The 72,089-nt window shown below is 34.3% G+C and overlaps 3 protein-coding genes and 3 pseudogenes across 4 annotated transcripts; 5 read left to right on the top strand and 1 right to left on the bottom strand.

The window, feature by feature from the left end:
* Positions 1-5,987: 5,987 nt before the first annotated feature.
* LOC120151008 lies at positions 5,988-13,771 on the top strand (annotated as a pseudogene).
* A 1,226-nt stretch (positions 13,772-14,997) lies between these two features.
* Positions 14,998-16,660, top strand: LOC120150766 (annotated as a pseudogene).
* A 156-nt stretch (positions 16,661-16,816) lies between these two features.
* LOC120150767 (CASP-like protein 5B2) lies at positions 16,817-19,746 on the bottom strand. The gene is made up of 3 exons (XM_039163394.1): positions 19,374-19,746; positions 17,862-17,994; positions 16,817-17,195 (listed from the first exon to the last, which is right to left on the bottom strand). The coding sequence occupies exons 1-3, from the start codon at positions 19,502-19,504 to the stop codon at positions 16,995-16,997; spliced, it is 465 nt and encodes a 154-aa protein (XP_039019325.1). The 5' UTR covers positions 19,505-19,746; the 3' UTR covers positions 16,817-16,994.
* Positions 19,747-27,343: 7,597 nt separating this feature from the next.
* On the top strand, positions 27,344-50,852 carry LOC120150955 (annotated as a pseudogene).
* Positions 50,853-57,816: 6,964 nt separating this feature from the next.
* Positions 57,817-59,528, top strand: LOC120150998 (NADPH-dependent aldo-keto reductase, chloroplastic-like). Its single transcript, XM_039163560.1, has 7 exons — positions 57,817-57,975; positions 58,087-58,137; positions 58,239-58,315; positions 58,381-58,468; positions 58,545-58,820; positions 58,956-59,204; positions 59,304-59,528. Exons 1-7 carry the CDS (start codon positions 57,856-57,858, stop codon positions 59,388-59,390), a joined length of 948 nt encoding a protein of 315 aa, XP_039019491.1. The 5' UTR covers positions 57,817-57,855; the 3' UTR covers positions 59,391-59,528.
* A 1,436-nt stretch (positions 59,529-60,964) lies between these two features.
* LOC120150858 (NADPH-dependent aldo-keto reductase, chloroplastic-like) lies at positions 60,965-63,045 on the top strand. Of its 2 annotated transcripts, XM_039163471.1 has the most exons (7): positions 60,966-61,156; positions 61,296-61,346; positions 61,618-61,694; positions 61,780-61,867; positions 62,137-62,412; positions 62,505-62,753; positions 62,895-63,045. In XM_039163471.1, exons 1-7 carry the CDS (start codon positions 61,037-61,039, stop codon positions 62,979-62,981), a joined length of 948 nt encoding a protein of 315 aa, XP_039019402.1. In that variant the 5' UTR covers positions 60,966-61,036; the 3' UTR covers positions 62,982-63,045. The 2 variants fall into 2 exon arrangements, with proteins under 2 accessions (XP_039019403.1, XP_039019402.1); XM_039163472.1 differs by lacking the exons at positions 61,618-61,694; positions 61,780-61,867 and having other exon boundaries at positions 60,965-61,156.
* The last annotated feature ends 9,044 nt before the right edge of the window (positions 63,046-72,089 follow it).

The raw sequence follows: 72,089 nt of genomic DNA, 5'->3' as shown, positions 1-72,089 counted from the left end.
TTAAAACTCAAAGATTAGCAAGTTATGAGAAATTAAGAAAAATGAGTTTTTAAGTGAATTTTTGAAATAGAAGGAGTTAATAGATTTTGAAGTTTAATTTGACTTGTCAAGGGTTAAATTAAGAGATATGAAGTGATAGAATGGGTTTTAGAACATGTTGGAAATTTAGTGTGATTCTTTAATGCCATGTAAATGATAGAATTTTGAGTTTAAAGAAGTGATTATGGAGTAGAAATGAGTTTAAGTATGTGTATGAAAGTTAGGAATATTAAAGGGAGTTAAGTATGAAGTGTTGAGCTGAAAATGAAGTGATTTTCGAGCTAAAAATATGATTTCTGGTCAAGAGGAATCGGTACCCATTCAAGGGGAACCGATACCCCTTCAAACGAACAAAAATTTCCAGAATGTCATGAGGGAATCGATACCCCCATAGTAGGGAACCGATTCCCCCTAAAGAAAAATTGTGAATATTGGTTTAATAAGTTCGTTTAAGTTGTTAGTATCAAATTACAAGGTGTAGGTATCTAATAATTGTCTTAAAATGTATAATTATGTAGATTCAGAGCCTATTCAAGTTCGAGAATCATTGACAAGTAAGATCGATCAAGGGGAAAGATAAGAGATTGAAATTGACTAATGAGGCCAGGTGAGTGCATACAAGTTAGTTTATGATGTTTAACAGAAATAAGACTTGCGACAAGTCTATTTCCTATATTAGAAGGTCTGAATGTATGCTCATATGCATATGTTTGATTTGAGTATATGTGATATATATTATAGTATGTATTAAATGATTTGTGTGAATGAATGCAATGTGATAAGTTATAGGAATTAATATGAATGATCTATATGATTACATGAGAATGTGAAAAAAGTTATATGATAGGTGACCATACATGTTACATAGTAAATGTGGTCAATTATAAGAATCAATATAATAGATTTATATGACTACAGGAGAATGGTGATATAGAGAATAAGTATTGATGCCAAACTATAAGATAAATGTTATAGAGAATAAGTATATTTAAAGATAATTATGGTATAGGATTTAAGTAAATTTTAACTAAATAAATATATTAAACTGGTATAAATGGAAAATGAGATAAGTTAGGTAGCATTTACCTAGGAGATAACATAAGATTATATGAATAAGTAGCATAAATGACATAAGGAAAACTTATGTGTTATATGATTTAAGCATTGAAATGAATAAAAGATATATTCAGGTGAAGTTATTCGGTGATATGAGTATATGTCATTATTATATGGTTTAGATGAAATACTATACATGAATAAATGTGACTGTGTTAGAAATGATAGAAACTATATGAGAACATGTATATGTGAAAGTAATCTATGTGATTATATGTTATATGAATACAAGAACCTGAGATATGTAACATGTGAATTATATGGAAATGATCTACGTGTAAGTGAACTATGTGACTATGTGATTATATGAAAATGTCATAATGAGCTATATTCAAAAACTATGAGACTATGTGCCCAGGTAATATGAATATGTGAACATGTGAAATGACATAAATGATAATGCCCATGTTATGTGTCATAAGAGCTAGGGGTATAGTTGGCATGCCAGGAGTCGAGGGTCTACGCGGTCCTTCGGGACATATATATATTCTTTGGAACATGTGTGAAGTCTTGTGAGACACATAATTGATCCCTAGTATATGTATATGATTCTTAAGGAATGATATGTGGTCCTTATGGACATTATTATATGGCACTTCAGTGCATTTCTACGCGGCACTACAGTGCAATTCTACATGGCACTTCGGTGCATTTATACGAGCTGTGGTGACAACATTAGTGCACAACCTCTATAGACTCACATATCTATAGTTCTCACATGTGTTCATGGGCTAATAAAAATAATAAGATAAATAAACTTGGTATGATTATATGTTTATTTCGTTGTGAACTGATATATGTGCTATGATGTGATAATTAAGGATATTATGGATAAGAGTATAAAATTATAAGGACTAATGTACAAATTGATAATAATAGAAATGATTGTACATAAATATGTATGTTTTGATATAATGATATGTGTGTTTCTCGTGACATGGTACAAGTGCATATATATGTTGATGTATATGTAAATGAGCTATATGATTTGATAGCATAAAACAATCATGCATGATTAGTGGGTATGAATTTCATTATATGTGTTTTTTTATGCCTCACTAAGTCATCGACTTAGCGTCTGATTGTTTCACACGTAGGTTACAGAAGTGAGAAGAGAAGAGAAGAAGGGTAAGACAAGTCAGCACCTCCCTTACAAAATTTTAGATCATAACATAGAGGATTTAAATGTTTTTGGTTATTTTGAGTATAGTTGGCATGTACTAATTGGTTGAATTAGTTATGCTCTGATTGATTTTGGGTATTGTGGTCAATTTATGTACCTAAACCGCTTTTACTTTAATGAAAGATTTAAATTTTCTTTGAATTTTATCAAGAGTCAAAGTTTGAAAAGTCAATGTGACACCTCAGACTCGTATTCGGGTCGGGTACGGGTTGGGGGTGTTACATTTTATGAGTTTACATGTTCTGATAAAAAGTTTTAAATTTCCGAGATTCTATAGTGGGTCGCTCTGATGGCCTTGATATGACACTCCAGATCGGATCGGGTTACCCGCATTGATCTGAGGATCCAGGGGATTGACTAAACTCTCCATTGGATAATATTAATTAGGGACGAGTGTTTGATTGATTCGAGTTGAGTAAAAAAAAATTAGTTAATCGAATTGACGAGCTTTATTTTATAACTCAAATTTTATTTGAAATTTTTTCAGGTCGAGTTGTTCAAGCTTCTGTATAAATATAATTGTAAATATTTATAGTATTGTGGTACTAATTTATTCCAAATTAAATGATTTTCTATAACCATACTTCATATTTTTTTCATATGTGATATACATATACCATGCAAAGTTAAGGACTCGACTTTAACTTGAAAATCAATCTATTAATTGTTAGACATATAACAATCAGAGATGATGAAATAAAAAGAAAAAAAGAGTCTTGTTAAATAATCGAAAACAATATAGTATAGAAATAATACACGATTTATGATATATTAAACGAATAGAAATGAGTTGAGGCATGTAACTACATAGTTTCTTTAAGACATATTTGCAGTCACTCATATGGTGCTTGAGATCATTGGTCATCTGTCTACCAAGATACAACTGTTAGATGATCAACTAAAGTTGCATAGCTGTAGAGATCACGAACTATACCCTTACCTTCATCTATCACAGAAAACTATAGGAGAAAAAAAGAATTATTTTTAATTTGTTTGAGTTGTGTTTAACCTAGTATGTTTACATGGTATTTATAATGATTTCACATTGTGAATTATTAAAAAAAATTGACCTAATGAAACATTTAATTAATGAGGATTAATTAATTTCTAAAAATTATTGTTTTGATTAAAAAACCTTTTAATATTTATCCTTTTAATTTCAAATCAGAATTTTAAAAAATATATGCTCTATTTGAGAAAAAATATTTTAAATTTGGGTTAAAATATCTGCAAGCTCACAAAGGGTTCAACCAGTTTGGACATTCACGTTATCAATGTCGTGCACGTCTGCACATTTACGAGCCAACAATTGGTTCCACGTTTTTCTCAACAACGTTTGGATAAATTTCAAAAATATAGAATTTTTCCAATATCAATTACTAAAATTTTTGAGTTATTCGAGTTCTATTTAATAACTTGACTTGAATTTAAAATTTATTCGAGTCGGATTTATAAAATTAAAAGCCGAGTAAAATTGAATCTAATAAAAATACAATAGTTTTTAGTATAGTCAAATTTGATTCGCCTCTAATATTAACCATGTTTTTCTATTATCTTTTCTTCTACTTTAGTTCTTAATCTATGTCTGTTTCAAATTCGAATTTCATCTGTAAATTTTGTAGGGAGTTAAATTGTATTTTTTTTGTTTCTTGTAAATGCATCTTCTATATTTTTTTCCAGCCATTTAACTACTGTTCAGCTTTTGTCCTGAAGAGCAACAAGATCATGTGCCATGTGATTTCTCAGGCAAAAGCTACTTTATTATGGCTTATTTCCAACGGAACAAAAATCGAAGAAAATAGTTGTGCTTTTCAAAATGATAGGAACTTTATTTGCTCCTACATGAACACATTAAGTCCCCAATGTGAAGGAGACAAATGCAAGTTGACTGCACGTCTATTGTCTAGGAAAACACACTTGCAATGGCGGATGAGGGAACACTGTGTCATGGGATGCTACAACGGAACTCAGCAACCCTTGAATCTTGAGATTCCCATACAACATGGAACATATTCATGCATGGTCGATTCAAATGATGCATGTCAGCTGGCAACTAAGGGGATTTGAAGCAAAGGACCACTACAATTAACCGCAAAGTTCACAAACATGGACAACCAAGTAATGTGCATTTTTAACCCATTAAAATAATTCATATAATTGTTGATGGAAAAGTGGAATTGTGGTGATGTTTAACGAGAGTCGTAGGCGGTGATTTGATGAGGAGCAGAAGAAGATGAACAATAGAAAAGTTTAGAGAGAGAGAGAGAGTCTGAGTGTGTAAGTGTGAGAGTCCCCTCTTCCGGTCTTACACGATGAATTATATGTAGGCTCTTAATGTTCGAGTTATATTTAAGGTGTCATGATTATTTGTACATTGACAAAGTAGTAGATATGCCTATTAGATATTAGATTTTATCTGACAGATCACGTAGACTTATCAATGATTGTATCAAGATGCTGTAACTAATTGGAAGATGTGAGACTCCAAAGACTTCAAAAAAGTTCATTTTTTGTTTTTGTTTAACGAACCAAAATGTATTAAAAATGATGTAATTCTCAACGCTATTGTCATTTAAATGAATTCAAGATTATCTTTAAAAAAATGCATGATGACTTATATGCATGTTCTTAGTGCTCGTGTTAAATCTAAGGTGAAGATAACTATTTGTACATTAATTGGTAGAATACGTAGATTTGACTGTTAGATAGATTTTATTTGACAGATCACATGGGCATGCCCGTGATTACATCAGTAGGCTATAACTGATTGGAAGTAGAGGTGAGCAAAAGAACGGGGAACCCTGTTTCGGAATCAGAACCGGTCCGAGCGGTTCCGGTTCCGGGTAGCAAAATAAGGACCCTGTTGACATCGATTCCAGTTCCCAAAATTTTGGAACCGGAACCGGTTGGATACCCAGCTAAAAGCGGTTCCAATACCGGGCAACCTGAAACCAAAACCGCATAACATTATATTGTCCAAAATTAATGTGTAACAATTAACAGGTTGAATGAGAAAGCTATCAAAATAACAGGGTATCCGGAACTGGTACCGGTACCTACAGGTTTCGGTTCCATATCCCAATTTTTAGGAACCGTTTGAACAGGTTCCGGTTCCCAAAAAATAAGCGGGTGCCCGGTGTTGCTCACCCCTAATTGGAAGATGTGGGCTTCAGAGGCTTTAAAAAAATCCAAAAGTTTCAAAGTCGGATGAATAGAGGAATGACCACGTAGACGTAACTTACGAAGGAGATCCAGAGAAGATATAGCAATAACCGTATCATATATATATATATATATATACTCGATACTCTATACTATAAAAAAATGTTTGAGGGTGATTAATTAATTGATTAAACCGACTGCCGCCATAGTTAAACATATTGAAGTTAAATAACTTCATAGAGAAATGGGAAGGGCGAGATCTAAGGAGAGTATAATCATCACCATAGCGTGGAAGCATTAACATACCTACTTCCCAAGAAAATGTTAACCGTATTGAAGAAACCTACACTAAGTTTGCTACATTGGGTGAAGTTGACGTTTGTCTTCTTATGATCACACTAATCCATATAATAGTGCAATACGAACATTCCAGGCTCAGTTTAAAAGACAAACAGTCCACTTCCAACCATATTAAGCTCAGTGCTTGTTAGCAAAACTACCAACTTCCCTCCCATGGAGAAATCTGCGTTTTCAATATTGATCTTTATGGTTGCAATACTATCATTTGCAGGGTGTGCAGCAGCCATGGTGCGTTGCGGTACTTGCTGTCGCATTCTGGTGCCTTATCCACTTAGCACGGGGCCTAATTACGGTGATCAAGCATATAAGATTAGGTGCACAGCAGGAGCACTATGGTTCGAAGCTCTAAAGGGATCTTACATGATCGTATCCATCAATCCCCTGACGCAGTGGATAATTCTCCGATCTCCGAGCTTTCTTGCCACTTGCATTTCCGGTGATATCTGCACGCAAGGGATCCAGCTCGACGATAATCTCCCTTTCAACATCACTGGCAGTAACACCATTATGTTGCTTAACTGCACGGATGCAATTTGCACTTGCAAGCACCGATAAACTGTACATCGACGAGCATATGTCACAACTACATCAAGGCTAATGCAGCCGAATACATGAGGACTCCATTGTGTTGTGTGTTCAATACCGGTGGTTCACCGCGTATGTGGTGAGGGTTCACAACGGAGGCTGTCTAGCATTTCAGAGCTTCGTGAACATCGACACCGTCAATCCTCCGGAGAAATGGCCTGAGCCAGGTTTGGAGATTGAGTGGGCATTGCCACAAGAACCGGTTTGCAAGACGCAACTCAATTGCAGGAACTTGTTGCATTTGAGTTGCTCGGCGGATCCTATGAATGTTGGATCAATGAGGTGCTTGTGCAAAAAGGGGTTTACCTGGGATCCTTGTTAGGAAATAAACCGAGTACGAGTAATTTCCCTATAACCAGATTAGTGAGAATGCGAAATAAAAGCGGAAAAATAATACCCGAAATTGATAACGGAGTTCAGCCAATTGTGCTTACGTCTCCGGGCTGCTGCAGATCTTTTACTAAGAGAAAATTTACAGGTGTTTACACAACACACTTGAGAGAGAACTAGAAGATTTTGGGATGATTTTGAAGCTAAATGAGCTAGGGTATTTATAGTTAAAACTTAGGGACTAATCTTTGTAAATACCCTAAAGTTCAATGATTCAATTTTGTAATTAACCCTATTACAAAATATTAAAAAAATAAGCAGCCCCCCAACTTGATTTTGGAAGCAGCCGCCGGCTGCTTTTGGCCTTCTTTGACCAACAATCTCCCACTTGAAGATTGATTTCAATCTGTCTTCACACCTCGATCGATGCAGCATCATTTCTAGTCTTGTTATTCTAGCATGCCAACTGAAGTTGAACACAACTTCAGTTTGTCCGTGGTCACCGTCTTTGTCAACATATCTGCCGGATTTTGAGCTCCACTAATCTTTTCAAGTTTCAAAATCCCATCTTCCAGAAGAGACCGGATAAAATGATATCTCAATTGTATGTGCTTCGTCCTGGAATGAAAAGACGGATTCTTTGCTAGATGGATAGCACTTTGACTGTCGCAATACAAGACATTGTTTTCTTGTTTCTTGCCTAACTCTTCCAAGAAACTTTGGAGCCAAACCATCTCCTTGCTGGCTTCCGTAACAGCGACATATTCTGCTTCAGTTGTGGAGAGAGCAACTATCTTCTGTAGTTGAGAAACCCAACTCACTGCGGTTCCTCCTAGAGTATAGACATACCCTGTAGTGCTTCTTCTGATGTCGACATTTCCAGCTAAGTCAGCATCTACATAGCCTGTCAATATCGTATCTCCACCTTTGAAACAAAGTGCTTTGTTTGTGGTACCCCGCAGATATCTGAGGATCCATTTGACTGCTTCCCAGTGTATCTTGCCCGGATTATTCATGTACCTGCTAACAGCTCCCACTGCATGAGCAATATCTGGTCTGGTACAAACCATGGCATACATCAGACTTCCAATTGCTGAGGCATACGACACATTTACCATGTGTGCACGTTCTTCCTCCGTCTTTGGTGATTGGTCTTTGGAGAGTCTGAAATGAACACCTAAAGGTGTACTTACTGGTTTAGCATCTTGCATGTTGAACCTGGAGAGTACTTTGTTGATGTACTCAGCCTGTGATAACATCAAAGTCCCCGACTTTGTGTCTCTTTTGATCCTCATCCCAAGAATCTGCTTTGCAGCGCCCAGTTCCTTCATAGCAAACTGCTTCGACAATTTTTGCTTCAAGTTTATAATCTCTTGTATATCTGAGCCTGCAACGAGCATGTCATCAACGTACAATAATAAAATAATGAAGCTGTTGTCGAACCTCTTGATGTAGCAACAATGATCTGCTTGGCATCTGGTAAAACCACTGCTACTCATGAAACTATCAAACTTCTTGTACCACTGTCTAGGAGCTTGTTTTAAACCATACAAGCTCTTATTTAACCTGCATACTAGGTTTTTCTTGTCTGCCTCTATGAAGCCTTCTGGTTGCCTCATATAGATTTCTTCCTCCAAATCACCATGAAGGAAAGCTGTCTTTACATCTAACTGCTCAAGATGTAAATTCTCTGCAACTTCTTTTTTCTGAAAACCTTTGACTACCAATCTTGCTTTATAGCGTTTGCTCCCATCGTGCTCTTCTTTGATCTTGTAAATCCACTTGTTATGGAGCGTTCTCTTGTCTGGTGGTAATTCAGCTACTTCCCACGTCTGATTTGACATAAGCGAGTCCATCTCATCTTTCATTGAAGACTCCCACTTGACTGAATCCTCCACCTGCATTGCTTCATCATAGCACTCTGGTTCACCATTGTCAGTCAGCAACAAGTAGTGCAAAGAAGGCGAATACCGTTAGGTTGGTTTAGGAATTCTGGAGGAGCGTCTCAGTTCTGGTGTGCCTGGTTCTTCCTCTTGAACTGCTTCAGGACTGATCTGAACATCATTTCCAGAAATCTCCTCGAACTCAGCAAATTCCTTTGTTTCAGCTTCGGTATTACTTGATTCTGCGGTTGACCTGTCTTTGTACATCACATTTTCATTGAAAATGACATCTCTACTTCTGATGATCTTTCGATTTTCGTAGTCCCAAAACCGGTAACCGAACTCATCACCACCGTAACCAACAAAGACGCATTTGTTGGACTTGGGATCAAGTTTACTTCTTTCAGCAGAGTTTATGTGTACATAAGAAATACAACCAAACACTTTTAAGTGTGAAAGGTTTATTTCTTTCTTGCTCCAAGCTTCCTCTGGTATTCCGCCATCCAAAGGAACTGAGGGTCCACGGTTGATCAGGTAAGCTGCAGTGTTGATAGCTTCAGCCCATAGAAATTTGGGCAATCCGGCATGTATCCTCATGCTTCTGGCAAGTTCATTCAGAGTTCTGTTCATGCGCTCTGCTACGCCATTCTGCTGCGGTGTTATGGGAACTGTTGTCTCCATCTTGATCCCATTGTTTGCGCAGAAATCTTTGAATCTACTGTCTCTGTACTCTCCTCCATTGTCAGACCTCAACCGCTTGACTTTCAAACCAGTCTCATTTTCCACCATGGCCTTCCATTTTCTGAAGGTATCAAAGACTTCTGATTTCTTCTTCAGTAAATAAACCCACACCTTCCTTGTTGAATCATCGATGAAGGTGACATAATATAGTGAGCCTGCAAGAGATGGAACTGGGGATGGTCCCCATACATCAGTATGAACCAACTCTAACCTTTCTGCCTTGGGTGTCTTGCCAATCTTTGCAAAACTGACTTTCTTTTGTTTGCCAAAGATGCAATCCTCGCATAGTCCGACATCTACATTCTTTAGATCCGGCAGCTTCCCTTTTGACAGAAGTATCTTCATTCCTTTCTCGCTCATATGGCCAAGCCTTTGGTGCCATAGGTTTGATTTTCCATTAGCATCTGCTACTGCAATGATATTCTCTAAATTTGAGGTTACATAGAGAGTACCAGTCTTCTTACCACGAGCAATGACGAGTGCTCCTTTGGTAATCTTCCATTCACAGCCTGAAAAGGTTGTGCTATATCCTTCTCCATCAAGCAGTTCAACAGAAATCAGATTTCTTTTGAGGCCAGGAATATGTCTCACTCCTGTCAGCTTCCAGGTGGTCTGGTTTGGCAGCTTTAGTCGGATGTCTCCTTTTCCGACGATCTTTAAGGTTTCATCATCAGCAAGATGAACCTTCCCAAAATCACCACTGACATAGTTCTCCATGATTTCTTGGCATGGGGTGGAGTGAAAAGATGCCCCTGAATCCAAGATCCATGATTCAATCGGACTGTTGACGCTTAGAATCATGGCATCACCTGTCTCCTCTGTCACGTTGGTAGATTCCTGTGCGCCAGTATTTTTCTTCGGTGCTCGGCAATCTCTTTTGAAGTGACCCTTCTTGCCGCAATTATAACAGGTAAAATCTTTATTTATTGTTCTTGATTTTCCCCGTATGGATTTGGATCTGCCACAATTTGAATTTTTTTTCTGAAGTTCTCCCTCTAGACTCCGTGTGCAAGGCTGAGGAGGTTGATGCTTCACCCGATTCTCTCCATCGAATTTCTTCGCTCAGTACCAGATCCCGAACATCGTCGAATTTTAATTTGCTGTTTCCCGACGAACTGCTGACTGCTGTAACAGTAGCATTCCAACTGTCTGGTAGAGATGATAAGAGAATTAAAGCTCGAACTTCATCATCGAATTCAATTTCCACTGAACTCAACTGGGTTGTGATTGTGTTGAGTTCATTTAGGTGTTGTGCCACCGATGCCCCTTCCGTCATCCGCAAATTGAATAATCGCCTCATCAAATGAACTTTGTTTGAGGCTGATGGCTTCTCATACATACTGGAGAGAGCCGCCATAAGACCCGCCGTGGTCTTTTCCTTTGCTATGTTGAAAGCAACATTGCGGGATAACGTCAGTCGGATAACTCCGAGGGCTTGTCTGTCGAGAAGAGCCCAGTCTTCATTCTTCATGCCCTCTGGTTGCTTTCCTAAAAGTGGTTGATATAGATTTTTCTGGTACAGAAAATCTTCAATCTGCATCTTCCAAAAGCCAAAGTCCGCACCATCGAACTTTTCAATTTTCACCTTCCCTTCGTCTGCAGCCATCGCTCCCACTCGAATCTGGCTTCGTTTGGATCGTTTCTGATAATTTCTGCAAACCGCCGTGTATTAGAACACCTCCGTCGACAAACTCGTATCGCCGACCGAATTTCACTATTCACGAAATTCACTATTCACGTGAATAGTAATGAATAGTAACCTCACAGAAAATTGACAAAATTCACAACCAAAAGCTCTGATTACCAGTTGTTAGGAAATAAACTGAGTACGAGTAATTTCCCTATAACCAGATTAGTGAGAATGCGAAATAAAAGCGGAAAAATAATACCCGAAATTGATAACGGAGTTCAGCCAATTGTGCTTACGTCTCCGGGCTGCTGCAGATCTTTTACTAAGAGAAAATTTACAGGTGTTTACACAACACACTTGAGAGAGAACTAGAAGATTTTGGGATGATTTTGAAGCTAAATGAGCTAGGGTATTTATAGTTGAAACTTAGGGACTAATCTTTGTAAATACCCTAAAGTTCAATGATTCAATTTTATAATTAACCCTATTACAAAATATTAAAAAAATAAGCAGCCCCCCCAACTTGATTTTAGAAGCAGCTGCCGGCTGCTTTTGGCCTTCTTTGACCAACAATCCTATCAACGGATTATGTCGAAATGAACATTTTCCCTGAGTTTATTCCAATGTGGCCACGAGTTTTCAAGATACTATGTTCTCTTTTGTTTAGGTGCAAAATGCCGACCGGGGAAACGCTGCAAAAATCAAAAGAAGTTAACGGTGATGATTTGTGGGCATAAGACTAAATTCAGTTATGGAATCATGCTAGGATAAGGATGTAAATTAACCGAATTTGAACGAAAAGATTGTGTATATGTTTGTTTATGGCATTTAAGTTCTTTCAATTTTTTTTTGTTGTACTCCCGATTCCAAGGTTTCGTCTTGACCAACCCGAACCGACAAGCGTCGCACACCTGACTTTAATGGGTGAGTCTCCCGGCAGAGATTTTCTGCATACACAAGAACTTGAGACCTTACTTAAGCAGTATCAAGTTACTTACCACTTGAACTAATTTTGTTCAATATTATTTTAATTTTTAATATTATGTTTGTGTTCGTTCATTTATTTTTAAAAGTGTTTGTGTTTAGTTTGTTTAAAGTTCACGAACATGTTCATTTAACATTAGTTTAATGTTCAACAACTAACACACTATTTTAATCTTTTTATCATTTTACTTGCGAACTAAAGAAAATTGGTGAAATTATGCAACTATTCCTTAAGCTCTTTAGGTTTCATAGTTTGAACTCCAAAATTTCTCTATTCAATTTAGTCATTATCTTAGTCAATATTTAAAATGTGAAAAAATAAAAAAGAAAAGAAGAATAGGATAAACGGGACAATAAATGAGCCAATAAACGATTTTGTTTGTGAACATAAACGAATATAATACTCCTATATTTGTGATTGTTTATTTATTAAATTAACATTAAAATTGTGTTTATACTCATTTATTTAACTTGATAAACGAGCATAAACCAACGATTCACGAACAATTCGATATCCATTCATTTACACCCCTATGCTAGGGTCACTCTGCTTTGCCTTGTAAGTTTAAATGAGTTTTACATTGTTATCAAGTATGGCGGCTGCCGTGGCAGGTGTTTCATTGGCAATAATGGTCGGAATTCTAGTGCATAAACAACGGCAGAGCATAAAAAGAGATCTGCAGAAGAGACTAATTAAGGAGAGGGAAGAGATGTTGAGGGCCAAAAACAATGGTAAATCATCGAGAATCTTCACCGGCAAGGAAATCACAAGAGCCACCAATAACTTCTCTGCAGAAAACCTGATAGGATCCGGTGGTTTCGGCGAGGTTTTCAAAGGCACTCTCGACGACGGAACACTAACGGCCATCAAACGTGCAAAGCTAGGGAACACCAAAGGAACCGATCAAGTCCTCAACGAGGTTAAAATTCTTTGCCAAGTGAACCACAGGTGCCTTGTTATACTCCTTGGTTGTTGCATCGAACTCGATTACCCTCTCTTGATATACGAGTTCATTCCCAATGGAACCCTGTTCGATCACCTCCATTGTCATCTTCCCGGCAAATACACTCCGTTAACATGGCTGCGCCGGCTTCGCATCTCTCACCAGACATCGGAAGGTCTTGCATACCTCCACTTTGCTGCAGTGCCTCCCATATACCACCGTGACGTGAAATCAAGTAACATTTTACTTGACGAAAAACTTAATGCCAAAGTTGCTGATTTCGGGCTATCGAGGCTAGTCGAGAGAACTGAAGGCGGTGAGAGTCACATCTGCTCAAGGAACACTCGGATATCTCGACCCCGAATCTTACCGGAACTTTCAACTCAGCGATCGGAGTGACGTTTACAGTTTTGGGGTTGTTCTACTTTAGCTCTTGACATCTAAGAAGGCTATAGATTTCAACAGAGAAGAGGAGAACGTGAATTTGGTGGTGTACATGAAAAATGTAATGGATGAAGATAGACTGATGGAGGTTGTTGATCCGGTGATCAAAGAAGGGGCTACGAATTTGGAACTGGAAACGATTAAAGCATTGGGGCTGCTTGCAGCATCGTGTTTGGATGATAAGAGACAGAACCGACCTTCGATGAAGGAAGTTGCAGATGTGATTGAATACATCATCAGCATTGCTAGTGGAGAGGTTTCTGAGGTGTAAATGTGAGGATTCCTTAAAGCCATGATTTTTTATTGACTGGTGGTTTAATGTAAAAGATTAGAGATTTCAGCAGTTCTATATCCCCATTTCTGGTCTCCCTTGTACCAAATTGTCATGTTGTCAAAGAAAGTGTATTGATTGGAGAAATTTTAACAATTGCAGATCCTGGCAGGGAATCCAAATAATTAAAAGAAACCCACATTGCAACACACATCATCCAAATCAATAGAGAAAACCAGAAAAAAGTACAAAATTTGATCATCATCATTCATCAAGTAAGCCTTCTATACCAACTTTATCATCATCCACTGCATCACCAAACGTAGCACATGTTATTCTCTCAGTGGGTGCGAAACTTGCCAACGCCTACTGGTTGTCTTTAGCCATGGTTTCTTCATCCTTCATCTCATCTGCCCAACTGAGCTTGTTGGGGGTCCGCACCTTTAGCCATGGTTGGCACTGACAGTTAACACCTACAGGTTGTTAGGTTTCTGTATTTTGCTTGATGGTTTTTAGGATGATAGTTTCTCAAATATTAACACGTTAAATCTAATCGAAAATCGTTGATTAAGTTAGTGGAGAAAGAGGAGAATGATGAACATAGTTGAGTTGGAGAGTAAGGGAGGCTACATAGATAAAATTATGATATTTATTAAATTTTATATTTTAAATTTAATAAATTGATATAATATAAAACTTGTATTCAAATGAAAATCCAAATTCTAATAACAAAATACATGAAATCATATATATTATACATGATTCTAGTTGTAATGGATTTTCGTATTTGGTCGTTGGTACCCAAACTATGATCAAAATAAACAATTAAGTAAACTACATGGTTAGTATCGTAATTATCATTTTTGTTTATTTTTTCACCTAACTATGAATTTTTAAAAATAATATCTAAGGTTATATTCTAGTTTTATTTTGGTTACCTCTTATTAAAAAAATTAACAGAACTATCGACATGATATTTTTTAAAAGATATTCAATAATAATGTGACATTACTTTATTGTGACATGTCAGCATCACTGTTATTTTTTTAACTATAAGTGATGGTTGGGTACTAAATGTGCAGCGTACCCTAAACTATTTAAAACTACGTCAAGTAAAAGAAGAAACAAAGAGGCCACCTTTATGACACATTTACACTAGCCCACATGGCCAGAGGTGGCAGGGAAGGGCCTTGTAAATTCATCAAAGAATCAAAAGCCTTGCTTTACTCGAACAACCCATTGCACCATTCAATTTCATATTATTTATTCCCAGATTCTTCTCAGAATTCCGCAAAGATCATTGTCACAACCCCACTGGTCTTCCAACTAAACTCTGACCAACCCCACTTCCGTAGGTATGGTTCAAGTTCCTTTCTTTTTCAATGTCTCCGCCACCTTTGATCCATCTACGATCAAATTTCCCATATTTTTTGTCATTTATGATTTATGGGATTTGTTATGGGTCTTGTATTTTCACAGGAAATACATATATCTCGTGATGAAAGCACTCATTCTCGTTGGTGGCTTCGGAACACGATTGAGACCATTGACTCTTAGCGTCCCAAAGCCTCTGGTGGATTTTGCTAACAAACCCATGATTCTGCACCAGGTTTTTGTTCTATTAATTTTTCCCTGCCTTAATTATGTTTCGTTGTTGGTGATTCCATATGCCTTATTGATTGCAAAATCTTTGTATGTTTCATAACAGGTAATCCTGTAATGTGTTTAAATTTGTTGTTGGTGATTTTCTTTGGCTTAATTATGTTATTATATAGAGTTTCTTTGTTTGTTTGTTTTCAATATTGTTATCAGATTGAAGCTCTGAAAGCTATTGGAGTTACTGAAGTAGTTTTGGCCATCAATTACCAACCGGAGGTACTATGGCTGCAAACTTTCATGTTGATTCCATTTTGTTATTGATTTTTTTCTTCAAGTTCAGCTTTTGTGATGTTCCATTGATTTTTCATCCTAATTCTTTTGGCAGGTTATGTTGAATTTCCTGAAAGAGTTTGAGAAGAAGCTGGACATTAAAATCACCTGCTCGCAAGAGACCGAACCACTCGGCACAGCAGGTCCTCTTGCTCTGGCTAGAGACAAGTCCTTTTTTCGTCCTCAATAGCGATGTTATAAGTGAGTATCCGCTAAAAGAAATGATAAACTTTCACAAGGGTCATGGAGGAGATGCTTCCATTATGGTGACCAAGGTAAAGTGATGTACCGTGTTTAGCATTCGTGTTCACTGTCGAGACTAGACCATTTTGCCTTACTGAAAGGATCTTCTTTTGTTTCAAGGTGGATGAGCCATCGAAATATGGTGTTGTAGTTATGGATGAAACTACTGGAAAAGTCGAAAAGTTCGTTGAGAAACCAAAGATATTTGTTGGTAACAAAATTAATGCTGGGATTTACTTGTTGAATCCATCCGTTCTTGACCGAATCGAACTGAGACCGACCTCGATTGAGAAAGAAGTCTTCCCGAATATCGCTACAGCAAATAAGCTTTATGCAATGGTGCTACCTGGGTTCTGGATGGACATTGGACAACCAAGGGATTATATTACTGGCCTGAGATTTTACTTGGACTCGTTGCAAAAAAAATCCTCTGTCAAACTGGCATCAGGACCGCACTTTGTCGGGAATGTATTGGTGGACGAGAGTGCTGTAATCGGCGATGGCTGCCTCATTGGACCTGATGTAGCCATTGGTTCTAGATGTGTAATCGAATCTGGGGTAAGGTTGCCACGCTGTTCTATAATGCGTGGAGTTCGTATCAAGAAGCATGCTTGCGTCTCCAATAGCATTATCGGCTGGCATTCAACTGTTGGAAGGTGGGCACGATTGGAAAACATGACGATCTTGGGAGAAGATGTGCATTTCGGAGATGAAGTTTACAGCAATGGAGGTGTTGTCCTGCCTCACAAGGAGATACAGTCCAGTATTTTGAAGCCAGAAAGTCATGTGAGCACAAAGTGAAACTCGGAATCGACATTTCATGGTCATCGAAACTTTGTTGTCTGTGTTACCCTTTTTTCTGCTTTTCTTTCTTGTTATTATTACCCTTTTTTTCACTGTTTTTTCGCCGAGTCCACTCAATGAGTTCGATGGTTAGTTAATTGTTGGAAATTATAGTGAGCAAACAAGTAGCATTTGAATGAAATTGAATACTAAACCAAATTTCCTTAATGTGCAAAGGAAAATGCAAAATTTCTCCAATTCTCCAACATTGTCAAAAATTAAGATTCCCAGGGGAAGAAAAGAAAAAAGGGTTTACATGTCAAATAAGAGAAACTGTTATGTGCTTCAAGGGGAATCCCTTAGTCCTCTAGAAAGAGGCTAAGATCCAGAACATTACATGAGATGACATCGCGATTAAAAGCCAAGTGATGAATGCCAAAACTATCGATATTTCGAATTGCCTGCATGGTATACGACTTTGAGGCTTGCAGAAACCCAAGTCTCTTGCATACAGGACTATAACACCAGCTGATGAACATGCAGCTGCCAGTGATAACATAGCCGTGACCTGTACATTCAAGAAGAGGATTAGCCAGGTGACATACAATTCCTGTTGATGAGTTATTTGCAGAGTTAAGGTCCATGCAAGGAAAACCGACAGAACAAAAACGATAGAGTTGTGCAGATTAAAAAAAAAAAGATAACGCAAAATGCTTAGGGAATTCATATATGCTCTGCTTGGTATGAAGGATAAAAAAAATGATGAAAATTTAGTTAATCAAACAGTTGACATTCATAACCACATTCCTACTTTGAAGCTTAATCATTAGATTAACAAATTTCCCATCCTCGAGCTTTTCCATCCTTCATACCAACTACCAAGCAGAGCCATAGAGATCAGATGGTGACCCTGCATGCATCAACTTAAAGATTGTATTATATGGATATTCAGAAATAGGAAAAGGTGGTCATAGGAACTTGCAAAATAATATATGGAAAGGCTGTTTTTTATAGAATAAGAATATGACTTAACAGCCATGTAAACAAATTATGGAATCATAGATGACCTTAACATGAAGAATGTGGGGAAAATATGTGATAGCTAATGTGGAATATGACAAATACCGCATCTAGCAGGAAATATATGGTCGAAAACCCGATTTACATCCTTGTCGACGCATGCATCTAGTGACTAAAGGAGATTAGAGAGGATTCTTAGGGAAAAGCATCATACCCAGTCACCTACAACGAATAGGCTCACTAGAACTGGATTCTGAAGATCTCTCTTTCTCCTCAAAGAATAAATATCAAGACATGCAAGTCCAAAACTCCATAGCAGTTGAAGCCCCATGGATGCAATCAAATAGCTGAAACAGAAAGCACAATAAACATAAAAACTGCAGAAGATAGCAGTTACAGTGCATTTCTTTTCTAATTTATCCTCTTGCCTACCCATCCAACCAAACCGATTCACCCCTTTCCCAGGGATATAGTAAGGTGAAAATTAGAACAGCAACTATAAGATCCAGAGCCACTTTATCTAGGAAATAGAATTAGGGGAGATGACTGTAAATGCTATCTTATATCTAGTGAAAAATGTTTTGCCTTCTGCATTTTCACAAAAGAAAACCATAATCAGCAAGACTTCCGAAAAGACCTGGGAAGCAAAACCCATCAAAGTAAAAGCATGGACAAAATGGAACCTTAGAAGATCAGATATGCATAAAGAAGACTTAGGGTTACACAGTTTCAGTTGAACTCCCTACTCAAGTTTATTCAAACCTATATTATACATATGCCTCTTGAATGTCATTCAGACAATGAATAGTAACACTTATTTTCCTGCCCTTATGCCTAATAGAAGCACTCAGTTCTAAGCAAGGTTCAGTATTACAAGAACAATAATACACTTCAAACAACCAAGCTCCAAATATTGCAAATCAGACATGTCTATGATTTCTTTGGCTCCACTGTGGCAATAAAATTAAAGGATAGATGATTCCTTTAGGCTTTACCAAGTTAATTGCCAGATGCTAATTTACAGAAGTTTCTACTCAGCTTAATATGATAATATCCACTTTCGGAAAAATTGATGGGCTAAACATTTATGCTATATCCTGTACATTTATCTGAAAGTATAATTCAAGGCCTCTAGTTTCTCATCCTACAGTCACTACAAACCAAAGGTTGAAAATTCTCATACCTTTTACATTAAACCTTCTTAATTTCCAAACCATCATATGACAAGTAATAAAAACCTTGAATAAAACGAGCTAAACTTAGACTGAAACTTACTCCTCACGCACGTTCCAAAACTAGAAATCTAGAACTTAAATATCCTCCAATAAACTCAAACCAGAATACTAGAGTATCCAAACAAGCCGCACGAATCATTTACTAAATAGTAGTCCAACCAAAGTTGAAATAGCACACATAACACTTTACAAGATTCAAAGTAGCAGTCCACAAGTCTAAACGACAGGCCAATTTCACTTTTCATCCACAGTTTTTCCCAACAATTCATGCTAATGTTTGCTTAGATCAATCCGATTCAAACAAATAACTTCAATTCAAATCTTGCAAATGATTGAACCTGAAAATACAAAAACTGGCAGCAATAAAAGACGATAAAATTGGTCAATCATAAACCCCATTCCCCAACCCACACATACACAAATGGAAACCCACTAAATTTAACAGTGTATAATTTGAGGCAAACTCAAAAGAAGAAGAAAAATTGAAGTACCAGAAAGCAGTGTAGGTAGAGAAACCAGATGCAGAGACCATTAGTGCAATAGAAGAAGCAGCAAATGCACATTGGGTTATCCTTAGTATTAATCCACTCACAGTGCCCGGACTCCCGATCAACTCCTTCATCTTCTTCCTTCAAGTAAAAGGTCCCAACCCTCTCCCCCTAAAATCGAAGGTCCCTACTTTCAGAAAAGGGAAAGAAACCCAAGAATCTTAAACTGCTTCCATTAATGGGTACTCAAATCCAGAGTCCAAATCAGTTTCGTTTTTGGTTAAACATTTTAAGAAGGTAAATGGCAGTGGAGGGATTTTGGGGTTGGACCAAATTGATAAAATCAAAATCGTGGGATTTAAGAAATACTAGAGGTGAAATTTGGTTCGTTTGAATGTTAGGAAATTGAAATATGTGAAGGAATTAAAATCTGTCAATAATTAAAATTTAATTTTATATTCTGTTTGGTTCGTAGATATATCAAATGAATTTAATTTCAGTAATATAAAATAACATGATTGTTTTTTTTGCTCAATTTTAATTTGCTTTTATAAATTACATGTAACAATATATTATAAAAAAAAATTAAAAAATAAATTTTAATTTTATTGATTGATTAATTGATTATTCAATTCAATAAATTATAAAAATCTTGCTAATAAACATCATAAGTTAAAAGTATCCCAATTAAGGATGGCCATGGGTCGGGTTGGGTCGGGTTTTTGGTCCACCCGACCCTATCTGAGAACAAGGGAACCTCCATCCGAAACATGACCCGACCTAAAAATAATAAAAAAAATATTTTTATTTAATAAAAATAGTGACTTAATTGAAAAAATATATAGAGAGAGGGGTATTATTGTAATTATTCCTAAATATATAAGGTAAAATTATATATATATTTTTGGGTTGGGTCGGGTATTTTTCACCCTAAACCCGAACCCGACCCGACCAAAATAAAGTTTCACCCGACCCGACCCGAATATATGAATAGAAATCCGACCCGACCCGAAATAATAAAAAAATTATTTTTATTCAATAAAAACAGTGACTTAATTGAAAAAAATTATATATAGAGGGGTATTATTGTAATTATCCCTAAAAATATAAGGTAAAATTATATATATTTTCGGGTCGGGTATTTTTCACCCTAAACTCGAACTCGACCCGACTCGAATATCACACTTAAAAACACCGACCGACCCGACCCGAATATATGAATTAGAAACCCGACCCGACCCGAAATAATAAAAAATATTTTTATTCAATATATGAATAAGTTACCAAAAGATTGATGAGGGTAGTATGGTGAAATTTCAATTCCCTCCAACAAGGGAATTGAATTCCATCATAGAATTGATGGAATTCACTTTCCCTCATTTGATGGAAAGTTGAAGTCATGAAGGATTTCAATTCCCTTCGAAAACTTGAACCAAACATGGGAAAGTAGTGGAATTGGATTTCAATTCCCCCTAATTCCAAGGGATTCATGCGAACCAAACGCTACCTGATATTATATGATTAGCTTAGAAGATCATAATTTATGTTTGGTGATATTGACGGTCTTGATTAGGGTTGTAAATTAGACGAGACAGATCGCGAGCTACTTGAGATTGACTCGGTCAAGGCTCGATAAATACTCGGATTGAATGGACTTAACTTGAACTCGAGCTCGACTCGAATTCTTAACGAGCCGAAACGAGCTACTTGATACTCGACTCGAAAAAGCTAGTGACCAGCTCGAAAATATAATATATTAAGATTTTATTTTTTAAAAAATAAATTATTAATAATATTAACATTTGTGTTGATTTTTAAAAAAAAATACAATAAGACTTTCATGTATTTAAGGTTCAGGTTCTAGTTTGAGTTTGAAGATTCAATCTTGTTAAGTTTAAGATATTTTTTTCATTTCGAGCCTTTTTCGAGCTGCTCACGAGTTTCAGTTCAAGATTTCGAGTTCGAGTCGAGCTTAAAAATTTTATGCTCGCGAGTTTTCTAGTCGAGTCGAACTTCATTTCATAGTTTTCAAATCGAGTTGAGCTTAGCAAGACTCGAATTCAACTCGACTCGTTTACACTTTAATCTTGATTTGATGAATAGATATAGAAAGAGAGTGCTTTAGGTTAGTGGGTTCTAGTCTAGGGTGTTGAAAACTGAGTCAAGAAACGTGGTAGCAGCCGGCTGCTACCAATTTTGTCAAAGTTTGGCAAGGATTTTGAATTTAAGTAATGACTAATTACATTTTAGTCATTGCACTTTAGGGTATTTTCAAAGATTAGTCCCTAAGTTTTAACTATAAATACCCTAGTTCATTTAGCTTCAAAATCACCCCAAAATCTTCTAGTTCTCTCTCAAGTGTGTTGTGTAAACACATGTAAATTTTCTCTTAGTAAAAGATCTGCAGCAGCCCGGAGACGTAAGCACAATTGGCTGAACTCCGTTATCAATTTCGGGTATTATTTTTCCGCTTTTATTTCGCATTCTCACTAATATGGTTATAGGGAAATTACTCGTACTCGGTTTATTTCCTAACAACTGGTATCAGAGCTTTTGGTTGTGAATTTTGTCAACTTTCTGCGATGTTACTATTAATTACTATTCACGTAAATAGTGAATTTCGTGAATAGTAAAATTCGGTCGGCGATACGAGTTTGTCGACGGAGGTGTTCTAATACACGGCGGTTCGCAGAAATTGTCAGAAACGATCCAAACGAAGCCAGATTCGAGTGGGAGCGATGGCTGCAGACGAAGGGAATGTGAAAATTGAAAAGTTCGATGGTGCGGACTTTGGCTTTTGGAAGATGCAGATTGAAGATTTTCTGTACCAGAAAAATCTATATCAACCTCTTTCAGGAAAGCAACCAGAGGGCATGAAGAATGGAGACTGAGCTCTTCTCGACAGGCAAGCCCTCGGAGTTATCCGACTGACGTTATCTCGCAATGTTGCTTTCAACATAGCAAAGGAAAAGACCACGGCGGGTCTTATGGCGGCTCTCTCCAGTATGTATGAGAAGCCATCAGCCTCAAACAAAGTTCATTTGATGAGGCGATTATTCAATTTGCGAATGACGGAAGGGGCATCGGTGGCACAACACCTAAATGAACTTAACACAATCACAACCCAGTTGAGTTCAGTAGAAATTGAATTCGATGATGAAGTTCGAGCTTTAATTCTCTTATCATCTCTACCAGACAGTTGGAATGCTACTGTTACAGCAGTCAGCATTTCGTCGGGAAACAGCAAATTAAAATTCGACGATGTTCGAGATCTGGTATTGAGCGAAGAAATTCGACGGAGAGAATCGGGTGAAGCATCAACCTCCTCAGCCTTGCACACGGAGTCTAGAGGGAGAACTTCAGAAAGAAATTCAAATTGTGGCAGATCCAAATCCAGACGGGGAAAATCAAGAACAGTAAATAAAGATTTTACCTGTTATAATTGCGGCAAGAAGGGTCACTTCAAAAGAGATTGCCGAGCACCGAAGAAAAATACTGGTGCACAGGAATCTGCAAACGTGACAGAGGAGACAGGTGATGCCATGATTCTAAGCGTCAACAGTCCGATTGAATCATGGATCTTGGATTCAGGGGCATCTTTCCACTCCACCCCATGCCAAGAAATCATGGAGAACTATGTCAGTGGTGATTTTGGGAAGGTTCATCTTGCTGATGATGAAACCTTAAAGATCGTCGGAAAAGGAGACATCCGACTAAAGCTGCCAAACCAGACCACCTGGAAGCTGACAGGAGTGAGACATATTCCTGGCCTCAAAAGAAATCTGATTTCTGTTGGACAGCTTGATGGAGAAGGATATAGCACAACCTTTTCAGGCTATGAATGGAAGATTACCAAAGGAGCACTCGTCATTGCTCGTGGTAAGAAGACTGGTACTCTCTATGTAACCTCAAAATTAGAGAATATCATTGCAGTAGCAGATGCTAATGGAAAATCAAACCTATGGCACCAAAGGCTTGGCCATATGAGCGAGAAAGGGATGAAAACACTTTTGTCAAAAGGGAAGCTGCCGGATCTAAAGAATGTAGATGTCGGACTATGCGAGGATTGCATCTTTGGCAAACAAAAGAAAGTCAGTTTTGCAAAGATTGGCAAGACACCCAAGACAGAAAGGTTAGAATTGATTCATACTGATGTATGGGGACCATCCCCAGTTCCATCTCTTGCAGGCTCACTATATTATGTCATCTTCATCGATGATTCAACAAGGAAGGTGTGGGTTTATTTTCTGAAGAAGAAATCAAAAGTCTTTGATACCTTCAGAAAATGGAAGGCCATGGTGGAAAATGAGACTGGTTTGAAAGTCAAGCGGTTGAGGTCTGACAATGGAGGAGAGTACAGAGACAGTAGATTAAGAGATTTCTGCGCAAACAATGGGATCAAGATGGAGACAATAGTTCCCAAGACACCGCAACATAATGGTGTAGCAGAGCACATGAACAAAACTCTGAATGAACGTTCCAGAAGTATGAGGATACATGCCGGCTTGCCCAAATTTCTATGGGCTGAAGCAATCAACACTGCAACTTACTTGATCAACCGTGGGCCCTAAGTTCCTTTGGATGGCAGAATACCAGAGGAAGTTTGGAGCAAGAAAGAAATAAACCTTTCACACCTAAGTCCAACAAATGTGCCTTTGTTGGTTATGGAGGTGATGAGTTCGGTTATCGGTTTTGGGACTATGAAAATCGGAAGATCATCAGAAGCAGAGATGTCATTTTCAATGAAAATGTGATGTACAAAGACAGGTCAACCGCAGAATCAAGTAATACCAAAGCTGAAACAAAGTAATTTGCTGAGTTCGAGGAGATTTCTGGAAATGATGTTCAGATCAGTCCAGAAGCAGTTCAAGAAGAACCAGGCACACCAGAACTGAGACGCTCCTCCAGAATTCCTAAACCAACCCAACGGTATTCGCCTTCTTTGCACTACTTGTTGCTGACTGACAATGGTGAACCAGAGTGCTATGATGAAGCAATGCAAGTGGAGGATTCAGTCAAGTGGGAGTCTTCCATGAAAGATGAGATGGACTCGCTTATGTCAAATCAGACGTGGGAATTAGCTGAATTACCACCAGACAAGAGAGCGCTCCATAACAAGTGGATTTACAGGATCAAAGAAGAGCACGATGGGAGCAAACGCTACAAAGCAAGATTGGTTGTCAAAGGCTTTCAGCAAAAAGAAGGTATTGACTACAATGAAATTTTCTCTCCAGTCGTGAAGCTGTCTACAATCAGACTGGTATTGAAAATTGTAGCTGCAGAGAATTTATATCTTGAGCAGTTAGATGTAAAGACAGCTTTCCTTCATGGTGATTTGGAGGAAGAAATCTATATGAGGCAGCCATAAGGCTTCATAGAGGCAGGCAAGAAAAACCTAGTATGCAGGTTGAAGAAGAGCTTGTATGGTTTAAAACAAGCTCCTAGACAGTGGTACAAGAAGTTCGATAACTTCATGGGTAGCAGTGGTTTTACCAGATGTCAAGCAGATCATTGTTGCTACATCAAGAGGTTCGACAACAACTTCATTATTTTATTATTGTACGTTGATGACATGCTCGTTGCAGGCTCAGATATGCAAGAGATTATCAACTTGAAGAAAAAATTGTTGAAGCAGTTTGCTATGAAGGATCTGGGCGCTGCAAAGCAGATTCTTGGGATGAGGATCAAGAGGGACACAAAGTCGGGGACTTTGATGTTATCACAGGCTGAGTACATCAACAAAGTACTCTCCAGGTTAAACATGCAAGATGCTAAACCAGTAAGTACACCTTTAGGTGTTCATTTCAGACTCTCCAAAGAAAAGTCACCAAAGACGGAGGAAGAACGTGCACACATGATGAAGGTGCCGTATGCCTCAGCAATTGGAAGTCTGATGTATGCCATGGTTTGTACCAGACCAAATATTGCTCATGCAGTGGGAGCTGTTAGCAGGTACATGAATAATCTGGACAAGATACACTGGGAAGCAGTCAAATGGATCTTCAGATATATGCGGGGTACCACAAACAAAGAACTTTGTTTCAAAGGTGGAGATACGATATTGACAGGCTATGTAGATGCTGACTTAGCTGGAAATGTCGACATCAGAAAAAACACTACAGGGTATGTCTATACTCTAGGAGGAACCGCAGTGAGTTGGGTTTCTCAACTACAGAAGATAGTTGCTCTCTCCACAACTGAAGCAGAATATGTCGCTGTTACGGAAGCCAGCAAGGAGATGGTTTGGCTCCAAAGTTTCTTGGAAGAGTTAGGCAAGAAACAAGAAAACAATGTCTTGTATTGCGACAGTCAAAGTGCTATCCATCTAGCGAAGAATCCGTCTTTTCATTCCAGGACGAAGCACATACAATTGCGATATCATTTTATCCGGTCTCTTCTGGAAGATGGGATTTTGAAACTTGAAAAGATTAGTGGAGCTCAAAATCTGGCAGACATGTTGACAAAGATAGTGACCACATACAAACTAAAGTTGTGTTCAACTTCAGTTGGCATGCTAGAGTAACAAGACTAGAAAAGCTGCTGCATTGATCGAGGTGTGAAGACAGATTAAAATCAGTCTTCAAGTGGGAGATTGTTGAAAACTGAGTCAAGAAACGTGGTAGCAGCCGGCTGCTACCATTTTTGTCAAAGTTTGGCAAGGATTTTGAATTTAAGTAATGACTAATTACATTTTAGTCATTGCACTTTAGGGTATTTTCAAAGATTAGTCCCTAAGTTTTAACTATAAATACCCTAGTTCATTTAGCTTCAAAATCACCCCAAAATCTTCTAGTTCTCTCTCAAGTGTGTTGTGTAAACACCTGTAAATTTTCTCTTAGTAAAAGATCTGCAGCAGCCCGGAGACGTAAGCACAATTGGCTGAACTCCGTTATCAATTTCGGGTATTATTTTTCCGCTTTTATTTCACATTCTCACTAATCTGGTTATAGGGAAATTACTCGTACTCGGTTTATTTCCTAACATAGGGCAAGTGACTGACACAGAGTACTAACTAAATCAATGGTTTCTTTCCCTTTTTGATCAGGGTTAATTCCATCATATGCCCTAAAATTTTGAATAAAATTCTACATTCTTTTATATTTTAAGGACAATCTACATAAATAGTCACCAATTAGTAGTATTTTACTCCTTTGATCACTATCAAAAGGTAGAAAATGTCATTTAACTTATCAATTTGCCTTTGTTGGTCATTTTTTATAGTTTGGGGTGAATATAAGGTAATATTTGTTTAAAGACTCTCAATCATTTGACATTGAATACTCATACACCTCTACATACATGGTGCTCGAACTTGAAATCTCAAAAAATAACAATAATTTCTTAACTACTGACGTCGTTTGGTTTATACCGCAACAAAATTGATATAATTACACATCAAGGGAAACTCAAAGGTCCATACCCATTTTTATAAGTGAATGTGGTCATTTCTTAAATGTCATTTGACTTATCGATTTGCCTTCGTTGGTCCATTTTTATGTGAATATAAGATAATATTTGTTCAAAGACTCTAAATCATTTGACATTGAATGTTCATACACCCCTACATATGTGGTACTCAAACCCAAAACCTCAAAGAATAACAACTCCTTAACCACTAACGTCGCTTGGTGTCCATAATAAAAATTGATATAATTATACATATTAATCTGTCAGGAAAACTCGAGGGTCCATTTTTACAAATGAACGCGATTGTTTCTTAAATCGGTGAAATAATATATTTAATTCTCAAATTTTATATATTATATTAATTCATTCTTAATTTTAAATTTTAAATAATTATATATATATATATATATTAGTATTTAAGATATAAAAAATTGACATGATATATAAATATTACGAGTTAACATTTTTAAAAGTAAACCTAAATCAATATAAGTTCTAAATCAATTTTAAAAATTTTAAAAATTTTAAAAATTAACAGTAAGGCATCTCATTGATGACTTAAAGAAATGGACCAAAAAGACAAATACGTAAGTAGAAAAGAGAAAAATGCTTTAAACTACCATTATCATTCAAATTAAATCCTTTCATTAATGGCATGGTGACGGGAAAAAATGATTGGAATAATACTAGTAGTTTAATGATTCAGTTGAATTTTTTAAAAAATTTAAACTAATTTAGAATTTAACCTATAGTTTAGGAAATTATGGTAGAACTAACCTTTTTCCTTTCTCGGAGAATAAATGTTCCACGGAAAGGGACCATTATTCTGAAATGAAGCATAATGCTTACTGTTCATCTTCTTTTGGACCATTAAGGAGCATATACCCATAAATTATTTCCCTGAATACATAAAAAGCAAATAAATAAATGAAAAATCGGAAGCGGCTGCGTATTTTCACGTGTTTGAAAGGGACCATGTTTGTGTATGACCAATTCCTCTACATCTCTATCTGGTATTTGTCTTTGTTCCCTCCATTTTGACCTTACAGACATAATCAAGTTTTGTTGATTGTATTTTAATGGATTGATGATGATTTGATTGTTTAATGTTTGAAGATTCATTGGCCTGTTAGCATCAAAAAGGGAGCAGTTGGATTTAAGCCTGAGAACCCTACTCAACCCGATATATCGAGTACATGGAAAGCAATGGAGGCTCTATACGGATCCGGCAAGGCTCGAGCTATTGGTGTCAGCAATTTCTCTTCGAAGAAGCCCGAAGATCTGCTGCAGGTAGCTCGCGTTCCTCCCGCTGTGCTACAAGTGGAATGCCATATGACTGAGTATACATTATGTCCAATACAAAAGTAATCAAATGCATGTATGATACATACTCCAAAACCTATGATTATAAGAATTAACACTTCGTTGTACTAATGTTTACACTCGAACCTAGTAGAAAAATAAAGTCTTGATGATTCAAAGCATATCTATCCAGTAAGTATAATGCGAGTGAATCCTTAATAGTTTTTGACTTTTCTCTCTTTGATGTTTCATATTCGAGGTCGAATCTTTTTAAAAAGAGGGAGGATGATACGTGCGCCACGCGCCTCACAACAAAGGAAGATGGACTGACTCTTCCAATTGATCCACATGTCCAAGCCTTGAAAAAGAAGACCAAAACAACATCAGAATTGCGACGACTTTTAGAATGGGATCCAGGTTCTTTTGGTCTATATATCTTCTGGAGATACGATTGTCCGTCTCTTAGCTTTCCAGCAGTAATTGAATCGATCAATCTGATGTCGAGCACTCAAGATATGTCCATTTTAACGAAGACAACGCATGCAGAAATTACTATACGGGATTAAGACTAAAACGGGATTTTGTAAATATTACGAATTTTCAATATTTTATTGAATATTTGTAATATAATTTAATATAAGATGATTTATTATCTTTTAGGATTAAACTTATTAATTTAGGAGTTAAGATAGAGTCAAACGTTATCTTATCTTTAGCTTATAATTATTTTATTCATCAAGTTATTTAGAACTTTTGAATTCCTCACCTATAGAAAGGAGGCTCCATTCACCATTGTAAGATACACCTTTCTTGAATAATAATACAATGTGAGTACATTTTTACAAGTGCTGAAAGCCTTGTGCCTTCGAAGTCATCTTCACCATAAAGTTCTTCGTGAGTAGGCTTGTCTCAAAGATGTGGAGGTCATGTGCTATTTCCAAACATATGAAATTAAGACAATGTCACAAAAATAACTCTATAATTGAGACCCCATATTTTTCTTAAAAAGTGTCATTCTTCGAATGTTATTAGAAGTAAAATTGTGATAAATTTTTAAAGTGTGAGTGTCATATTTTTGGGCCATGTGATGTATCACATGTCATACTTGCCGATGGACGGTTCTGTTCATGAGAGAGATATTCACACTTTAGTTTGTCTTTCCATTGTGGTTATGAGGGCTGGTTAGAACCAATTATAGAGTTTTCCTAGTCAATTGTGGCTAGGAGGGTTCTTAGGACATTTATCCATCATCTTCTTCTTTATCATCATCATTCACATATATCTGATCGTCATAGCCAACTTCAAGCCAATCTTTTACATACCAGGGGTAAATTTCAATTCGATTTCTTTCTCATTTATTGTTTGAATTTCCAGTAACTTCAAATCAAGAATCCTAGTTTTGAACACAAACTCCATTCTTATTCCTATCGTGTTCTTCATCGAGTCTAGATCCCTAGGTTTGAATCCTTTAACTAAGAGAAACATTCATCAATCTGCATCCATATCCTATAAATTTGGATCGATTCTTTGATAGAATAAAATATTCTTGCTTGTTCTTGCACGCCTAAACCTCCAAGGTACCCCAACGGAGCTAGTCTGCAACGATTGAACGATTTCAAGTTTTTTTTGTTTTGTTTCAATTCCTTATTGCTATTTTTCTATTTTTTTATCAAAAAGAAAGGACACAAAAAGAGAGAAAAAGTCAAAAAAATTATAATAAAAAAAAAACAAATGAATAAATTTGGAACTAAATTTTAACAGGTACATTCTTCATCCCAAAAGTTGGTTCCAGTAAAAAAATTAGGTCATTTGAACATTAGCAACCCCTTCAAATGCATTGTTCAAGATTAAACGATAGTTTTAGGGTACCTTCATTCAAAAATTTCCAGAACATACTACTGAAAGTATTTTGGGCTTCAATTTTAAAGGGTTATTATAAACTCAAACAGTGGCATCCACCTAAAATTTCAGGTCATTTAGACATCAACAACCCCTTCAAACACATTTTTTAAGTCACTTTATGATTTCTAGGTTTTTCGGGTTTGGTTTTATTATCTTTCTTTAATTCTTAGTGCCTTGAGTATTTTTTCTTTCCCTTCTTTGTTCTTTTGCATCATCTAACACTTTCTTATTCTTGTGTTAGTAAGATCAAAAGAGTTTACATACTTCTTTTCTCCTTACATTCTCCTTCAATTGGAGTCTTACCTTTCTTTGACTTCTTAGAAGCTATGCAAACTCTTTTGATCCTACGAACACAAGGACAAGAATGTGTTAGTTAATGTAAAATAGCAAGGGTAAATTACATTGTTTCTCACTGTACTTTCACTCTCTCTCCTATTTTTCTCATTGAACTTTCAATTTTTCTAATTTGCTCACAGAACTTTACAGATTGAATCATTTTTGCTCACTCTGCTGTTAACTATTTAGCGGTGTTAAGAAATGTATTTATTTATTTATTTATTAATATAAAAATAATTTAAAAAATAACAAAAAACTAAAGGTGGTCGGATGCCGCTGCCAGCCACCGGCCACTGTTGTTGATGGTGGTCGTTTGGTCCCAACTTTCATGGATCGGTTCATCTCGACCCACTAAGTCTGAATTTGGTGGTTGTTTCACCGGAAAGTGTTTCAAAATCCGTGAATCTAGACTGAAACTTTTCAGCTTCCTAACTTTCAATCTTAAATTCATGGACTTTGGAGAAAGTTTCGACAAAATGGAGGTCGAATTCGGACTCACGGTGTCGAGACAATGCGACCCATGAAATTTAAGACCTAACGACCACCATCGACGGTGGCCGACGGTGGCATCCGTCCACCTTCAGCTTTTTTGTTATTTTTTAAATTATTTTATATTAAAAAATAAATAAACAATGTCATGTCATCAAAACATTAGAGAGATAATAGGGGAGTGAGCAAAACAGTTCAATCTGTAAAGTTTAATGAGCAAATTAGAAAAATTGAAAGTACAATGAGAAAAATAGGAGAGAGATTAAAATACAATGAGGAACGGTGTAATTTAACCAAAGAACAAAGAAAGGAAAATAAAGAACTTAAGGTACTAAGAATTAAACAAAGGAAAACCAAACCCGGTAAACCTAGAAATCACATTAGCAATTTTATCAACGGGGTTGAAAGGATTGTCGATGTCTAAATGACCTGAAAATTTAGGTGTATGTCGTTCTTTGAGTGTATAAGCAGACTGTAAAATTTCAACTCAAAATACCTTCAGTAGTATTTTTGGAAATTTTTGAATGGAGGAACCCTAAAACTATCATTTAATATTAAATAATTCTTTTGAAGGGGTTGATGGTTTTTGAATGACCTGCATTTTAGATTGGAGGTCAATCTTGGGATGAAGAATGTACCTATAAAATTCAGCTCTAAATTCCTTCGTTTGTTTTTTAGCCTTTTTCTCTTTTTTTTTCATTTTCTTTTCTTTTTGATAAAAAATGGCAAACTAATAGGAAGGAATTGAAACAAAACAAAAAGAACTTGAAAAGAACCTGAAATCATTTAATCGTTGTGATCTAGCTCCATTGCGCACCTTGGCAGTTTAAGCGTGCAGGAACAAGAAAGAATCGTTTGTTCTCTCGAAGAATCGATCCAAATTCGATACTAAGTGATAGGCTATGGCAGTGGATTGATTAATATTGCTCATAGTTTAAGGATTCAAGTGTATGGATCTAGACTAAATGAAGAACACAATATGAACAAGAATGATGTTTGTGCCCAAAACTAGGGTTCTTGATTCGAAGTTGCTGGAAATTCAAAAAAGAAGAAGGGTTTATGAATATGATGAATGGACAAAAAACAAAGATGAATAAAGACAATAAAGGAACAAAAAAACAAAGATAGAAACACTTAGCCAAATTTCGAATCTTTGTCGGAAACGTCCCAAAAATGGAATCAAACAAGAATATGATTGTTAGAAAGATAACGTGTAACACCCCCAACCCGTACCCGACCCGGTACGAGTATGAGATGTCACATTACCTTTTAAAAGCATTATTCTTAACAAAATAACAAAACATTTGAATTATATTAAAAAAATACAATAATCTACATATATATATATATAGGTTTATACAAGGTTCACAAAATATTCAGAGCATACACAACTTAACCTTCTATTACATGCCGACACTGATTTACATAACAAAATGACATACTATTAAGTTGCTTCTGATCTGATAGTTGCAGGAGTAATGTTGTCCAGCTGCTTAACCTCGATCATCTACTTTATCGAATCCTACGTGTGCAACACTCACACGCTAAGTCATCGACTTAGTAATATAATAATAACCATAAAATATTTAAAAAATTTCTAAAATGAGATGGGTTACAATGAGAATATGAATGTAATCAATGCAATAACTATAACCATATTCTTACACATAGACTTATCAAATTTCACATTCATAAGTTCACATTATTAAGTTCATTAGCCCATGATACCATACTGAGAACCTAAGGTATGTGAGTATTGTGAGGTTGTGCACTATGTTGTCACCACAGCTCGTATAATTGCACCGAAGTGCCGCGTAGAATTGCACCGGAGTGCCGCATAGAATTGCACCGGAGTGCCGCGTAGAATTGCACCGTAGTGCTATATAATAATGTCCATAAGGACCACATATCATTCCTTAAGAATCATATACATATACTAGGGATCAAGTATGTGTCTCACAAGACTTCACACATGTTCCAAAGAATATATATATATATCCCGAAGGACCGCATAGACCCTCTACCCTTGGCATGCCATCTATACCTATAGTTCTCATCTACATAACATGGGCTTTCACAATTCACATAATTTGTATCACGTAGACATAATATTTTCATACCTTTATCATATAGACATATCATTTCCTGCATATTCATGTCACATAATGCATATGGTATAAACTCATATCATGTTTCATAATATGGAATGTAATCATGTATCAAAATATTGAATCTAGACTTATCATAAGTCTAGAACTGATTATAATACTATATTCATGCACTGCATATGCACTCACCTAGATTTCTTTGTCTTTCCCTCGATCGATCTTACTTGTCGATTGTTCCAGAACTCGATTAGGCTCAATATCTACATAAGTATAATTTTCAAGATGATTATCAGATGACTAAGTCTTGAAATTAACCTCTAATGGCCTAAAGAATTTAAGGAATTGATATATTTTTTTAATGGGGGAATCGGTTCCCCCCTGTGGGGGTATCGATTCCCCTCTAGCATTCTGGAAATTCATATTCGTTTGAGGGGGAATCGATTCCCCTTGAATGGGTACCGATTCCCCTAGCCCAGAAATCCCATTTTGAGCTCAAAAATCACCTTATTTCAGCTCAAACCTTCCTATTTTACTCCCTTTAATATTCCTAACTTTAATACACATACTTAAACTCATTTATACTCCATAATCACTTCTTTAAACTCCAAATCTAGTCAATCCTATGTATTTGCAAAAATTATACTAGTTTTGCAACATGTTCAAATTCCTATTCTAACACTTCCTATCCCTTAATTAACTTGATGACAAGTCAAATCTCACTTCCAATTCTTATTATGAACTCTAAACCAAGATTTCACTTTTCTACTTCCTTTCTTTAATTCTTCATATACTTCTCATCTTGAAGTTTTAAAACAAATTAAACTTCCATTAAGCTTAACTATTGCCTAATGGTCATAACTCAACCATAGATTCATCAAGAAATTCACTAACAAGAGATCTTACCTTTAGCTTGGGTCTCACGTATGAAGAAGAAGAAAGAAGAAGAGAACTCTGGAAGCTTGTTTGATTTCCTATACTTCCACGTGGTTAATATAATACTAACCCCAAATAATTATCTTGCTATAAAAAGATTATTTTGTCCTTCTAATCTTCCTTTATAATTCAATCCTACACAAAATAACTCAAATAAGTCATTGAACTTTTCCATCATTCTACTTAAATCACCAAATTCTGAAACTGTACAATTTAATCACTAACCCGGTATGGAGGATGTTACATAACGAATAATATATAACACATATGTAAAAAGAATAATGAAATGATTAATAAATATGAGAAATAAATCGAACTAAAATTTTTCCTTGATATGTAAAAACTTGGCATAAAGGTGGCTATGGTGATGATATAGGCTTGAATGATCTTGATGAAGATGATGGATAAATGCCTTAAGAATCCTCCTAGACATAATTGGCTAGTCAAACTCTATAATCAGCTCTAACCAGCCCTCATAACCACAATGGAAAGGCAAATCGGAGTGTGAAGATCTCTCTCACGAAGAACTTGAATAACTTTATGATGAAGATGGGTCGAAGGCACAAGGCTATCAGCACTTGTAAAAACATACTCACGTCATATATTATTATTCAAGAAATATGTGTATTACAGTAATGAATGGAGCCTCCTTTATATAGGCGAGAATTTTCAAAGTTTTAAGTGACTAAATGAATAAAATAATAACTAAAGATAAGATAATCTTTGACTATCTTTACTTATAAATTAATAAATATAATCCTAAAAGATAATGCTTAATCCTATATTAAATTATATTACAAATAATCAATAAAAATATTGAAAATTTGTAATGTTTATAAAATCTCTATTAATCGTGTAACACCCCCAACCCGTATCCGACTCAGATCCGAGTCTGAGGTGTCACATTGACTTTTCAAAGCATTTTTCTTTACAAATTGGTTGAAATTTAAATTCACAATTCAAGAAAATGAATATTTTACATTAATTAAAATCAATTGGTTTTACAAAACATATCAGAGCTTGTAAAATTCAAGTCTTTAACCTACATGTCAACTACATTCTATATAACAAAATACATATATTCAAATATGGTTCTGATCTGATCTGTGGAAAGGAGGAGCTAACCTTAATCGTCTATCTTCACTCATTTTTCTTATGTCGAAACCTACGTGTGAAATATACACACGCTAAGTCTATGACTTAGTGAGGCATAGAAAAACATATAATATGAACTTTAACTCCTAACAATTCATGCATAATATATACATCATGTCATACAAAAATCATATATTATTTCATGCAACAATTATTCACCTCTACATATATCAGCATCCACATTTTTATTATTATCATATATTATTATCATTAATTCTTTTGTTCATAGGATCTTGTACCTATTATTTCAGTATATCATAGAATACATATCTCATCTCACAAAGAAGCCCACATATCATCATATAATGTTTCATATTAAAACTATATATTTGCACATATATCAGCACTGTCCTAATCACATCATTGTCATTATCATTAATCTCTTTAAAACATGTAATCTTGTATTTAAACTTTGATAACACCTCATACCACACATATCATAAACAAAGCACATAGTATCATACAAGGTTTCTTTATATCATCTCTTTTATTAGCCCATGTACAAATGTGAGAACTAAATATATACGAGTAAATTGAGGTTGTGCACCTATATTGTTACCACATCTCATATAATTCCACTGAGTGGCATATGAAATCTATGTCTCGAAGGACGTCATCTATGTCTCGAAGTACATAGGTGCATGTCTATATGTCCTGAAGAACATAGGTAACCCTCGACTCTTGGCATGCCAACTATACCTCTAGCTCTCATTTCACATAACATGGGCATTCTCTTTCATGTCATTTCTCATATCCATATAAACATATGGTTCACTTACATATATCACATATACTTTCTCTCATATATCTCATGTCATGTTTCGTATCTTGTGATCATGTAAGTACATTACTTAATTTCATATAGCTCATATTATTTCATTCATAATCACATAGCTCATGTTCCTATGATCTCTTATGTTTATATCATATATCTTATATAATCACATAGATCACTTATACTGGTTCATATGTCTTATCACACTAGCATACATTCATACAAAACATGTAACACATGCAATAACATATAACACATACACTCATATCAAATATATGCTTACATTCATGAGTTCATGCATTATAACATAGGAAATAGACTCGTCGAAAGTCTTATTTCCCTTAAACATCGTGTACTAACTAATATACATTCACCTGGCCTCACTAGTCAATGTCGATCTCTTATCACTTTCTCGAGGATTATTACTTGGTCGACTTGTCTGGACTTTGCTCTCGATCGATATCTACACGAAAAAACAATCCAATAAATATCAGAATTCGAATTACTTGCCAAGATTCTTACTATTGCAAGCTATTCAAAGTACTAATTTCTACTTTCCAACTTAAGTAGTATCAATATCACCCTCACAGTACTGATACTTCTATGCTATTGTACTGATACTCCCCTCTAGTATCGATACCAATATTAGATTCGATGTTTCCTGGTATTGATACCCTTAACATGGTATCGATACTACTATACTATGGACCAATACCTCCTTATTGATATCGATACTCTATGAATAATTATATAAATTTTTGCCTTAGGGTATCGATACTCATACAACCAGTATCGATACCCCTACCTCAAATACTACTTCTTTTCTATTTGAAGTATCGGTATTGAATGAACAATACAGATACCCCTAGCCTAGAATTTACTTTAAAAACCCGAAAATTCACCAATACTAATCTGAACCTTCCATTTTAAACCCCTATCATGCCATTAAACTCAACTATCCTTACTTAAATCAACTTATATCCATATAAACCTTCATTATCTTCAGAATCTCTTCCTATATCTTGAAATCAAGAATTCTACCAATTTTTCAACATTTTTTAATTTCAATTCTAACACTTCATATTTTTTAATTTAGCTGGTGACAAGTCAATTTTCACTTCAAAACTTATTTATTAACTCTATCTCAATAATTCCTTTAAAAACTCTTTACCTTCAATCTTACATAACTTATTCCTCTTTGAGTTTTAAGTCATCTTAAGCTTTCCTTAATCTTTTCTATCACTCCAAGAATCAAAACCAACTTTAAAACGAATGAATTAACCAGCTTGAGACCAACTTTCCTTACTAATAGAGCCACGAGAAGAGAAGAGGAAGAAAGCTAACCAAATCTCCAGAGTTTTCTTTCATTTCTCCCCCTCTCCATATATTTATCCTATATAAAGAGAAAATAAAAAACTTTTCTTTAGAAATTCTTTAGAAAAGACCAGTTTACCCTTTACTCCATCAAATATTTACTGAACAATCTTTCACAAAATATTCCCAATCAAGTCCCTAAACTTTTTATTTTTTTAAAAATAGACCTCAAAGTTTCAAAACTTCTATTTTAGTCACTAGCCCTAATTTTGGGATGTTACAAATCTCCCCTCCTTTTAAGAAAATTTGTCCTCGAATTTTTATTACACACATTGATAAGAACATATATTCTAATGTTCTCATGTTGCTTTATTTACTTAATCTTTCCTGTCACCGTCAGAAAGCTTTGTCTTTCTTTTCTTTAGTTCTTCAACTACCTTTCTCCTTTATATCTCCATCTACTATCACTTATCATCTAAACAATAACCAGTAACCTCAATCCTTTCCATTCAAAATCATGATTTAAATTTCTTTATTTATTAATCTCTAATTACCTTACCCTAATCACCAAACCTTTTATTCTTGTACCATCTTCATCCAAATTACAATACCATATTATTTTACCATCTAACATATAACACTCTTATCTATAACAATTTAATCAAAGAGAAATATAATCCTTCAACTATATTCAAACTTCCTTCATACCTGTACATAAATTCTTATCTCTTTGATTACACTTATATGACTAAGAAGCACATCCTTGAACAGATACATGTCGCACTTAACTAACTATTTGTCTATGCATGGAGATAAACGTTACAACAAATTCAACTTCTTGAGACCTTATGAAAAGGTTTTCATAGCTTTAAGGTAACCTTACTTATTTTTCTCACTTCTATAACTAAATTATAATCTACATCTCAATATAATCCTTGTCCTACTTGATCCTTTAAACTCCATCATTTTCATTATCAAGATCTCCTTATAACATAACTAAACCATATCTTTCCTTCATGCTCTCATACTCTTTTCATATCACTTATACATATATTTGATTACCCATCTTTATCACATCTTCATAACTCTTATAATCCACATGAATTGCACAAAATTTTGTTCTTATACAAAATCCTTATTCTATTTACAATACACATATTCTACTACAATCTTTAGCTTTCTTTGGATACAAAAATCCTTATCTTCTTAACTATACCACATTTACATAATCAAAATACACCACCATATCCAAATCCACATAATACTTTATTAACTTAACCTTATAACTTTTCAAATCTTACAACTCTATCACCTTTACCATTACAGTTAGTCAATAGCAACTTTTCAAACTAGGGCATAAACCATAATCAAACCAATCATATACATCATTCCTAATTGGAATTATCTTAACGATAGTTCACTTAACTTATCAAATTCACATTCTTTCTCATACACCCTGCAATTTCCTTTATTCAAACTTAACATTCCAACTTCATTTGTCTTATAAACTAATCACTAATGTATCCATTCTTAAACTCTTACGAAACAGTAACTATATCACATGATCCATTTAAAATACTTCTTCTACTTCACTTTACATAATTTCTAGTAGAACTTTTAATCCAATCCACCACTTCCATTTCTCAACTTAACTTTATGTCCATTCTTAACTTCTTATTTAATCTTCCAGTATCAAACCCTACTACTTAAGCTTGTCTAACTTCCATCAGATTTGATCTTTTGATATGGAATGCAACTAAGTCAAACCAAGATTGTATTTGAAACCCAAAATCTTTGTATTTATTTGATAGTGCTAATCTCTATGAAATACCAGTTCTCTTAATCATTCTGAACTCTCTCTAGAACTTTAGCACAATTAACCACTTCTTCAAAAGAGAACAATTTCAACACCAATAACACTCTTTTAATATAGGAACAAGCCCTCCACCAACCAATTGCATACATCATTTTCATTTAAATTAGCTTAACAACAATTTGCTCAACTTATCAAACTACACTCTTATCCATACACATTACGATTCCCCTGTTTCAAACCTCTGGCTTCATATATATGATAAACTTATCACCAAAATACTTATTATCGAACTTTTCTAAACTAATAACCACAATACTGAATCTTCTATCATTCTTATGATAAATTATGTTCACTAAACTTCAACTCATCTTCATAGTAACTGAATTACTTCATTTAACTTCTCTACTTCAGAACAGTGGAGACCCTATAACGTTATTCTAACATGTTTCAACTTTTTGAAACAACCTTTACATTTCCAAATCATTTCCTGAGGTGTCCGCTCTTCATCCTGCCTATCCAAGACAGGTGAATTGCTATCACCATAAGGTCTATCACCTTTTACTTTTCTTCAAAAATTATCATAACCAAACATCTTATATAACATAACAATTCTATTATATTAGAAAGACATCATACTCCTTACACTATCAGAACAGAAAGTTCCCCCTTTGTGTTGGCATGTACACATTTTAAAACTCCTTTGACATCGGTTTAAGCCTAGAATCGGCTAAACCTTAGCTCTGATACCATTAAATGTAACACCCCAAACCCGTATCCGACCCGGATCCAATTCTGAGGTGTCACATTAACTTTTCAAAGCGTTTTCCTTTACAAATTAGTTGAAATTTAAATTCACAATTCAAGAAAATGAATATTTTACATTAATTAAAAGCAATTGGTTTTACAAAACATATCAGAGCTTGTACAATTCAAGTATTTAAATTACATTCTATATAACAAAATACATATATTCAAATATGGTTCTGATCTTATCTGTGGAAAGGATGAGCTAACTTGAATCGCCTATCTTCACTCCCTTTTTCTCATGTCGAAACCTACTTGTAAAACATACACACGCTAAGTATATAACTTAGTGAGGCATATCAAAACATATAATATGAACTTTAACTCCTAACAATGTATGCATAATCTATACTATCATGTCATACAAAAATCATATATTCTTTCATGCAACAATTATTCACCTACACATATATCAACATCCACATTCTTATTATTATCATTAATTCTTTTGTTCATATGATCTTGTACCTATTATTTCAGTATATCATAAAATACACATCTCATCTCACAAAGAAGCCCACATAGCATCATATAATGTTTCATATTAAAATTATATACTTGCACATATATCAACACTATCCTAATGACATCATTATCATTATCATTAATCCCTTTAAAACATATAATCTTGTATTTAAACTTTGATAACACCTCATACCACACATATCACAAACAAAACACATAGTATCATACAAGGTTTCTTTATATCATCTTTTTTATTAGCCCATATACACATGTGAGAACTAACGATGTGCGAGTACATTAAGGTTGTGTACCTATGTTGTCACCACAACTCGTATAATTCCACTGAGTGGCATATGAAATCTATGTCCCGAAGGACGACATCTATGTCCCGAATGACCTATTCATATGTCCCGAAGGACATAGGTATATGTCCATATATCCCGAAGGATATAGGTAACCCTCGACTCTTGGCATGCCAACTATACATCTAGCTCTCATTTCACATAACATGGGCATTATCTTTCATGTCATTTCCCATATCCATATAAGCATATGGTTCACTTACATATATCACATATACTTTCTCTCATATATCTCATGTCATGTCATGTCTCGTATCTTGTGATCATGGAAGTACATTACTTAATTTCATATAGTTCATATCATTTCATTCATAATCACATATCTCATGTTCCTATGATCTCTTATGTTCATATCATATATCTTATATAATCATATAGATCACTTATAATGGTTCATATGTCTTATCACACTAGCATATATTCATACAAAACATGTAACACATTCAATAACATATAACACATACACTCATACCAAACATATTCTTACATTCATGAGTTCATGCATTCTAACATAGGAAATAGACTCGTCAAAAGTCTTATTTCCCTTAAACATCGTGTACTAACTAATATGCACTCACTTGGCCTCACTAGTCAATGTCGATCTCTTATCTCTTTCTCGAGGACTATTACTTGGTCGACTTGTCCGGACTTTGCTCTCGATCGATATCTACACGAATAAACAATCCAATAAATATCAGAATTCGAATTACTTGCCAATATTCTTACTATTGCAAGCTAATCAAAGTACTAATTTCTACTTTCCAACTTAAGTAGTATCGTACCACCCTCACAGTACCGATACTTCTATGCTATGGTACCGATACTCCCCTCCGGTATCGATACCAATATTAGATTCGATGTTTCCTGGTATTGATACCCTTAACATGGTATCGATACTACTATACTATGGTACCAATACCTCCTTATTGATATCGATACTCTATGAATAATTATATAAATTTTTGCCTTAGGGTATCGATACTCATACAACTAGTATCGATACCCCTACCTTAAATACTACTTCTTTTCTCTTTGAAGTATCTGTACTGAATGAGCAGTACGATACTCCTAGCCCATAATTTACTTTTCAAACCCGAAAATTCACCAATACTAATCTAAACCTTCCATTTTAAGCCCCTATCATGCCATTAAACTCAACTATCCTTACTTAAATCAACATATATCCATATAAACCTTCATTATCTTTAGAATCTCGTCCTATATCTTGAAATCAAGAATTCTACCAATTATTCAACATGTTCTAATTTCAATTCTAACACTTCATATTTCTTAATTTAGCTGGTGACAAGTCAATTTTCACTTCAAAACTTATTTATTAACTCTATCTCAATAATTCCTTTAAAAACTCTTTACCTTCAATCTTACATAACTTATTCCTCTTTGACTTTTAAGCCATCTAAAGTTTTCCTTAATCTTTTCTATCACTCCAAGAATCAAAACCAACTTTAAAATGAATGAATTAACCTGTAATATCCTAAAATCAGGGTTAGTGACTAAAATAGAAATTTTGAGGTCTAATTTTGAAAGATTTAAAAGTTTAGTGATTAAATTGGAATACTTAGTGGATGTTTGTTGGTAATTATTAAAGGAAATAAAGGGTAAAATGGTCATTTGACAAGAAAGATTTTTTATCTTTCTTTTGAGCTTATAAAACACGTGGAAAGAGTGAGAAATGAAAAGAAAAGTCTAGAACTTGGGTTGTCTCCTTCATCTTCTCTTCCCGTAAGCTCCATGGTAAAGGTAAGCTTAATTTCAGTTGGTTAATTCTTAAGTTTTAAGCTTAGTTTTGATTCTTGGGGTGATAAGAAAGATTATTTAGAGATTAAAGTATGTTGAAACTTCAAAATAGATGAGTTATGAAGGATTAAATATGAAGAGTTTTTAAGTGAATTAGTGAAATAGAAGGAGTTAATAGATTTTGAAGTTGAATTTAACTTGTCAAGGGTTAAATTAAGAGATATGAAGTGATAAAATGAGTTTTAAAACATGTTGAAAATCTGATATGATTCTTGAAATTAATAAAGAGGAGAGGATATTAAGGTTCAAGAAGAGGTAAATGAATATAAATGAGTTTAAACATGTATATATAAGTTAGGAATTTGAAAGGGGATGAAAAATGAAGCATTTGATTTGAATTAAATGGATTTTCGTGCCTAAAAGAGCAATTTCTGGGAAAGATGCATCGGTACACATTCAATATGCACCGATGCATTCTTAAAAGAAGAAACATCAAATGCCAGGAATGTATCGATGCACTATGAGTATGCACCGATGCACCAAGATAAATTTTGAAGGTGCATCGATACATTAAGGGGTGCATCGATGCATGAATATTTCAAAGCTATTTTGGGTACCTATGCACCTATAGTGCATCGGTACACCCCTAAAGGAAAAAGTGAATATTAGTTTATTAAGTTCATTTAAGTTGTTAGTATCAGATTACAAGGTGTAGGTATCTGATAATTGCCTTAAAATGTATAATTATGTAGATATAGAGCCTACACAAGTTCTGAAATCTTTGACAAGTAAGATCGATCAAGGGGAAAGTTTAGAGATCGGTTTTGACTAGTGATGCCAGGTGAGTGCATGCTAGTTATATGATGTGTAATGGAAATATGACTTGCGACGAGTCTATTTCCTATATTAGAATGCATAAATTAATGAATATAAGCATGTTTTGATAGGAGTATATGTGATGTATGTTGATATGTTTTATATATGATACAGGATGCAAGTAAAACATTATTATAACATAACGGGAGATAATAAAATAAGATTTTTAAAGATATTATTGTAAGAGACAAGCCATGTAAGTATAGGTTACTGATAGAATAATTAAGCTAAGGTTTATTGTGATACATATATATAAGAATGCAATGTAAATTACATAAGTGATAAGTCATGAAGCTATATGTGACTATGAGAATATTTAAGAGAATAAAATATAAATAAGAAGATAATAAGTTAAGAGACTCTTTGAAAATGTTATATAAATTAGGGGACACGATCATGACGATGATACGAACCTATAGGCTAAGCACTATAAGAAAGAGTAATATATTTTAAAAGGAAACTATGTTATAGGAGTTATAACATTAAGAACTATAAAACTCTATGAGGAGGTTATAGGAGTTATGTAGAACTAAATTAAATGGATAGAGTAACTCTAATTAAATAAGGTGAGATAAGTGATAATGGTTATATGTTATTGTATAGATTAGTATAATAAATCATGTAAGCCGGTACAAAGGGAAAATGAGATAAAGATAAATAGCTTTTACCTATAGGATTTATATAAGATTATATGTCGGTGTGATAACATGAAAAAGTGAACTAAGTTCTATTATATTGATCCATGTCAGTATAAGTAATGTGATTGCATAATATATATATATATATTCATATGATTTGGTATATGCCATTTGATTCATGTGTATACATGTAGATAAGATATGTGAATATGAGCTATGCGCTTATAAGTGATATGATCACATGATGTGATAAGAAACTATGAAAATATGTCATTAAGTGATGTGATTATATGAAATAAGATAAAATATAATGCCCATGTTATGCAAATTGAGAGCTAGAGATATAGTTAGCATGCCAAGAGTCGAGGGTCTACGCGGTCCTTTGGGACATATATATATTCTTTAGAATATGTGTAAGGTCTTTTGAGACACATACTTGATCATTGGCATATGTATATGATTCTTAAGGAATTTCTACGTGGTCCTTAGGGACATATTATATGGCACTTCGGTGTATTTCTACGCGGCACTACGGTGCAATTCTACGTGGCACTTCAGTGCATTTATACGAGATGTGGTGACAGAATTAGTGCACAACCTCTATATACTCACATATTTATAGTTCTCATATGTGTACATGGGCTAATAAAGAAATACAAACAAACACATGATATGTAATGTACCTGTTTTGCTATGTGAAATGTAATACATGTTATATGTAATATGTAATGTCGAATATATTAATTGTTAAATGAATGATATGATTGTTAAGAAGTTTAAGTATAAGAATAGATAACTAAAAGATATAAATGGATGGAATATTGATTATGAAATGAGGTTATTGATAATTAAGATAAGATTTATCTATTTGTATGCATGTGATTATATGGAATGTTATATTGATTTGTATGATATTATTGTATGATATGTTCATGCATGTTTAGGAATTCGAGTTTCAATTATGAGTTTTATATGCCTCACTAAGTCTTCGACTTAGCGTGTGAGTGTCTCACACTTAGGTTTCGGAAAGCGTGAAGAGAAGTTAAGAGGAGCAAGACAAGTCATCATCTTCCTTACAAAGTTCAAATCAGAAAAGAAATGTTTGATATGTATTTTATTCTTTTAGATGAAGTTGGCATGTAATATAAAAAATTTTAATTGTATATGCTCTGATAAGTGTGAAACCTTTTATTTTGAAATAATATGAAGTTTTATTTAATGGGGATTTTTCATTATTTTGAACAAGTAAAGGTTTAAAAGTTGATGTGACACCGAAGTTAAATAAGTTGTAAAATGTGTACATGCCAACACCAAGTCAATAATTTCTGATCTGATAAGTGTAAGGATTTTATTGTCTTGTTAATAGAATAAGATTAGTATGATATAGTAGAATTCTGATTATAATAGTTTCAAAGTGAAGTGAGTGACGATATTCCTGATCGTGATAGCAATTCACCTGCCCTGGCCAGACAGGAGGAAGAGCGGACACCTCAGGAAGTGCCTCGTAAAATCAAATATTGATTTCAGAAAGTTGAAATCATATCAGAATAGTGATAGAAGGTTTTCACAGGTTTGAATCGTAAAAGTGAGGTGAAGTATTCTTATTATTTCAAGGATAAGATAAATTATGGTGAATCAGTGTCACCATAAAAACGTTCAAAGATCAATGATGAGGTGAGAATTAGTAGAAGAATTCAAGAATAAGTGTAATAGTGACAAGTGTATAAGATGTATAAAGTCAGAGCTTATAAGTTTGAAACGAAGGGATATTATTGAGTATAAGAAAGAGTGTGTATATGATAAGGGTTTGCAGTTAAGATGGAAAGAGTCAGCATTGGCTAACCAGAGTATGTGATGAAAATGTACCGGAATTATAAGATTATAAGATATTGTTAGGTTGAGATAAATAAATACAAAGCAGATCTGAATACAAGCTAAGGATTTATAAGAAGAATGTAAGAACGGGTATATCGATTAACAGTTTATAAGACAAAGGAAATCAAAGTGTTGAGATTGAACAACGGAAATTACAAGATGTATATGATTGATTGACTGGGGCTTTTCCCTAGATTGAACAGATGTTGTTAACTAGCTGTCAGAGTAAAGGTGATAGAGTTATAAGATTGGAAGAAAAGATAAAGTTGAGTTAATCAATTATGATGTGGATTAGATATGGTTTTGATCATATAGATATGATGTAGATAAGGAAATACAAGTATAAGAGATGATAAAGAATGAAGTTTTGTATATGTAAATTGAGTTATCAAAGTTACGAGGATGCAATGAAGATTGATACACAGAGATGAGTATAGGTGATAGGGCAAGAATGTGTGAAAATGAAAGGAAATATACGATTTGTGTATAAGGAGATTTTGATTTGGAATGAATAAAGAAATAATGGAATAAAGAATGAAAATGATTGAGTTTAAAGGATCATATATGATAAAGGTTATATGGAAGAGTACACGATGTGCAAGGTGATGTGAAAAGATTGTTTGATTCTGTAAAATGTATGTTTAATCAAATTTGAAGAAGAGTTAAGGTTGTGCTTTGGTCAAATGATGATGGAATAAGAGTTTGAGTTATTGTTATAAGGTAATTAGAGATTAATGAAGAAATAAATTGATTTATGATATAAAGTGATGAGAATGGAGGCAAAAGTAAGTCATTGGTTGGAAATTGATTTTCAACGGTAAAAAGTAAGTGTATAACCAAAGAAGAGAAAAGATCGAAATGGATTGAGTTATTTGGAAATTGAAGGCAAATCATTAGTTGCAATTACGTAAGGAATAAAGTGGAGAAAGCAACACGAGAACATTAAAAGATATGTTTTTATTGGTGTGTGCAATGAAAATTTGAGGACGAATTTTCTTAAAGGAGGGGAGATTTTTAATATCCCAAAATTAGGGTTAGTGACTAGAATAGAAATTTTGAAATTTTGAAGTCTGATTTTGAAAGATTTAAACGTTTAGTGATTAAATTGGAATACTTAGTGGATGTTTGTTGGTAATTATTAAAGGAAATAAAGGGTAAAATGGTCATTTGACAAGAAAGATTTTTTATCTTTCTTTTGAGCTTATAAAACACGTGGAAAGAGTGAGAAAGGAAAAGAAAAGTCTAGAGCTTGGGTTGTCTCCTTCCTCTTCTCTTCCCGTAAGCTCCATGGCAAAGGTAAGCTTAATTTCAGTTGGTTAATTCTTAAGTTTTAAGCTTAGTTTTGATTCTTGGGGTGCTAAGAAAGATTATTTAGAGATTAAAGTATGCTGAAACTTCAAAATGGAAGAGTTATGAAGGATTAAATATGAAGAGTTTTTAAGTGAATTAGTGAAATAGAAGGAGTTAATAGATTTTGAAGTTGAATTTGACTTGTCAAGGGTTAAATTAAGAGATATGAAGTGATAAAATGAGTTTTAAAACATGTTGAAAATCTGGTATGATTCTTGAAGTTAATAAAGAGGAGAAGATATTAAGGTTCAAGAAGAGGTAAATAAATATAAATGAGTTTAAACATGTATATATAAGTTAGGAATTTGAAAGGGGATGAAATATGAAGCATTTGAGTTGAATTAAATGGATTTTCGTGCCTAAAAGAGCAATTTCTGGGCAAGATGCATCGGTACACATTCAATATGCACCGATGCATTCTTAAAAGAAGAAACATCAAATGCCAGGAATGCATCGATGCACTATGAGTATGCACCGATGCACCAAAACAAATTTTAAAGGTGCATCGATGCATTAAGGGGTGCATCGATGCATGAATATTTCGAAGCTATTTTGGGTACCGATGCACCTATAGTGCATCGATACACCCCTAAAGGAAAAAGTGAATATTAGTTTATTAAGTTCATTTAAGTTGTTAGTATCGGATTACAAGGTGTAGGTATCTGATAGTTGCCTTAAAATGTATAATTATGTAGATACAGAGCCTAAACAAGTTCTGAAATCATTGACAAGTAAGATCGATCAAGGGGAAAGTTTAGAGATCGATTTTAACTAGTGAGGCCAGGTGAGTGCATGCTAGTTATATGATGTGTAATGGAAAATTGACTTGCGACGAGTCTATTTCCTATATTAGAATGCATAAATTAATGAATATAAGCATGTTTTGATAGGAGTATATGTGTTGTATGTTGATATGTTTTGTATATGATACAGAATGTAAGTAAAACATTATTATAAGATAACGGGAGATAATAAAATAAGATGTGTAAAGATATTATTGTAAGAGACAAGTCATGTAAGTATAGGTTACTGATAGAATAATTAAGCTAAGGTTTATTGTGATACATATATATAAGAATGCAATGTAAATTACATAAGTGATAAGTCATGAAGCTATATGTGACTATGAGAATATTTAAGAGAATAAAATATAAATCAGAAGATAATAAGTTAAGAGACTCTTTGAAAATGATATATAAATTAGGGGACACGAACATGACGATGATACGAACCTATAGGCTAAGCACTATAAGAAAGAGTAATATATTTTAAAAGGAAACTATGTTATAGGAATTATAACATGAAGAACTATAAAACTCTATGAGGAGGTTATAGGAGTTATGTAGAACTAAATTAAATGGATAGAGTAACTCTAATTAAGTAAGGTGAGATAAGTGATAAGGGTTATATGTTATTGTATAAATTAGTATAATAAATCATGTAAGCCGGTACAAAGGGAAAATGAGATAAAGATAAATAGCTTTTACCTATAGGATTTATATAAGATTATATGTCGGTGTGATAACATGAAAAAGTGAACTAAGTTCTATGATATTGATCCATGTGAGTATAAGTAATATGATTGCATAAGATATATATATATATATATATATGATTTGGTATATGCCATTTGATTCATGTGTATACATGTAGATAAGATATGTGAATATGAGCTATACGCTTATAAGTGATATGACCACATGATGTGATAAGAAACTATGAGAATATGTCGTTAAGTTATGTGATTATGTGAAATAAGATAAAAGATAATGCCCATGTTATGTAAATTGAGAGCTAGAGGTATAGTTGGCATGCCAAGAGTCGAGGGTCTACGCGGTCCTTCGGGACATATATGTATTCTTTGGAACATGTTTGAGGTCTTTTGAGACATATACTTGATCCTTGGCATATGTATATGATTCTTAAGGAATTTCTACGTGGTCCTTAGGTACATATTATATGGCACTTCGGTGTATTTCTACGCGGCACTACGGTGCAATTCTACGTGGCACTTCGGTGCATTTATACGAGCTGTGGTGACAGTATTAGTGCACAACTTCTATAGACTCACATATCTATAGTTCTCATAGGTGTGCATGGGCTAATAAAGAAATACAAACAAATACATGATATGTAATGTACTTGTTTTTCTATGTGAAATGTAATATATGTTATATGTAATGTCGAATATATTAATTGTTAAATGAATGATATGATTGTTAAGAAGTTTAAGTATAAGAATAGATAACTAAAAGATATAAATGGATGGAATATTGATTATGAAATGAGGCTATTGATAATTAAGATAAGATTTATCTATTTGTATGCATGTGATTATATGGAATGTTATATTGATTTGTATGATATTATTGTATGATATGTTCATGCATGTTTAGGAATTAGAGTTTCAATTATGAGTTTTATATGCCTCACTATGTCTTCGACTTAGAGTGTGAGTGTCTCACACGTTGGTTTCGGAAAGCGCAAAAAGAAGTTAAGAGGAGCAAGACAGGTCAGCATCTTCCTCACAACGTTCAGATCAGAAAAGAAATGTTTGATATGTATTTTATTGTTTTAATGTAGTTGGCATGTAATATAAACGATTTGAATTGTATATACTCTGATAAGTGTGAAACCTTTTATTTTTAAATAATATGAAGTTTTATTTAATAGAGATTTTTTATTATTTTGAACAAGTAAATGTTTAAAAATTGATGTGACACCTCAGACTCGGATCCGGATTGGATACGAGTTGGGGGTGTTACATAACTAGCTTGAGACCAACTTACCTTACCAATGGAGCCATGGGAAGAGAAGAGGAATAAAGCCAACCAAGTCTCTAGAGTTTTATTTTATTTCTCCCCTCTCCACATGTTTATCCTATATAAAAAAAATCTTTTCTTTGGAAAAGAGCAGTTTACCTCTTACTCCATCAAATATTTACTAAACAATTCTTCACAAAATATTCCTAATCAAGTCCCTGAATTTTTTAATTTTTTAAAAATATATCTGAAAGTTTCAAAACTTTTATTTTAGTCACTAGCCGTAATTTTGGGATGTTACAAATCTCGTATAAGAATTTCTACATGTGATATATTCGTTAAAATGGATGTATCTTGAGTTTTCGACATCAAATTGATGCAATTCAAGCACCTTTGGAAAGCTAAGAGACAAATGATCATATCTCCATAACAAATGTCGACCAAAAACACCTGAATCTCATTCAAAAAGTCACCGCAAGTTTGTTGTTGTTCTGATCTTCTTTTTCAAGGTTTGGACGTGTGGATCAATTGGAGGAAGAGTCAGTCCATTTTCCTTTGTTGTGAGGCGTGTAGTGCATATATCAATGTACCAGATAAGTAAATTGCTTGTCATTGTTTCCGGGGTACTCACCGTTGGGTTCCCCGGGCAATCTTACCATTAAGAAATAAGTCCTCAAGCATCCGGTGCTGAATACGGTTGCAGAAAAATGGGGGAAGTCCCCTGCTCAAGTTGCTCTCCGTTGGGGGCTGCATATGGGTCGCAGTGTTGTGCTTAAGAGCACAAATGAAGAGAGGATCAAATAGAACTTCGACGTTTTCGATTGGTCCATACCTGAAGACTTGTTTGCGAAGTTATCCGAAACCGAGCAGGTAAGTCGCTTATCCCTTGTTCGTGAAGTGTACGATTCAAAATATGTAGGATTCAGGTGTAGTTTCAGATTATCCATAACTTGCTTTATGACTTCCGGTGGAGGCTGATCAGAGGCAGTGCATTTGCACACGAAACATTCGGAGCATACAGGACCTTTGAAGAGCTAAGGGATGGTGAGATCTGAACTTGTACCATAACTATGAGGTCTAAGCAATTATTTATTATTTGATCAAAAATAATAATTATTTATTATTACATACATAATTAAATGATTCTAGATGTATTTTATTATTATTATTATTAGTATAATTATTATTTAGTTTTTGGTATATACCAATAAAAAAATCTAACACTAACAACAAAAGTTATTTGTCAAATCTATCCAATTTTCAAAGGGTAACTTTCGATGTCCTTATACTAAGGGGCTGTCACTCACTAAATCAAATCATCATAAACAAAATTACGATAAGATATTAAAGCTAAATATATAAAAATAAATTGAGGGGTTCATCTTTAAATTTATAAAATTTATTTATTTTAAAGTTCGCAAAAATTTTAAAGATGTTTAAATAAAAGAATTAAAATTTAATTTCACTTGATTTCAAAATTAATAAAGACAAAGGGTAACTGGTCCAAAAAGTTGGGGCAAGGCTGGGATGTCTCAAGTTCTGCACCTTTAATATAAGGTTAAAGAAACCGAAATTATTATTTCTTTTAATATTTTCGGTAAAATATTACTTAAAATATTATTTTTTTTTCTAACAAAAATGTTAATATTGGACTCTACCTAAAATGTTTAACATTTCAGGTAAAACACTACTTAAAATATTATTTTTTCTACCGAAAATGTTAATATTGAATTCTACTGGAAATTATTTAGCAAAAATAATATTTTTGATAAAAAAAATAATATTTTAAGTAGTATTTTATCAAAAATATTAAAATAATAATAATATTTCTGATATAACATTTCCTTATATATTAAAATTGTCCTACATCATAACTACTCGGCCAAATCTGCTCCATAAGAGCATGTAGTTCGGTGATTGCAAACCATAATTCGACACGAGGTTTAAAGACTTTAGAGTAAAGTACTTAATTGGTCACTCATCTATTGATTAATTTCTGTTTTGATTATCTAATTATTATTATTTTTAAATCATACCTAATGTCATGTTTTAGTCATCCGTCATTAAAAAATTATCAACGATATCTATGTATCAATATAAGATAATATCATCTTAGTATTAAAAATAATTAAAAAATGTCATGTCAATATCATTGGTAATTTTTTAACGGTTGGTGATCAAAATAACCAAAACATAACGTCATGTTTGATTTTGGAAAAAAATAATAGTTGAATTGCTAAAATAAAAATAAAATAATAAATGGATGACCAAATAGATAATTCGTCCAAGACTTTAACATGTGAATAACATTTGTTTGAAGTACAAGGACACCCACTCCTAGTTTCCCTTTTGAGCCATATTAACGTAACTTAATTTTTGGGTTAAATGTATTAGTATATCAATTATCTAATTATTATATTGAATGAGATGATACAAAACGAAATGCTACAATATTTAAAAGGGTAAATTCTAAATTTCATGTCACACCCCAATTTAGGGGCTAAAAAGTTATTAATTTTAAAGTATCGAATTAAAGTAGTAATAAGGGAACATTGAGAACTAAATTGTAAAATTTTAAAAGTTGCATCTCTGTTTTGAAATCTGTGAAAAATTCAAGGACTTGAACCCGAATTATACCATTTTATAGTGCATTGAAAATTAAACCTCGATTATCTTCTCCAATTGAAGCTTAAACCCAAAACCTTCCCAACCCCGTCTTCTCTACCCCGAACCATAGTCCTCCTACCACCATCTTGTGCATCGTCGGTACCATTGTGATCGGCGTCCAGCCACAAGAAAAACCCCTCAACCATTCATCATATAAAGCTTCTGATTGCCGTAAAATAACCTCTGATTACTTAGATAAAAACCATCGTCGCCGCATGATTTTACATCGATTACGGTCGTTTCGACCATCGTTCCACCTCATCGCCTCCAGCACCGTGTTCCTCGGTCGATTTCGCTTAAAACCCGACCGGTGGGTCACGTCAACACCGTCGATTTCCCTCCGTCGCCGGCGTGGGTAAGTGTTTCGGCCATTTTATTTATTTCTGATGGATTTTGGGTTGATGTTGGCTAATGTATTGATTGAAATTGGGTATTTGGAGTTGTAGGAGAAATCAGCCGATGTTTCCGCTCTGTTTGGCCGCCGCACGCGCCGCCTCTCACGTGTGGGCTTGTTCTGGTCCAAGGTGTTTTTCAAAACCGGGTCAGCCCAACCCACCTGATTTGACCCGACCCGACCTTCTAGTTCAATTCAGTTCAGTCACTGAGTCAACTCGACTGGGTCAACTCGTTAACTTTGACCGAGTCAACCTATTGGTCGTTGACCGGCTGTTAACCGCCGTCGACTTCTCTGTGTACACATATTTTGATGTTCTTTGACGTCATGAGTTCATTTTTGACGTTCGTTTGGCCAAATTCGATCTCGATAAGTTGTTTTTCACTGATTTACCATCCAATTCGATCTGTTTTTCGCAATTAAGCTCTGTTTCTGATGAAATTTTTGTTGTTGTGTATCTAAGGAATTATTGGACGTTGAATTCAAGTTCGAGGGCAATCGAATGGAGTTTAAATGGTCGATTGATATGTCACGAAAATTGAGGTAATACATTACTACCTGTTTTATGCTTTATGGAACATGTCGATATTGATTTCTCCATAGATGAGTATAATTGATCACACGTATGTAATGATCACTTCCTAAAATTGATCCGAATATTATAAAAAGTTGGTAACCGAATATGACTTATATGGCTCGCTTAAGAAAGTGTAAGATCAATCAGAAATAATAATAAGTTTGGTGATTCAATAATAAATGATTTGATTTTAAGATCCGTGAATTTTGAAAGATTTCCTTAAAGGTTAAATATCGGGATTATTTGGATATTAAATTATCGAAAGAGCACCATGGGATAAAATTACAAAAATGCCTTTGTAATGGAAAGGACCAAAACTTCCCTAGATGGTGAAAAATAACTCTGAAAGGACATACTTGACTAATTATAAGAGAAACTGCATATGATTGAATTTAAAGGAATTACTGAAATGTCCTCGAGCATCGTAATAACTATAATAACCTCCAATAATCAAAGAAATAAAATACCATGAACGCTAAAGGAACTAGAATTCATTCAAGTATAATTTATCGAAAGTATGCCACTGACAAAATTGAGTGGAATGATGATGATATGCTTAAAGAGTAAAAAAACACAATGGATGGCTATGATAAGGGAAACGACTTAAGAACTTATGTTTTGATCCAGTTGAACTTTGGAATCATTGAATTAAATTTCGAATCTATATTGGAATTATATAATTGCCCTAAAGTGTAAAATGACCAAAATACCCCTAAAGTGTAAAATGACCTAAAATATATTCAAGTCATGGAATAACTAAATACCCTCAAGCTCTGAAATAATTAAATCAACATAGAATACCAAAATGAATTTATTATATGACCAAATTGAATTGAACGGAAGTATCATATGTATTCAAATTTCAGAAATATTTGAATTATTTTGGAAAAACTCCGAAGTGACCGAGATAGCCATAACTACTAAATGAACTAAGTAACCTCAATGACTACTGTCCCTATGGGTTATGAACCACGAATTAAGTACATCAACAATTCTTTATATTGTTTCAATGTGGAAATGAAATAAAGACCATTGGAATATATGTTCGTCTCCTTAAGATATATTCATCGATGATTCTGAAGATGATCTATGGACAAGAATTTTTTTTATTAAAAAGTGAATACTCTGGAAGGGCAACAAATTGATCGGCCGACATGCATTAGTTCTAGGAGTTATTCAGCTCAAGTTAACTTGATAATCTGATAGATCGGCACATATTGTAAATGTCTTAAATCTTTGTTTCTCCCTTATCAGCTCAAGTCACTCCAGTCATATCTGAAAACATAAGTAACTCAGATGCAAAGGATCCCGAATACCCCATTTGGTTCAATTGAACTTAAAATCCTGATAATTCAATTCATAATCCTGAGTACCCCTGATTGTTTGAGTAATAGAATCACTCTCCATAAATCTGAATCTAGAATTATTCTATATAAATGTTCCTAAACACCTTCCTGATGCACCTGAATCATAGCGGGATTCTAAAGTATCAACTTTAAATGTCTGATTAGACCCATTAGTAATTGATCCCTTTCAATAGGACCTCTTTCCTAGAATCCGATCAAATTACACAAGTTTCATGTTTTCCTGATAACTATTAAGTGCTTCTGATAAATACTTGGATTCTCTAGTGTGTTCCCCATGTACTACATGACTGTTTTATATGTTTTGAAATGCGTTTTACCAAAATTTATTGATTTACTAGCGTATGGACCATGGATGCTTGGCATGTGTTCTCCGATTACGGTTTTCACCAAAAAAATATGAATTGTTCCTAATTTATGGAATCGTGGAATTACTGATTTATGAACTATGGTTTCTTGTTTTTACTGGTAACTAATTGAATTGTTTTAGTGGGACATTATCATGGTAGGCTAAAGGTTCAGCTCTTACCAAGTTGGTAAATCCTTACAGACCTAAGGTGACCCTTGGGTAGGCTCTGAGGCCTCGAGAAACTTTCTTGGGTAGGCTCTCAGGCCCCATGTCACTTTCTTGGGTTAATCATGGGACTACATATGGTGTACAGGTAGAGGGCAGTTATATGGTTTATTTTATTGACACGTTTACGAGATTTTATTGGATCACGATCCAAATATTACGGTTTACTATTAAAATTAATTTCTACTGAATTGTATATGGGTAGAATTCTGGAGTGTGGAGGTTTAACCCTGATCTAGCTGGTAAATCCTTACGGCCCTAAGGTGACCCTTGGGTAGGCTTTCGGGCCCCAAGGCATTCCCTTAGGGTGGCTCCCTTTACTGTGTGCTTAGGGTAAGCCTTTATGGATGTAGTTTTGGGGAACTGCATAACGGTGTTTAGTTGGAGGGTTCTACTATGGTTTTGAAACCATGTTTTAAAAGGTTATTATTTTAAAAAGATTTATATCTTTTCATTGGTTTTGGTTGGACACACTAGACACCCTATTCAAATCTCCTGAAAACATTGTACTCTGAATGTTTTCTATGAACTGAGATCTTCATGGCTTTTATTTGATGAACTACTAGTAGAACCCCAACTTATCCCGAAAACCTGTATACGTCTGATTCAATAAGGAAATTTTATTATTCTACATTTATCTGCATGTCTTGTAGCATCAATAGGTAGTTCTGTATTGCTGAGATTCCCAAAGATCCCTCTTTAACTTACTATTTTAGGTTAAAAGAATCAAACCTGTGCACCTATCGACATCAGCAAGGGAGTTCCACCAGCATTGCTTGCGGAGTACGATGCATGTGATTAGGGGGCATGTAGGTTGTATTTTGTTTTATATATGAGTCTGAAAATATGTTTTATTCCAGAATGTTGGTAAATTTTACTTTTGTATTTATAAATTGATTTTATAATTTTACATGTTTTAATAAAAAATTTAATTTTTCTGAGATTTTTACGGTGGGTCGCTCCGGTGGCTCTAATGTGACACCCCGGATCGGATCAGGCCACCCGCATCGGTCGGAGGGGGTTACATTTCATCACTACACTTTACTTTATCTCTTTGCTCACTGAACTTTAAAAGTTTTCAATTTCCTCACTGAACTTAATACATTGGGTTTTCTTGGTCACTTCGCCGTTTTAAAAAAAATAAAAGTTTCACCAAAACAACGTCATTTTGCATCTATATAACAACACATTTATACTACCGTTAGTGAGAAAACGGCTCAATGACCAAAAAACCTAATGTATTAAGTTTGATGAGGAAATTAAAAAAATTTAATGTATAGTGAGTGAAATAAAAGAGAGATTAAAGTTCAATTACCAAATTTGTAATTTACCACATTTAAAAATAAAATAAAGAAAACATAATCTTACTAATAAATGCAGCGTGAAAATATTGGTGATCACAATTTACATCCATCCGAACAGATATTTGTATCTCATTCTTCAACTTCATCTTCGCAACCTCCTTTTGTTGCTCTGTATAAAAGGGACTCCACGGATGACATGATTGTGTGGTGAAAATGGCTGAGGCAATTAGATATTTTGAGCTCAATATTATTGATAATATCAACGATGTTGATATATCAATATAAGATAATATCCTGTCAATATTATTGTTATTTTTTTAACGGTTGGTGATCAAAACATAACCAAAACATAACGTCAGGTTTGATTTTGAAAAAAAAATAATAGATGAATGACCAAAATAAATATAAAATAATAAATAGATGACCACATAGATAGTTTATCCAAGACTTTAACATGTGAAAAACATTTGTTCGAAGTACAAGGATACCCACTCCTAGTTTACCTTTTGTGCCCTATTAACGTAACTTAATTTTTGGGTTAAATGTATTATCATATCAATTATCTAATTATTATATTATCAAGTGTTAAAAATTAACAACGTATTAACTGATGATACAAAACGAAATACTACAATATTTAAAAGGGTAAATTTCAAATTTCATCACTACACTTTACTCTATCTCTTTGTTCACTGAAATTAAAAAAAAAATCAATTTCCTCCCTGAACTTAATACATTGAAGTTTTTTGGTCACTTCATTGTTAAATAGTTAACGGCGTTAAAACGACGCTGTTTAAAAAAAACAAAAGTTTAATCAAAACGACGTCATTTTGCATCTATATAACAACACATTTATACTGCCGTTAGTGAGAAAACGGCTCAATGACCAAAAATACCTAATGTATTAAGTTTAGTGATGAAATTAAAAAGATTTAAAGTACAATGAGTGAAATAGGAGAGAGATTAAAGTTTAATTACCAAATATATAATTTACCAAATTTAAAAATCAAATAAAGAAAACATAATCTTACTAATAAATGCAACGTGAAAATATCGGTGATCACAATTTACATCCATCCGAACAGATATGTGTCTCATTCTTCAACTTCATCTTCGCAACCTCCTTTTGTTGCTCTCTATATAAAGGACTCCACGGATGACATGATTGTGTGGTGAAAATGACTCAGGCAATTAGATATTTTGAGCTCAATAATGGGGCTAAGATTCCCTCTGTTGGCCTCGGAACTTGGCAGGCTGCTCCTGGCGTAGTCGGCGATGCCGTTTCCATTGCTATTAAGGTAATCAATCTCCATGCTGTCTTCTCTTAACCACATACCAATACTATATGGATTTCGGCTCTCGAGTGAACAATTTCTAGCTATGTTTCTGTTTGCACTGTTTTAATGCAGCATGGATACCGGCATATCGATTGTGCTCAAGTCTATGCGAACGAGAAAGAGGTAATTTATGAATCGGTGACAAATGTTTTGGGGTTCGACATAGCTACATACATAACTTAATGCCTTGATTTTTGATGATTTGGTTTGATTTGCTCATGCAGATTGGTTATGTTCTCAAGAAGCTCTTTGATGACCGAGTGGTGAAACGTGAAGAGCTTTGGATCACCTCGAAGCTATGGTTTGTCTCGATTTCGATATCGTTTCTGATGTGTTCTTTGTCTCAATTTACTGTGTTTTCTTTAGGAACACTAATCATGAACCAGAGGACGTAGCGGGGGCATTGAATTGTACTCTGCAAGACTTGCAGCTGGACTATGTAGATCTCTACCTAGTAAGTATAAATGCATTCATATTTCAATTTTGTTAATGTTTTCATACTAAAAATTGTGATTCTTAAACATTGGAAGATTCATTGGCCCGTCAGCATGAGAAAGGGGGCAGTTGGCATGGAACACAAAGACTTAACACAACCCAATATACCCACCACATGGAGAGCGATGGAAGCTCTGTATGACTCTGGCAAGGCTCGAGCTATCGGTGTAAGCAATTTCTCTTCCAAGAAGCTTGGAGATCTGTTAGAGGTGGCTCGCATTCCTCCTGCCGTGGTTCAAGTTGAATGTCATCCTGTGTGGCAACAGCCTAAGCTACATGCATTATGTAAATCCAAGGGAATTCATTTAACTGTGAGTATCCATGCTTCCCTGTATAACCTGGACTCGGATGGTTGTCGGATACAGTTACGTATTCGACACCCGTGTTGCCTTCTGCTAACATACAAACTAATATTTAAGAATGTGTATTACTTGCCATTGTTTCAGGGGTACTCACCATTGGGATCCCCAGGCACAGATATTGTGAAGAAAGAAGTCCTCAAGCATCCAGTGCTGAACATGGTTGCAGAGAAATTGGGGAAGTCCCCTGCTCAAGTGGCTCTACGTTGGGGGCTGCAGATGGGTCACAGTGTTTTGCCTAAGAGCACAAATGAAGAGAGGATCGCACAGAACTTCGACGTTTTCGACTGGTCCATACCGGAAGACTTGGTCGCCAAGTTTTCCGAAATAGAGCAGGCAAGCTATGTATATTGATTCAATTCCATACATATGTCGACTCAATTCAATTGTATTATTGATTTCATCCATGGGGTTTTTTTTCGGATTTTGATCCAGGTGAGGCTGATCCAACCCTACGTTTTCGTGCACGAAACGTATGGTGCATATAGAAGCGTGGAGGAACTATGGGATGGAGAGGTATGAAGAGATATCACATTAGGGTTTCATAATTAAATAAGAAAATGCTTTAGCATTTCGAATGATGCTAGTGTTTAGTGTAAGTTTGTTTAAGGTAAACAACGCACATTTGGATGAATGAAGTGTTTTTATGTTTTCATTTTGTCTGAAAATTGTGAATAAAAAATTATGTTGAAAGAGTCACTCCAAAATTTCACTTTGAATTTTGGAATAAAGATTTTATTCTCGATCTGATCCAACATGCTTAAAATAAATAATTTTATTCGACTAAATAGATAAATAATTATGCTTAAATATACAAAAGATATATTAATTATTAAGGTGAATCGAGTTAAATATTTCTTATCTTAATCATATTTTGTCTCAATTCTAATTTTCTTTTTCATAAAACTTGCTTTAACCCTAAATTCTAATATATAACTTTATAAAATTAGATCCAATTGAAATTCATCAAAGATCAGATATTTTTTATGGTTAAAACTATGGTTACAAGGATTAGAGGGATTCATTAAACTAAACATAAAGGAGGGTGATTGAGTCATGGATGTAGTCATCCTCATTGGAGCAGGACCACGGGTAGTTGCTTCCGACCCCTGTCAATTATGATTTAAGAGAGGTATAAAATGAAGTAAAGATTAAAACATAAAGTGGATGTAATATATGAATTAACTCATAAATATTATTATAAGAATAATTATAAAATATAAATAAAATAAACGTTTAAATATTCATATAAATAATATGTTTGAACTAATTTTTAGATAAATCTTGTTTATTCATTTAAAAGAACTTTTCAATTCAAATTAATTTAACTTTTTCAATTTGAAAAATAAAACCCCAATTGATAGAGGCAAAAGCTTTTCTTAAATCAATTTTAAAAGCACACCTAAATGATATACATTTGCTCTCATAACGATTCATAATTTCTTGAGTTAGCATAATATTTCTACCAGATCCCTGTCAATCAAAAAATATTTTAATTTGATGTTCGAATCTAAAATTTATGAGAATAATAATCAAACATTTAATCGTCAAAATCACATTATTCGTGCTAAAATTTCGAGTATTTTAAAATTTTATATCATGAGTATTTTTAATATCTTCATAAATTAATTTACAAGAGAAAAGAAAAAAATTATTTTATATCATAAAAAATATTTTTTTAATTTTCTTTCCTAATAAGTTTTCTTTGACGATACGCAAAATATTCAAAAATTAATAAATTTGTTAGGTGTCAAATTCATAAATCACATTTATGAAATTTAAAATTTCAACTTTTTATTTTTCTGATTAGCCGAAAATCTCGTTTTTTTTTTTTTGAACTATTTTATAAACACGTTAAAAATGGATTTAAATATGACCAAAATAGGCACACTTTCACTTTTCCAGAACAAGCGTGACCATTGTAACAAAATCACCGCTACTAACCATAAGCCATGTGGTGAAATCTGAAGAAAATTCTCAAATGATCACCGCAACTTAAAAAAAAATTAGGGGAAAATATATTCTGTTTTTATTTAACTTTTTATTTATAAAAAAAATATTGTTGGCGTCCGTTTCAGTCCCGCCTAGTTATTGGCATTGACTTCCGATTCGCTCAAAATTCACGCATTTTTCGTTGAGACTACGGGCTTCCTGTTTGTTGTACGGAGATGGCAAATGCAATCACTCTCTTTGAGTTGAACACCGGAGCCAGGATTCCGTCCGTCGGACTGGGAACTTGGCAGGCTGAACCTGGCCTCGTTGGCGCCGCCGTTGCCGCTGCTGTAAAGGTTTATAGTTGACACCGTTGTTGATCATCGCATTTCTCCAAATACTCTTTTGTTCATCGGAAATGCAGTTCTCTGACTCTATGTTTTGATGTTTGAAAGAGAAGGGATATTTAACCGTCTGTTTTCATTTTCTATCCAGATCGGATACCGCCATATCGACTGCGCTCAAATATATGGAAACGAAAAGGAGGTACACTACGCTCTGTTTGGATCGTCATTTGCCTTGTTTTGAAATATACTATTTTAATTAGATTCTATTGTTTATTCTTTTTTTTAAAAAGCTCATCTCAACGCACTATCCGTGTAGTGAGTTCAACCGTTTGTTTTTAGCCTTGTTTTCAAATAAAAAAGAAGTGCAAAGCCAATGATTTGGATGCTGAAATAATAATAGTAGCTGAATAGTGACTGGTAACTTATTGGTACTGATCAGATCATTGTGTGCATGTCTCTATTTGTTTTAGATCGGTGACGTGTTGAAGAAGCTGTTTGAAGATGGTGTGGTCAAACGTGAGGAACTATTTATCACCTCCAAACTCTGGTTCGTTTTCATTCTTGTATAATCCTTTTATCCGTAGATTTTCCTTTTAATTAAAGATTACTCTCTAAGACTGATTTACGCACAGGTGTACTGATCATGCTCCTGAAGATGTGCCGGCAGCATTAGACCGAACTTTGAAGGATCTTCAGCTTGGCTATGTTGATTTATACCTTGTATGTATTGCTTAATCATAGCTACTCTATCTGACCCATGCTAGTAATATTTATACTGTTGAATGTGCTGCTTAAAAGAAGTTTCTAAACTATGTCATTAAATGTTGATGCTAAGTAGATAAAAGTTATAAAACCTTTGCCTAGTCTGGGTTTAAGAATAAAATTTGAAAGATGTTGAGTTTTCAACGTTAGAGATTTTTTTAGTATCATGTGTTATTGAAGGTGCTTTTCAAGTGTGGCTAATTCGAAGTTATTTGTTTGTTTTTAAGATCCATTGGCCAGTTCGGTTTAAGAAAGGGTCAGTCGGTTTTAATCCTGAGAACTTTATTCAGCCAGACATTCCTAGCACATGGAAAGCAATGGAAGCACTCTATGACTCTGGTAAAGCTCGGGCTATCGGTGTTAGTAACTTCTCTTCCAAGAAATTGGGGGATCTGCTGCAGGTGGCGCGTGTTCCTCCGGCAGTCAACCAGGTTGAGTGTCATCCTTCATGGCAGCAGACTAAGCTACGTGAATTTTGCAAATCCAAGGGAGTTCACTTATCTGTGAGCATGCAAAATCTTGTTCCAGTTCGTTTGGACTGGATTCTTGCCATTGTGCCAGCAAAAAGTAATGAAATGGCATATCTATATTTCAGGGTTATTCTCCTCTGGGTTCTCCAGGCACGACATGGCTCAAAAGTGATGTTCTTAAGCATCCAATTCTAAATATGGTTGCTCAGAAATTAGGCAAAACTGCTGCACAAGTTGCTCTCCTCTGGGGCTTGCAAAAGGGTCATAGTGTGCTTCCAAAGAGCACGAATGTGGAGCGGATCAAGGAGAACTTCGACGTCTTTGATTGGTCTATTCCTGATGACTTATTTGCCAAGTTTTCTGAAATTGAACAGGTTAGTAGTAGCTACTGCATTGCTCATAAAAATGTCAGTATTATCATATGTAATAGTGTATTACTTGTGGCTATTAATTCTGTTAGCACCCTTGCTCCACTATATTTTCTTCTGAATATATGCTCGTTTTCTATTATACAGGCTCGACTGCTCAGGGGAGACTCATTTGTCCATGAGACTTTCGGTTCATACAGGACTGTGGAGGAACTTTGGGATGGTGAGATTTGAGTGATTCAAGACAAGAGTAATGGAGCAGAAGCAGCAAAGAGAAATAGTAATAATCATTTTGAGTTTGATCTTTGCATTCCTTAAACTTTCCGAAATCTGGTTTAGTTGAACATGGATTACCTTAAAATAGGATACTCAATTACCTCTTGAGTCATCTTATATTTTGGATAAGTTTCTCTTTCAACATTGTGTTTTGAATATTTGGAACTTGTTCTATGTTCTTTCTACTACTTTAAAAATAAAAGAATACAGCCTGGTTTGGTTTTCAAACCTTGTGTCAAGTCATTCGTTTGATATACTTAACAGTATTTACTCGAAAATCCAGAGAATTTTCTGTGACGTGACACGTTAAAATATGGTTAAAAAAATTAGAAATATGCGCAATCTAAAATGTGATTTTATTCGTAATATTTTCAATTGTTAACTCAAAATATTATATAAAAAAATAACAGCGTAATAACAGACAGTATTTCATTTACATATAAGATTTTACTTTATATTCTCCCTGTTGGTTGGCGTTTCTCGCTTCCTTTACAAGATTTGTTGCCTTAGTGTTTCCCTCCTTAACTAACAATGGTGGTTGGAGATTAGTAAACGAGGGTGAAAACGGAGGAAAGAAGTGAATGAAGGTAGAAGTTAGGGTTTTAGCGAAACAAAACAAAGAGAGTAAATAGAGAAGGATTCTAAAAGTTTTTACTGTAGATCACTAAAATTGGGCGTTGTCCCATTACACGTATTTGGGTATTTATAGCCCTATCTGGCTAATAGAAAACCAACAAACTAACTAGTTACTAACAAACCCTTAACGTTGATCCAACAGCTTACCACCTAGCCCAATTGACTCTGATTGTTTTTTTTTTTAATAATTTAGAGCAATTACAAACTAGTATGATATTGTTTGTTACAATTCTTTTAGTCATTAACAACACACACCTTGTGTAATTGCTCAAACTCAAGATTTTTAGGAAAAATAACATTCTCTTTATCCATTGAATTTATTCGATAGATTTGTACCGGTTGGTTTTTTATTTAACACAAATGAAACACTGACATCTCATTTGAGTCTTGGTTCGACAGGCGACATTACACGAGATCATAAAAAATTTCTCTTGGGCTTTGTCGTAACCGATTTTCAGCGATATGACGAGTCTCGACTTATTTTGCGAAAACCCGAATTTATAAAAAGAAATGTTTCGGAGTCGCTATCGACCTTTTGAATTAGGTAGGTCGAACACCCAAAAATTTCCTTTTAAAAGAGTTTTTAGAAAAACGTCAATTAAAAGATTTACCGATCCACGTGTAACCAGAATTTTTTTTGTAGTAATAAAAAGGGTTCGGGGGTCGATTACGTGTGGGGAAGGATAAACACCCCCACAACACCCAAAATTAATACCTATCGATTATATATTGTCTCTAAATAGTAGAAATCTAAGAATTCAAATATATATTTAAATCATGATTCCATTATTCCCAATTCAACCATACAAATTATAGAACAAAAATTCTAAGGAAAAATAGGAAATATTCTCATATTTCCAATTGAAGAGAAAATACTCCCTAAAATACTTTAGGACGAATATTTCTCTTTCCAAATGAAATAAAAAGAATATAATAATTTTTCATAAGAATTCAATATTAAAATAATTTTTATTCTACCAAATAAAGAAATTAAACCCATTAATCCTAATTATATTATTAGAAAAGATATGGGATATTCAATTATTCAAAAATACTGAGACTTAATTCCTAATAAAATTAGACGAATTGTCTCGATAAGTTTAAAATAGTGAATATTTTCTTTTCCCTTCAAAAATTAATTAATTTTAAATGCAATCAATTTTTTTAGGTTTTTCTAGTGGGATATTTATTTATTTTAAAATATCGAAAAATTATATCTAGTTGTCTTAAGGCTGTCCCTTCTTAATATTTTAAAATACATAAATACTGCCCTTCATCCAATTATGTAATCGGTTAAGTTATGCTAAAAAAAAGTATATAAATACACATATGGATTAAAAGAACAATTTTAAATTTATTTTTAACTTTATTTTACTTTATAAATATATAAATATTTTCTAAATATTATATTAAACATAGAACATAATATTTATTCTAAAATATAATAAAAATGTAAAATAAAATATTTATATCAAACTATAATATTATGTACAAAGTAATATATAATAATAATACAAGAAAAATAAATATCTAAACCATAAAACATACTTTAATGGTAAAAATAAACAATATACATATGAACCTACTCATTACATGGTGATAAAAAAATAAATGTATAGTAACCTTAGGATCTTAAATATTAATAAACAAATATCATCGCATGAAACAAGAAAATAACCAAAACAGAAGCACTAAAATAGTAAATAAACCATAAATATAGGACTAAAATGGAAGATCACAAATATCAGTAGCTAATTTCGAACAAAAATAATACATCCAAGCAGAGGACTAAATTAAAATAATGTAAAATCATGCATCCAATTCACAAATCATAGAAAATAAGCAGAAACTAGGGACCAAATCACAAAACACGCTAAAATAGAAGGGACCTAAGGCATCATTAACCCTAAAAGTTACTAAAACACGAATCACATTAAACAGAAAGGACCAAAATGGTGATTTAACCCTAAACTAATTACCAGAAGGCAAAACACGCTAAAAGTATAAGGACCTTAGCATAATTTACCCAAAAATCCTAAAATATCAACACCTCCTCCCTTTCCATAATCATTTATGCCCTATACCCTCAACCCTAACTCTCTTTTCCTTTTTTTTCTTCCCTCAACCACATCAGCCTCTCACCCAAAGAAATCAAAGCCTCACCGTCACGGCCACCCTACATGGGTGGTCCTCCTCTCGTCTGTCCACCCTCAAAGCTTCGAAACCCAGTGCCTACAGACCCGATGAAAAACCAGCCTAACCCCTCGTCCATTCCTTGGTCGAAAGGTCTAAAACCTAAAACAAGCCACCACACACAGCAGCGCTGCACCCTAAACTACACTAACCCAACTCTTAACACCTCTCCGACGACCCTATTTCCCCCGAGGAACACAATAAACGCAAGGTAAAGTCTTACTCTTAACTTATTTTCTTTCCCTATTTACTATATAAAAAAATTATTTAAGATTTGTTTTTGTTTTATTATCTTTTTAAAAAAACAAAGAGAAAACGAAGAGGAAAAGAAAAACTACCTCTTTAGATAAACTCTTGTATTTCTGCTGAAAAAAAAAACCCGAGAGAAATATCCTTCTCTCAGTTACATGGTCTGGTTCTTATAACTGATTTTACATAGGTTAAAAAATAAATAAAAACAATCCTAGATCTACTGTGGTTCTACTGTGTTGATGATGGTGTGCTTTTAATGCCCTGTATATTCCGAGGTTTTGTTGATATCGCTGACAGGCTTTGACCGGCATGACAGTGGCAGTGACAGTGCTTGGAACCACCAGCAGCGACTGTAGGCATGATATCTCTAGGGTTAGGATTAGGTTAGGTTAGTATCCGGGTTTGGGCATGTACTCGGGTCAACGGGTTTGATTTTTATTTAGGCTCGGGTTGTTTGGGGTTTAGTTAAGGTTTGTTGGGCTTGAGTCTTTGAGGTTATGAGATTTGGCGTATGAAAAATGGTGGTTACAGTTGCCCCTCTTTGCTCATTGATGTGAAACAGGAATGAAGAAAAGATATAAAAATACCATTTTTCATATTAGTCTCTTATTGTCACATTACAACTGCAAATGTCAATTCTTCTCTTTCCTTGATAGTTGCACCAATAGTGATGTCGATCCAACTCCTTATATGATGGACGAGCGAAACGATGATGCTAATCTAACTCCTTATGCGATAGAATCGAGCAAAAAGTTGAGTAAGTTCTTCTCATTATGAACTTCCTCCTTTAAGGCGAGTTCTTCTCATTATGAACTCTTCTGGAAATGTTGGTTCACCTTCTTATGAGGTGGATTTGAAAGGAACAAGTTCTTCTCATTATGAACTTTCTCCTTTAAGACGTGTTCTTCTCATTTTGAACTCTTCTGGAAATGTTGGTTCACCTCCTTCTGTGGTGGATTTGAAAGGAACATGTTCTTCTCATTACGAACTTTCTCCTTTAAGGTGACTTATTCTTATTATGAACTCTTCTGGAAATGTTGGTTCACCTCATTATACGGTGGATTTGAAAGGAACAAGTTCTTCTCATTATGAACTTTCTCCTTTAATGAGTTCTTCTCATTATGAACTCTTCTGGAAATGTTGGTTCACCTTCTTCTGTGGTGGATTTGAAAGGAACATGTTCTTCTCATTATGAACTTTCTCCTTTAAGGCGAGTTCTTCTCATTATGAACTCTTCTGGAAATGTTGGTTTACCTCTTTATACGATGGATTTGAAAGGAACAAGTTCTTCTCATTATGAACTTTCTCCTTTAAGACAAGTTCTTCTCATTATGAACTCTTCTGGAAATGTTTGTTCACCTCCTTTTGCGGTGGATCATAGTTCTTGTTGAATATCTCTGCATTTCTGTCAAAATATTCAGAGTATTTCAATGAATATGAATGGGTGAGCATTCTCCTATTTATAGATGCCTATTGATGTATGCATGATATCGTTTTGATATTGTGAGCTCTGTTGTCCTGTAAATCTTCAATTCAAATACTTCATTTGATCTTTCATTTGTGTTCTACACTTTGCTTGATCTACTTTATACAAGTTCTCATTTCTCTCGTTCCCATACAAATCATTTTCTGCTTCCATTTGAACTGCTCATCTCTTTTAGGTATTGTTGAAAACATTTTTATGTTTCGATATAACAAATTAAGATAAATGAATTTTAAGATTTTACAAATAATTTTCTAAGTATATTCGATAAAATTATCCGAATATCAAAATATTACTCCAAGTTTTTCAAAGTCCAAATTTAATCCTTACTAAAGTGTAAAATTATGTTTTAATCTTAAAATATTTTTGAAACAATTTTCACAAAGTATTTCGAACCAAAAACGAGCCAAAAGTTCAATTTTCAAAGGAATGAATCGATACACTAGTTCATGCATCGATACACTCTTAATTAAATTGAATTTCGAATGCATTTGTGCACATATACACAAGCCATGCATCAATGCACCCCAAAATATTTTGAAACATCGAATGCATTCAGTGCATCGATGCACAAGACATGCATCGATGCACCCTGTCTATTTTGAAACATCGAAACAGATTTGTGCACCAATGCACACCCCAGTGTACCGATGCACTAATTCTTCCAACGGTCAAAATATTTAAATTTTACACATAGTGTACCGATGCACAAAGCCTATGCATCGATGCACACACGCTCCCAACTGTTTTATTAATTTTTTTCACACAATAACAACTCTATTGACTCCACTAATGATCCCCAACGTTCAGAAGTGATCCAAGGTGTATTTAAACAAGCTTAGGAGCCATTGATCAGTAACAATCATCAAGAATCAAGAGATAATCAAAGAGAAAGTATCAAACCTCAAGTTTAAGCATTTTCAAGTCTATTTCATTCAATATTCATTTTTGCTTTCAAGAACACTTATCGTGCTCAATTGTATTATTCTTGAGTGTTCTTTCTTTGTTCTAGAATTTTGCAAACATCTTGCCTTGTGAGGATTTTCTTGTAAGTTTGCAAAATTTGTTTTGTTCTCTTTGGGAGAGAGTGTTCTCAAGAATTTGGGGTATAATTCTTGAGGGATTTGTAAGGTTACTCTTTGTCCTCAAAAGAAAGACAAATTAGTGAATTTATGGAAAATCCTTAGTGTGGATAGCTAAGGTAATGGACGTAGACTTTGGTTGAGAAAGTCGAACCACTCTAAATCGCTGTGCAAGTATTTTCAATTTTCTGCAAAAGCTTCCACCGAAATTTTTATTGCCAATTCACCCCCCTTTTGGCTAATTCCATCGATCGATTAACTCAACAATTGGTATCAGAGTCTCACTCATTTGAAGGTTTAATCACCTCTTGATTCGATTCAGGAAGGGTTACATCGATAATCAAGTCATCAATGGCCTCTACTTCAGACCATGACTTTGGTCTTGATTCATTGCCCGTCAACAAGCCTCATTTCTTCAATGGAGCTAATTATGCTTATTGGAAGAATATAATGATGTATTTCATTCAAGCAAGTGACATGAGAGCATGGAATATCATAGAAGATGGATATATCAAACCTTCAACTCATCCAAGATTGTTGAGTGAATGAGAGACAAGAATGTTCCAACTCAACTCCAAAACTATCCATATTATCTTTTGTGCTCTTGGACCGGATGAATACGGGAGAGTATCATCTTGTACAACCACCAAGGAAATATGGGATAAACTACAAGTCACTCATGAAGGCACAAATGAGGTAAAAGAATCCAAAATTAGTCTTCTAACTCATAGCTATGAAAATTTCATGATGAAACCGGATGAAGATATCAAAGCTATGATGGATAGATTTTCCATGATTTTCAATGGTCTCAAATCATTTGGAGAGATCATTCCAAATGAGAAACTTGTGAGGAAGTTAGTTTACTCTCTTCCAAAATCTTGGCAATCAAAGAAGACGACAATCATCGAGGCTAAAAATTTAAAATCCTTAACTCTCGATGACCTAATTGGTTCTCTCCTCACTCATGAAATGATGCTTCAAGATGAGGTAGACCTCGAAAAAATGGATGAGATCAAGAAAGAGACGGAGAATAAGAAGAACGTGGGAGTTGCTTTTAAATCCACAAAAGATGAGAGTGATTCGGATGAATATGACGATGATGATGATGATGAAATGACATTATTTGCCAAATGGTTCCGAAAATTGATGAGGCCCAACCAAGGAAGAAAATTCAAACGCAATGAAGGCTTCAAAAATGAACCGAATGAGAAAGACCTTATCATTTGCTATGAGTGCAAAAAGCTGGGACATGTCAAATATGATTACCCACAATTAAAGAAAAAGGGTTAATCAAAGAAAAAGCACAAGGCTCATGTGACTACATGGAGCGATGAAGAAGGTTCCGATGAAGAGGAACAAGAAGTTGCAAACTTGTGCTTGATGGCCATCGGGGAAAACTCTCAGGTAACATCTAACTCATTTGATTTAGATGATTTATCTTATGATGAGTTATTAGAGGATTAAAATGGGTTGGCTTCAGATTATAAGACTTTATTTTCAAAATATAAAAATGATATTTCAAAATTTAAAAAAGAAAATAGTCTTATGTCCAAAACCAACAATGATCTTGAAAGTAAGATCAAATAATTGCAAATCAAATTAGATGAATTTGAAAAGAAAAATATTGATTTGCATAATTTACTTTCAAGAGTACATGATGATCATCAAAAGAAAATTGATGATCTTAAAACTTCCTTTAATAAAGTTGGAATAAAACATTTTGAAAATAGAGAAAATTCAAAATCCAACTTTGTTAGAAAAAGTTTTAAAAACTACAATCATAGAGGTCCCCGAAGAACCTCTAATGGAAAAATCGTTAGAAGTATATAAGTTCCTAAAGAACTCATTACTACTAAAGATAAGAATATCCTACACAAATGGATACATAAGGGGACTAGAATTTTAGAAACTAATGAATATGGACCCAAAGGAAATTGGGTACCAAAAATCAAAAAATAATCTATGTTTGTAGGAAAAAGGAGCATTGCTACAAGGCATGGAAAACAAATTCAAATTCATGGTACCTTGATAGTGGATGCTCAAGACACATGACCGGAGACAAGAACCGGTTCATAGAGCTTAACGCCAAAAATGGAGGAGAAGTGACTTTTGGTGATAATTCAAAAGGTCACATTGAAGGAATAGGCACTATAGGTAATACCTCTTCCATACAAATTCAAAATGTTTTTATATATGAATGGATTAAAGCATAATGTATTAAGTATTAGTCAATTTTGTGATAAGGGATTCAATGTCATGTTTGAAACTAATGGTTGTAAAGTCATTAACATTGCATCTAATAGGATTATGCTTGTTGCTCATAGAATAGGAAACATATATATATGGTACATTTAGATTCTATAGATATGACTAATTTATGTCTAGTTGCTAAGGATGAGCATGATAGTTGGTTATGGCATAGGAGACTAGGACATGCTAGTATGAGTGTTTTGTAATGGTTAATTCAAGGAGATTTAGTTCGAGGGTTGCCTAAACTAAAATTTGATAATGAAAAAATCTGTGATGCTTGTGCTAAAGGGAAACAAAAGCGAGTTTCTTTTAAATCCATTATGACGTATCCATTAGTAGAGTATTACAATTGATTCGTTTAGATCTTTTTGGGCCATCTAGAATAATTAGTTTGGGTGGAAAACAATATGTATTTGTCTTGGTAGATGACTATTCTAGATATACTTGGGTTCTATTCTTAAGTATTAAAGATGAAACATTAGAAAAATTCATCACGTTTTCAAAAGTAATCCAAAATGAAAAAGGTTACTCTATAACTAGTGTTAGGAGTGATCATGGAACTGAATTTGAAAATCTTGGATTTACTGATTTTTGTAATTCAAATGGAATTAGCCATAATTTTTTATCACCTAGAACCCCTCAACAAAATGGAGTTATTGAGAGGAAAAATCGAACTTTAGAAGAAATGGCTAGAACCATGCTTTGTGAAAACAATTTGCAAAAATATTTTTGGGTAGAAGTCATAAATACCGCTTGTTATATTGTAAATCGAGTAATGATCAGGTCTATTTTGAAGAAAACTCCATATGAACTTTTCAAAAATAAAAAGCCTAACATTAGTTATTTTCATCCTTTTGGATGTAAATGTTTTGTTTTAAACAACGATAAAGAAAATCTTGCCAAATTTGATGCTAAAAGTGATGAAGGAATTTTTATGGGTTATTCCTTAAATTCTAAAGCTTATCGAGTATTTAATAAAATAACTTTAGTTGTAGAAGAGTCTATACATGTTGTTTTCGATGATAATCCTCTTCTGAGGAAGGATTCTTGTGTGAATGATGATGTAGGTATTATAAACACAAATGACATTAGACATGACGTTAAAGTACCATCATCAAAGGAAGAAACAAAAAATGAGGAAACTCAAGATCCTCTCGAGAATCCAACCAT

Source organism: Hibiscus syriacus, unplaced genomic scaffold, assembly GCF_006381635.1.
Source record: "Hibiscus syriacus cultivar Baekdansim isolate YM2019G1 unplaced genomic scaffold, ASM638163v2 tig00111027_pilon, whole genome shotgun sequence".
In the NCBI taxonomy this organism is placed as follows: domain Eukaryota; kingdom Viridiplantae; phylum Streptophyta; class Magnoliopsida; order Malvales; family Malvaceae; genus Hibiscus; species Hibiscus syriacus.
Note: the sequence above shows the minus strand (reverse complement) of the source record. Positions and strands in the feature narration are given on the sequence as shown.

Bases quoted from the DNA above. Each gene is read 5' to 3' on its own strand.
- LOC120150767 (XM_039163394.1), bottom strand. From the start codon at position 19,504: ATGAAGGAGTTGATCGGGAGTCCGGGCACTGTGAGTGGATTAATACTA. The intron at 17,995-19,373 runs GTACTTCAATTT...TTTCTGTTTCAG, and splicing joins TCTACCTACACTGCTTTCTG to CTATTTGATTGCATCCATGG. The intron at 17,196-17,861 runs GTATGATGCTTT...TTGAATGTACAG, and splicing joins TATTCGTTGTAGGTGACTGG to GTCACGGCTATGTTATCACT.
- LOC120150998 (XM_039163560.1), top strand. From the start codon at position 57,856: ATGACTCAGGCAATTAGATATTTTGAGCTCAATAATGGGGCTAAGATT. The intron at 58,138-58,238 runs GTAATTTATGAA...TTGCTCATGCAG, and splicing joins TCTATGCGAACGAGAAAGAG to ATTGGTTATGTTCTCAAGAA. The intron at 58,316-58,380 runs GTTTGTCTCGAT...TGTTTTCTTTAG, and splicing joins TGGATCACCTCGAAGCTATG to GAACACTAATCATGAACCAG.
- LOC120150858 (XM_039163471.1), top strand. From the start codon at position 61,037: ATGGCAAATGCAATCACTCTCTTTGAGTTGAACACCGGAGCCAGGATT. The intron at 61,347-61,617 runs GTACACTACGCT...TATTTGTTTTAG, and splicing joins TATATGGAAACGAAAAGGAG to ATCGGTGACGTGTTGAAGAA. The intron at 62,413-62,504 runs GTGAGCATGCAA...TCTATATTTCAG, and splicing joins CCAAGGGAGTTCACTTATCT to GGTTATTCTCCTCTGGGTTC.